The following is a 72,089-nucleotide window of genomic DNA, read 5'->3' on the forward strand; positions in this document are numbered from 1 at the left end:
GAAAATCAAACACTGCATGTTCTCACTCATAGGCGGGTGATGAATAATGAGAATATATGGACACAGGGAGGGGAGCATCACACACTGGGGTCTTTTTGGGGGTGGCCAACAGGGGGACACCAAGGGGTGGGGAGGTCAGGGAAGGATTACATGAAGAGAAATGCCAGATGTAGGTGACGGGATGGAGGCAGGATACCACATTGCCGTGAGTGTACCTATGCAACAATTCTGCATGATCTGCATATACCTATAACCTGAAGTACAATTTTTTAAAAAAGAATAAACTGATGTGATAGAGCTGAAAAGCACACTACATGAATTTTTATAATGCAGCCATATGGTAATTGTGTGTGATTGCATTATAAAAATTCTTGTAATGTGTGTGGGCACCCAAGGGTGCCCTGTAAGCAGGTGTAGCCAGGCTGGGGTCCTGGGAGAGGCAAGCAGACTAAGGAGTGCTGAGGTCAGACCAGCACCATCTCATGTGCAAGACCACCTAGTAGAATAGACCAAGCAAAGGTAAGAGTCTCAAAGCTTGAAAACTGGCTTTCTGAAAGAAAAGACGCAAGAATGTGGGAAAAGAATGAAAAGAAATGAACAAAATATTTGAGAAATAAAGGATTATGTAAAAAGGCAAAATGTATGCCTTATTAATGTACCTGAAAGAGATGACAAAAATGTAACCAAATTGGAAAACATATTTCAGAATATCATTCATGAGAATTTCCCAAACCTAGCACGACAGAACAACATTCAAATTCAGGAAATCCAGAGAACCTCAGATATGCCACGGGAAGAACACCCCTAAGACACATAATCATCAGGTTCTCCGAGGTCAAAATGAAATAAAAGTTGTCAAAGGCAGCTAGGGAGAAAGACAAGGTCACCTACAAAAGGAATCCCTTCAGACTAACAGTGGACTGCTCAGCTGAAACCCTACAAGCCGGAAGAGATATTCAACTTTTAAAGAAAAAAATTCAACCCAGAATTTCAAGGCCAGCAAAACTGTCATAAGTGAAGGAGAAATAAGATCATTTTCAGGCAAGCAAATGCTGAGGGAATTCATTATCCAATGATCTACCTTACAAGAGCTCCTAAAAGTAGAAATTAATATGGAAAGAAAAGATCATCACCAGCCACTACAAAAATGCACTGAATTACACAGATCAGTGATGCTAAAAAACCAACCACATACACAAGTCTGTGAAATTATCAATTAGGAGCGTGATGTCAGGATCTAATCCATATATATCAGTGCTAACCAATTGGGCTAAATGCTCCAACTGAAAGACATAGGGCAGCAAGATGAATAAAGAGCCAAGACTCATTTGAGTATGCTGTCTTTAAGAGACCAATCTCACATGAACTCCTACACATAGGCTCAAAATGAATGGAGAAAAATCCTTCAAGCAAATGGGAAACAGAAAAAAGCAGGTGTTGCAATCCTAGTTTCTGACAAAACAGGCTAAACGAATAAAGATAAAAAGAGAAGGACATGGGCCTGGCACGGAGGCTCAAGCCTGTAATCCCAGCACTTCAGGAGGCCAAGGCGGATGGATCTTGAGGTCAAGAAGTCAAGACAATCCTGGCCAACATAGTGAAACTCCGTCCCTACTAAAAATAACAAAACAAACAAACAAAAAAATTAGCTGGGCGTGGAGGCATGCGCCTGTAGTCCCAGCTACCTGGGATGCTCAGGCCAGAGAATTGCTTAAACCCAGGAGGCAGAGGTTGTAGTGAGCTGAGATCTCGCAACTGCACTCCAGTCTGAGGCCTAGCAACATAGAGAGACTCGGCCTCAAAAGAGAGAGAGAGAGAGAGAGAGAGAGAGAGAGAGAGAGAGACAGAGAGAGAGACAGAGAGAGAGACAGAGAGAGAGAGAACATTACAAATGTGGCCCTGACCTTTGATAAATGTTATTATTGCTTGATACCAACCTGGGATATCCTTATTGTTCAAACCAATATGATAGATAATTTGCTGAGGTTTGGGAGCTTCTGCCCCCTGGAGAGTCCCAGATCTCCCAAAATTTGGTTCAGAGCTAAGGTTGATTTTGCTTTACAGCTCCTTTTGTGAAGTTTTTCTCATTTCCGGTGAGGAAGACAGGTTTTTCTGCTTCCATGATGGTGGAGAGCAGGCACTTCCTTTCTTGAGTCTCAGCTTGCTTCTGACAGGAAAGGTGAGTGTGATTTTTTTCCTACTTCTAAGATGGTAGAGAACAGTCATCAGCCTGAGCCTTATTTCCAAGTAAGTGGCTAAATTAGAGATTTGTCTTAAAATTTTTCCTTAATGACTAAAAGTGAAGATTACCAACCACTTGGTTTTAATTTCTCCTTAATATTACAACACTCAGTAATCATATTTATTGTGCATTTTTAATTTTGCTTAACTTTTTTTATTTATGTTTTAGATTTTGTTGTTATTTCACTTTTCTTCCATCAAGTATGACCATATCTTTATGACTTGGTCAAATCCAAGGGAATATTCCAAATTTTGGGAAGCAAGTCATCTGAATTGGCTAAAACTTTGTAGCTGCCACGTATGTATTTTCTAGTGAGCAGAAATTCCTTTTTTTTTTTTTTTTTTTTTTTTAGCCTAAGAGTTTCTGTCCACATTAGGCCATCTTTTGTCAGCCAAGGTTGCCAGCCAAGGCCAGACTGAAGGAGCAGTGGTGACCTTTCAATCCTAACATTCTGCCCTGTTCCCTACAGCAACCTGAGTTTGGTTCCTAAATCTAGTTCTTTCTGGTTTGATGTTTGTTACTTTGAAAATATCAGCAGTTTGTCCCAGCTATGATGTGGTAGTAAGAGATTCAAAAGGATTTTCTTTAAGAGCTTTATAATTAAAAGTAGATTTCTTATTCTTCTTATTATTATGCTTTAAATTCTGTGGTACATGTGCAGAACATGCATGTTTGTTACATAGGTATACACATACCGTGGGGGCTTGTTGCACCCATCAACCCATGATCTACCTTAGGTATTTCTCCTAATGCTATTTCTCCCTTAGGCCCAACCCCGACAGGCTCCGGAGTGTGATGTTCCCCTCCTGTGTCCATGTACTCTCATTGTTCAACTCCCACTTATGAGTGAGAATATGTGATGTTTGGTTTTCTGTTCTTGTGTCAGTTTGCCGAGAATGATGGTTTCTAGCTTCATCCATGTCCCTGAGAAGGACATGAACTCATTCTTTTTCATGGCTGTTGGTGTATATGTGTGACACTTTCTTTATCCAGTTTATTATTGATGGGCATTTGGGTTGGTTCCAAGTTTTTGCTCTTGTGAACAATGCTGCAGTGAAAATATGTGTGCATATGTCTTTGTTGTAGAATGATTTATAATCCTTTGAGCATATACCCAGTAGTGGGATTGCTGGGTCCAATGGCATTTCTATTTCTAGATCGTTGAGGAATCACCACACTGTCTTCCACAATGGTTGAACTAATTTACACTCCCACCAACAGTGGAAAAGATTTCCCATATCTCTACATCCTCTCCAGCATCTGTTGTTTTCTTACTTTTCCAATAATTGTTTTTCTGAAATGACAAGTGATGATGAGCTTTTCATTATGTGTTTGTTGGCTTCATAAATGTCTTCTTTAGAGGAGTGTCTGTTTATATTCTTTACCTACCTTTTGATGGAGTTGGTTTTATTCTGGTAAACTTAAGTTCTTTATAGATTCTGCATATTAGCCCTTTGTCAGATGGATTGATTGCAAACATTTTCTCCCATTCCGTGGGTTACCCATTCACTCTGATGATAGATGTGTTTTGTTTCATTTTAGTTTTCTGTGCAGAAGCTTTTTAGTTTAATTAGATCTCATTTGTCAATTTTGACATTTGTTGCCATTGCTTTTAGTGTTTTAGTCATAAAGTCTTTGCACATGCCTATGTTCTGTATGGTATTGCCTAGGGTTTTTTTCTAGGGTTTTTATAATTTTAGGTCTTCTGTTTTAGGCTTTAATCCATCTTGTGTTAATTTTTGTGTAAGGTGTAATTAAGGGGTCCAGTTTCAGTTTTCTGCAAATGGCTAGTCAGTTTTCCCAACACCATTTATTAAATAGGGAATCTATTCCCCATTGGTTTATTTTCGATTTATTTATTTATTTATTTATTTATTTATTTATTTATTTGGTCTTGTATGTCAAAGATCAGATGGTTGTAGATGTGTGGCATTATTTTTGAGGCCTCTATTCTGTTCCATTGGTCCATATATCTGTTTTGGTTCCAGTACCATGCTGTTTTGGTTACTGTAAGCTGATAATGTAGTTTGAAGTCTGGTAGTGTGATGTTTCCTGCGTTATTCTTTTTGCTTGGCTATGCTGGCTCTTTTTTCATCCCATATGAAATTAAAGGTAGTTTTAGCCAATTCTCTTAAGAAAGACAATGGTAGCTTGATGGGAATAACATTGAATCTGTAAATTAATTTGACTATGTGGCCATTTTTATAATATTGATTCTTTGTATCCATGAGTATGGATTTTAAAAATTTGTTTGTGACCTCTCTTATTTCTTTGAGCAATGGTTTCTAGTTCTCCTTTAAGAGGAACTTTAAGTATGGACCCAGGAAGGACAAGGCAGCTGTCTTGGTTCTCCATGAGTCCATGCTTAACTTTGAACTTATATCCATTTAAATATCAGTTGTTTCTCCAATTTAGGTTCATAGTAGTTGTTACTGATGGGTTGTCATAGGTAACTTGACTTAGATCATGGAGTTCATTCAAACTGTATATATAAACAATTTAGAATGACAGCTGATTAAGAATGACAGTCTGACAAAGTGTTTTCTTGGTATTGAATTAATTTTTCTTCTATTTGGGTAGGAGTTTTAAAAACAAATAAGTCTTTTCATTAAAATTCCAGGAAATCTTACACAGTCCTTAAGTATTTGGGATTATTTGAGAAATGATGTGATTCTAAAGTTTCCAGAAATCTGTATTCAAGAGCTCTTTTTCATTGACTTTCCATTATTTCAGGAACCTCCTAAAAGACACCATATTCTAGGACATTTTGTGCTTGTGAAGTTTTCAGAAACTGCATTAGTATTAAGCAGTTAAGTGTGAAAACGTTGTTAAATACTTATAGTTACATGACTGAAAAGAAAATTTGTACATTTCTGTGGTCTACAGTTTATCATGGAAACAATATAATTGATAGCATATCTTTTGACCTATTGGAATTTTAGGAATTTCATACAATTTTCAAACATATATCAATATTGATTACAATATAATCTGAAAAAGGTAAAATATTTCTTATTTTGACAGTGCTCCTTATGTAAAAATATGTCAAGTAATTCCATATATTTCTCTTTTCGATTTTTCAGTGCCCTCTTTTGCATTCCAAATTAAGAAGTCAAAAAGACTTAATTTTGAAGATAAAATTGGATTTGGGGAAGTGTATCAAATATATTAATATTGATATAAATATACTAAAGGCCTAAAACATTTGATATAAAATGGAATGCCAGGTCACAGTAAGTCATTTATTTAACCAAAATGGTAACTCAAAAAATGTTTAAAGGCAAAAGCCTTTACTCATTGATAGAAGACTCAGTTTTTCAAGCAATGTGCGTCTTTCCCTTCTTTTTCCTGTAATTTGTTTGAGGAGAGACGGAAATATTTTTTATTCTTTAATATTATGTTAAAATCATATTCAAGAAAGAAAGCCATATTTCTCTCTTGCATTAGTGTACTGTTAATGTCAACTCAAATTTTTAATAAAACCTTAAAGATGAATTCATCCAGTCTTCATCAGTTTGACTATAAGTTGAAATTCTTATAAGCTTTTGATAACCTTTTACAAATTTATATTAAACAAAATTATTGCTCTAAGAAAACCCTGTTGTGTTTTTATTCCAATGTTCAATTTATGGAAAAACTGAACAATACTCCTTTAAATTTAGCCAGTGTGTTCACACGGTGTTTCTTTTACAAGATGACTAGTTCACAAACCTTCCACAACTTGCTCAAACCTTTAGCTTCATTCTATTTAAGTCAAAACAATTTTTAACCTTCTGAATGAAGCAAAAATTTACATTCTAATGCCTTATAATGTTTTACTGAAAGCACATTTCACTTTTTCCACAAAGCTTCCATGTAAAAGTTTTTCATTAGTTTCAATTACATGTTACTCTGTTAGCTCTTAGCAATTTTTTTTTTTTTTGGTGAAACACCTGGCAGGTAAGTGATTTTAATTTTGTACTAAGTATGAAGCCTAGGACACCAGACACAAGTGCATGTAATGTCTGACTTTTTAAAGCATAGCCAGGGAGCATGGCTAACTCCACATGTTCCCAGACCTTACCGAGAATCTAGTGACTCCAAAGCAGGTAAGTTGAACAAATTTTAAAAGTCAAAAAAAGCAGTTTATTACTTTAAAGCATTTTACAAACCTAATATCTGACCTGCCTAATTTAGAGCTAATGTCTTTATTTTACCAATAAACTTTAAAACTGTCTTTATTTCTCAAATATTACTAAAGTCATGTGAAGTAAAAGGTATTAGAGTTTTAATTTTTCTGAAAAAAATAATTTATTTAAACATTCATTATTTTAAAGCCAATTAGAGAGCTTTTTTATTTATAAACATCACCCACGACACATAAAAATACACAGAATAGATCCAGTAGTTGTAAGATTTTTCATTTGCCAGTTTTTGGTTTTCTTTTCTCTCTTATTTTTTTTTTTTTTCACAATGAACTGATGATGTTCATATACATGGATTGTCATCAAATGTTTCAATTTAACAGGAGATTATAGAACACACTTTAACAGTATTCTAATTTGAAGAAAATATATATTTAGGCAAGGATTCATAGTATTTATCTTCTATGTCACTTTTAATTTTGCATTTGTGTACTGTAACATTTCTCTATATAATATTTTTAGTATGTTACTCATATTTGTAAAGATTACACATATCTCAGAGGTGAAGACTATAAATATTAAATGTATTCATTCTCCTATATTCTGAAGCACTTAAGTCAGAGGAACTAAATTATTCATTCTAATTTGACGACTCACTATCTTGTAACATATTATAATGCTTAGAAGAGCTCAGTAAAACAAAGCTCTAGTTACCTTGAAATTGTTTGTTTTTAAAACTTCATTAGGAAATAAATTCCAGTTCAAATTTTATTAATTATGCCCCTTGTTCTTCCATGTCTTTCCAACATAGGATTAGGAAGACTTTCTTTATAAGATTAGACTCAGGGAATTAGTACCCAATGTTGAAATTGGCTCTCAGGAAAGCTTAAAGAGAGGAAGGCTCCTAGTTGGGGACAGATAATCCTCATTTTTATTATTGTACACCGTTGCTTCCCTGAAAGTAAAGGAGAATCCTTGGGGATCATGATCTATTTCTCTTCACTTTTTCTGATTTCCCTTGCCATGGTCAGGATTTTTTTTTTTTTTTTTTTTTTTTGTAATTAAGTTCTGAAGTGCATGTGCAGATCTTGCAGGATTGATGCATAGGTAAACACATGTCATGGTGGTTTGCTGCCTGCATCCCCCCATCACCTACATGAGGCACTTCTCCCAATGTTCTTGTGCTGTGTTTTTCAGCTCCGTGAAGTCATTTATGTTCTTCTCTAAGCTGATTATTCTAGTTAGCATTTCATCTAACCTTTTTTCAAGGTTTTTAGCTTCTTTGCATTAGGTTAGAACATGTTCCTTTATCTCAGAGAAGTTTGTTATTACACATCTTCTGAAGCCTGCTTCTGTCAATTCATCAAATTCATTCTCCATCCGGTTTTGTTCCCTTGCTGGTTAGGAGTTGTGATCCCTTGGAGGAAGAGAGTCGTTCTGGTCTGCGGCGATTTCATTTTTTGTGTATTTTTTTCTTCCAATCTTTGTGGACTTTTCTAAGTTTGGTATTTGAAGTTGGTGACTTTTGGATGGGATCTCTGAGTGGATATTCTTTCTGTTGATGTTGAAGCTACGTCTTTCTCTCTCTCTCTGTTTTTTTTTTTTTTTTTTTTTTTTTTTTTAGTTTTTCTTCTAACAGGCCTCTCTGTTATAGGACTACTTGAGGTCCACTGGAGACTATGTTTGCCTGGGAATCATCTGTGGGGCTGCAGAATAGCGAGGATTGCTGCCTGTTCCTTTCTCTGGTAGCTTCATCCCAGAAGGGTACCCACCAGATATCAGCCAGAGCTCTCCTCTATGAGGTATCCTTTTGGATATATTGGGGTCAGTGAGCCACTTGAGGAGTCAGTCTCTCCCTTATCTGAGCTCAAGTGTGCTGGGAGCTTCATTGCTCCGTTGAAAGCTGCTGGGCAGGGACGTTTAAGTCTGCTGTAGCATAAGTCACAGCTACCCCTTTCCCAGGTGCTCTGTCCCTGGAAGATAGGGTTTATTTATAAGTCTCTGATGTGCTGCTGCCTTTTTGTCAGAGGTGTCCTGCTCAGCAAGGAGGGAGTCTAGTCGCAATCTGCCTGTAGAGGCACTGCTGAGCTGCTGTGGGCTCAGTCCAGATGCTGTGTAAACTTTGCTTTTGTTTACACAGGTAAGGTTAGAACTGCCTTGGCATTGACGGATGCCCTTCCACTCACCGAGCTCCATCATCGCGGGTTGAGCTCAAACTGTTCTGCTGACTGTAAAACTGTCATGCCAGTGTGCTTCAGTTGGCTGGTCTTTGTTGTGGGACACCTGCCACTCAAGGTCAGTTGGCTCCCTGCCTTCAGCTCCCCTTTTTTTCTGGGGAGTGGGAGGCTCTGTCTTGCAGGCATTCCAGGTGCCAGCCAAAATGGCCACTGAGATTTGTGCTGAAAACTCATGGCACTGGCTGAAGTGGCCTCTTAGATTCATACTGGTCAGCCACAGCGCTTGTTGGCCCAGCTAAAGTCTCCTGGTGCGGGATATAAAGACCATGGGACAAGTGCAGTATCTGAACTGAAGTGCAGGAGTGGCTTTAGAAGTTCCCCAATGGCCTCTGTTGGGTAGGAGGGACATCCTCCAGCCAGTTACACTTCCCAGGTGAGTCAGTGCTCCACCCTGCCTCACTTTGCCCCCCTTAGGCTATGCTCACTGTTCAAGCAGTTCTATTGAGGTGAACCTGGTACTTCGATTGGAAATGCCGAGGTCACTTGCCTTCTGCATTGCGTTCACTGGGAACTGTGCTCCAGAGCAGTTCCTATTCTGCCATCTTGGCAGAAGTATGGAAGCTTCTAAAGAAGCTTTAAGTGCTAGTAAATATAGATTAAATGAATGAATGATAGATAAGCAAAAGAATTCGAGAAAGAAGATAGAAGGGAAAAGGAAGCAGAGCCAGAAGAAAATGGAGGAGACCAGTGTGGGGTGGAGGAGAAGAGAGAGAACTAATGGCTGTCATAATTTTATTTTAAAAACATTATCTACAATAATTAGTATCACCCAATAGAAATGTGTTATTTAAGGGGAACACTCAACCCATCAACAATGAAAAGCAGCTAGTTCACTGAAATTGATATTCCGTATCATCAACTAAGTCAAATATATTTTATTAATAATATTTGATTGATTGATAAGAGAAGTAGCTTTTCTGTTTAGATTTTGAGAGATAATAAAAACAAATGCCAGTGTTTGCTATCCTTTCAAGCCATGTCCTCATATGTTTTAATTTTAGTGGGATAAGGGAAAAATGACTGTGGATAGTGACATTCCTCATTACTGTGACAACAGTCTCTCAAAGTTCTCACAGCACAATAATATAGTTTTAAAGACTCATTTATCAAATACTTTCACCCGATATTGAGAAAATATTTAAGGAGAATGAAACCAACTGGTGATTCTATTCTCATCATTTTCTAAGAATTTTTTTAAATTTTACTTTAAGTGCATAGTGTATCTGGCATTTCTCCTCATGTTATCCTTCCGCACCCTCCACTCCCTCCCCACCACCCACTGTCCCTCTCCTAACCCCCACAACTGCCCCCAGTGTGTGATGCTTTTCTCCCTGAGTTCACGTGTTCTCATTGTTCCACACCCACCTATGAGTGAGAACATGTGGTGTTTGGCTTTCTGTTCTTGTGTCAGTTTCCTGAGAATGATGGTTTCCAGATTCATCTAAGTTCCTATGAAGGACATGAACTCATCGTTTTTTATGGCTGCTTACTATTCCATGGTGTATATGTACCATATTTTCTTTGTCCAGTGCATCATTGATGGGGATTTGTGTTGGTTCCAGGTCTTTGCTATTGTAAACAGAACTGCAATGAACATATGTGTGCATGTGTCTTTATAGTAGAAAAATTTATAGTTCTTTAGGTATATACCCAATAATGGGATTGCTGGGTAAAATGGAATTTCTATTTCTAGATCCTTGAGAAATCGCCAGACTGCCTTCAACATTGGTTGAACTAATTTACACTCCCCCAACTGTGTAAGAGTGTTCCTATTTGTCCACATTCTCTCCAGCGTCTGTTGTCTCTAGATTTTTTTGATGATCGCCATTCTAACTGGCATGAGATGATATCTCAATGTGGTTTTAGTTTGCATTTCTGAAATGACCACTGATGATGAGCATTTTTTCATATGTTTGTTGGCCTCATATATGTCTTCTTTTGAGAAGTGTCTATTCATATTCTTTTCCCACTTTTACATGCGGTTGTTTGTTTTTTTCTTGTATATCTATTTTAGGTCCTTGTAGATTCTGGATATTAGCCCTTTGTCAGATGGGTAGATCGCAAACATTTTTTCCCATTCTCTTGGTTGCTGATTTGCTCTAATGGTGATTTCTTTTGCTGTACAGAAGCTGTGGAGGTTAATTAGATCACATTTGTCTATCTTGGCTTTTATTGCTATTTGCTATTGCTTTTGGTGTTTTAGTTAGGAAGTCCATGCCTATGCCTATGTCCTGTATGGTTTTGCCTACATTTTCTTCTAGAGTTTTTATGGTGTTAAGTTTTATGTTTAAATCTTTGATCCATGTAGAGTTAACTTTAGTGTAAGGTGACAGGTAGGGGTCCAGTTTCTGCTTTCAGCATATTGCTAGCCAGTTTTCCCGACACCATTTATTAAACGTGGAGTCCTTTCCTCATTGGTTGTTTTGCCAGATTTGTCAAAGATCAGATGGTTGTAGATGTGTGGTGTTTCTTCTGGGGTCTCTGTTCTGTTCCATTGGTCTATGTCTCTGTTTTGGTACCAGTACCGTGCTGTTTTGATTACTATAGCCTTGTGTTATGGTTTGAAGTCTGGCAATGTGATGTCCCTGGCTTTGTTCTTTCTGCTTAGAATTGTCTTGGCTATGTGCGATCTCTTGTGATTCTATATGAAGTATAAAGTGCTTTTTTTTTCAGTTCTGTGAAGAAGTTCATTGGTAGCTTGATGGGGATAGCATGGAATCTATAATTACTTTGGGCAGTATGGCCATTTTCATGATACTGATTCTTCCTAACCCTGAGCATGGAATATTTCTCCATCTGGTTGTGTCCTCTGTTATTTTGTTGAGCAGTGGTTTGTAGGTCTCCTTGAAGAGGTCCTTTACATCCTTTTTTAGTTGTATTCCTTGGTATTTTATTCTCTTTGTAGCAGTTGTGAATGGGAGTTTACTCTTAATTTGGCTCTCTGTTTGTCTGTTGGTATATAGGAATGCCTGTGACTTCTACACAATTATTTTGTATCCTGAGACTTTGCTGAAGTTGCTTATCAGTTTCAGTAGATTTTGGACTGAGACCATGGTCTTCTAAATATACAATCATGTCATCTGCAAATAGAGACACTATGACTTCCTTATTTCATAATCGATTACCCTGTATTTCTATTTCTTGGCTGATTGCTCTGGCTAGAATATCCAATAATATGTTGAATAGGAGTGGTGAGAGAGGGCATCCTTGTCCAGTGCCTGATTTCAAAGGAATTCTTCCAGCTTTTGCCCGTTCAGTATGATATTGAACTGAACAAGCTGTACGCTTGTCATACATAGCTTTTATCATTTTATGCTAAATTCCGCCAGTACCTAGTTTATTGAGAGTTTTTACCATGAAGCGCTGTTGAATTTTATCAAAGACCTTCTCTGCATCTATTGAGATAATCATGTGGTTTTGGACTTTGGTTCCTTTACGTGATGGACTACATTTATGGATTTGCCTATGTTCAACCAGGCTTGCATTCCTGGGGTGAAGTCTACTTGTTCGTGACAGATAAGCTTCTAGATGTGCTGTTGTAGTCAGTTTGCCAGTATTTTATTGAAGATTTTTTCATCGATATTCATCATGGAGATTGGGCTGAAGTTTTCTTTTTTAGTTGAGTCTCTGCCCGGTTTTGGTATCAGGATGATGTTGGTCTCACAAAATGAGTTAGGGAGGATTCTCTCTCTTCGTATGGATTGATAGTTTCAGAAGGAATGAAACCAGCTTCTTTTTGTATTTCTGGTAGAATTCATCTGTGAACCCTCTGGACCTGGACTTTGTTTGGTTGGTAGGCTATTGATTCCTGCCTCTACTTCAGCCCTTGTTATTGATCTACTCAGGGTTTCAACTTCCTCCTGGTTTCGTCTTGGTAGAGTACAAATGTCGAGGAATTTATTCATTTCATCCAGGTTTACTGGTTTATATGCATAAAGTTATTTGTAGTAATCTCTGATTGTAGTTTGTATTTCTGTGGAGTCAGTGGTGATATCCCCTTTATCGTTTTCTATTGCATCTATTTCATTCTTCTCCCTTTTCTTTTTTATTAATCTGGCTAGGGCTCTGTCTATTTTGTTGATCTCCTCAAAAAATCTGCTCCTGGATTTATTGATTTTATGAAGGGCTTTTTGTGTCTCTGTCTCCTTCAGTTCTGTTCTGATCTTAGTTAATTCTTGTCTTCTGCTAGCTTTTGAGATTTTTTTGACCTTTCTCTTCTAGCTCTTTTAATTTTTACAATAGAGTGTCAATTTTAGATCTTTCCTTGCATCTCTAGTTGGCATTTGTTACTATAAATTGCCTTCTTGACACTGCTTTAAAAGTGTCCCGGAGATTCTGGCACGTTGTGTCTTTGTTCTCATTTGTTTCAAAGAACATCTTTATTTCTGCCTTCATTTCATTGTTTATCCAGTCGACATTCAGGAGCCAGTTGTTCTATTTTCATGAAGTTCTACAGTTCTGAGTTAGTTTCTTAATTCTGAGTTCTAATTTGATTGCATACGGTCTGAGAGACGGTTATGATTTCATTTGTTTTGCATTTACTTAGGAGTGATTTATTTCAAATTATGTGGTCAGTTTTAGAGTAGGTGCTGTGTGGTGCTGAGCAGAATGTATATTCTATGGATTTGGGTTGGATATTTCTGTAGATGTCTATTAGGTCTGCTTGGTCCAGATCTGAGTTCATGTCCTGGACCTCCTTCTTAATTTTCTGTCTCAATGATATGTCTAACAGTGACAATGGAGTGTTAAAGTATCCCATTATTATTATGTGGGAGTCTAAGTCTCTTTGTAAGTCATTAAGGACTTGCATTATGTTCCTTGGTGCTACCCTGGTGCTCCTGTATTGAGTGCATAAATATTTAGGATCGTTAGCTCTTCTTGTTGCATTGATCCTTTTACCTTTATGTAATGCCCTTCTTTGTGTCTTTTGATCTTTGTTGTTTTAAAGTCCATTTTATCAGAGACTAGGATTGCAGCTCCTGCTTTTTATTTGCTCTCAATTTGCTTGATACGTCTTTCTGCATCCCTTTATTTTTAGCCTACATGTGTCCTTGCACAAGTGATGGATTTCCTGAATACAGCACACTGATGGGTTTTGACATTTTATGCAATCAGATGGTCTATGTCTTTTAATTGGGTCATTTAGTCCACTTACATTTAAGGATAATTTTGTTATGTGTGAATTGGATACAGCCATTTTGATGCTAGCAGGCTGTTTTGTCCTTTAGTTGACACATTGTCTTCATTGTGTCGATGGTCTTTATACCATTTGGTCCATTTTTGGAGTGGCTGTTACTGATTGTTCCTTTCCTTGATTAGTGCTCCTTTCAGGAGCTCTCGTAAGGCAGGCCTGGTGGTGAGAAAATCTCTCAGTAATTGCTTGTCCATAAAGGATTTTCTTTCTCCTTCGAATGTGAAACTTAGTTTGGCTGGATATCAAATTCTAGGTTAACAGTTCTTTTCTCTAAAGATGTTGAATATTGGCCCCCACTCTCTTCTGGCTTTTAGGGTTTGTGTGGAGAGTTCGACTGTGAGTCTGGTGGGATTCCCTTTGTGGATAACCTGACTTTCTCTTTTGCTGCCCTTAGCATTTTTTCCTTCATTTCAACCCTGGTGAATCTGACGATTATGTGTCTTGGGGTTGCTCTTCTTGAGGTATATCTTTGTGGTGTTCTCCATACTTCCTGGACTTGAATAGTGGCCTGCCTTGCTGGGTTGGGGAAGTTCTCCTGGATAATATCCTGAAGAGTGTTTTCCAGCTTGCATTCATTCTTTCTGTACATTGAGGTACGCCTATCAAATGTAGATTAGGTCTTTTCATATAATCCCATATTTCTTGGAGGCTTTGTTCATTTCTTTTCACTCTTTTCTCTCTATTCTTGCCTTCTTATTTTACTTCATTGCATTGATTTTCAATCTCTGATATTTTTTTATTCTGCTTGGTCAGTTTTGCTTTTGAAACTTTTGTATGCTTCATGAAGTTGTCGTGCTGTGTTTTTCAGCTCCATCAAGTCGTTTCTATTCTTCTCTAATCTATTTATTCTAATCAGTATATCATCTAACCTTTTTTCTAGGTTCTTAGTTTCTTTGCATTGGGTTAGCACGCGTTCTTTTAGCTCTGAGAAGTTTGTTATTACCCACCTTCTGAAGCCGATTTCTGTCAATTCATCAGATTCATTCCCCATCTATCTTTGATCCTTAGCTGGTGAGGAGTTATGATCCCTTGGATGAGAAGAAGTCTTCTGGTTTTTGGTGTTTTCTTCCTTTTTGCGCTGGTTTCTTCCCATCTTAGTGGCTTTATCTACCTGTGGTCTTTGTACTTGGTGACTTTCAGGTGGGGTCTCTAAATGGATGCCGTTTTTATAGATGTTGAAGCTATTTATTTCCACTTAGTTTTTCTACTAACAGTCAGGCCCCTCTGCTGCAGGATCACTGGAGGTGCTGTCAAGATCCCATACACCTGGAGGTCACCCGTGGGGCTGCAGAACAGCAAGGGTTGCTGCCAGTTTCTGCCTCCGCTATCCTCATACCAGAATGGTACCCACCAGATGTTGGCCTGAGCTTTCCTTTATGAGGTGTCTTTTTGTGTATATGGGGCTCAGAGAATTGCTTGAGGAGACATTCTGTCCCTTATAAGAGCTCAAGTGCTGTGCTGGGAGTTCTGCTGTTTCGTGCAGAGCTGCTGGGCTGGTACCATTAACTCTGCTGCAGCTGAACTCATAACCTGCTGTTTTCCCAGGTGCTCTGTCCTAGGAAGGTCAGCCTTATTTATAAGTTCCTGCCATGCTGCTGCCTTTTTTCATGGATGCCCTGCCTGGCACAAAGTAGTCTACATCGATAGTGGCAGACTTCCTTGGTATTGGGGGATGCCCTTCCCCCCACGGAGTTAGGCCATCCCAGTTCCAGCTTCGCTTGTTGTGAAACTCTTAATCCAGAGTGTTTCAGATTTCTTGTCTCGTGAGTGTGGTACCCGTCAAGCCAGATCACATCACCTGGTTTCCTGTCTCAGCCCCCTCCCTTTCAGTTGAATGGACAGCTCTGTCTCCCAGGCATTCCAGGCAGCAGTTGAAATGGACACCCAAACTTTTGTGAGTTTCTTTGTCCTGATGCATCCCTGGCTGAAACTGCTGAAATGAAAACTCATGACGCTTTTATGCTCAGGAATCTCCTGGTCTGTTGGCAGTGAAAACTTCTTTGGAAATGTAGTGAGCACTCACTCTCTGTGCTGTTCTTGCCTGGAACTACATTCTGAAGATGTTCCTATTCAGCCATCTTGGATCTTCCTTAATCTTATGATTTCTAAGAAAAACTCTATAAGTCTTATCTTATTTATTATTAATATTTTGAATTAAAATCTTCTTTTGTATGATGTGTTTACACCACAGACGTAATGGTGATTTTCTGGAGGATCACTAGAACTAGCATCAGACAACATAGGGAAAATTCTTTACAATATACTATATACATCTGTGTGTATTACACACATGTACATATAAATACACACACACACACACACACACACATATATATACACCTATATACTATATACTATATATACACACACACACACACACACACACACACACTCACACGTTTATTTTGAAACAGAGTCTCACACAGTCTGTCGCCCAGGTTGGAGTGCAATGGCATGATCTCAGCTCACAGCAACCTCCACCTACTGGTTCACATGATTCTCCTACCTAAACCTTTTGAGTAGCTGGGATTACAGGTGCACACCACCATTCCTGGCTAAGTTTTTTTATTTTTAGTAGAGACGACGTTTCCCTATGCTGGCCACACTGGTCTCGAACTTCTGACCTTGTGATCCATGCACCTCAGCAGCTAGGATTATAGGTGTGAGCCACTGCACCCAGCCACATGTAGAAGTGCAGTACTACATAGAACACTGAACATTACATGCTGCTGGGATTACAGGTGTGAGCCACAGTATCCAGCTGCATATATTTTTTTATTTCTCTTTTTAAGAATCCTGATCTTAAATGAGTTCACAGTTGGATGTAGAAGTGCAACGCTTAGATGCAGATGTGTACATATAGAAGGATACAATACTTAGATGTAACAGTTATGAATAAATGTAATTCTTATAACTGACTATAACAGTATTAGAAAAGTCATATATTGATAAAGCCTTCTTCAGAAAAAGGAACTTAAATCTTAGAGGAACTGCTTCTCTTTAAATATATGCATAGCTAAGGCTCTTACAATGTTGTGGATTATAGGATAGATATCAGAGTGTAAATCCAATTTTTAAAACGTAGTCAAATGTATTAATCTTATATTTTATGCCTATGATTATTTTGTAATTCAGAGAATGGCTTTTCCAATTCAAAAATTCTTTAAAATCCTCTAGTGATTTATTTTTCGTGGTGTTTAAATCAATATTGAAACTTTCTGGAATTTACACTCTATTAGGTTTGAAGTTTTGTCCAACTTTTTTTCAGTAACATATTCACCATGGGAATTCTTTCATTATACAAATATACATCTTATGCTTTAAATTCAGAGGAAATTATGATATGTTATTCTATTTTGTGCTAACTAAAATGTTGCTTTGTTGACGTAGAGTTCTCTTAGCCATAAGAAAGAAAAAGATCTCTTGCATGAAATTAGCATGTTCTGGGAAAAAAATTGCCTTGCTTAGACTGGAACTAGACACAATTCAATAGCAGAACCTGCTAAGGGAAAAAAAAATTTAGAGGACATTGAAAGTGTGAAAGAAAAGAATGCTAATATTCTTAAGGCCATAAAATTGGATAAGGAAGAATGAAAAAAGACGGTATTTAAGGAGAGTGGACAGCTTAGCATTTTGACAACGAAAAATAAAATGGTCAGTTCTGAATTGGAGAATGTAAGACACAACTAGGAAACACTGGAAATGGAAATTCAATCATGTCCTTGTAGACTGGCTACTGCTCTACATGACTGTGACCAAAGCCAGATAGGAGAAAGCAACTTCTTTCCAGAGAACAAAACCTCAACAGGTTTATTTACAGGAGACAATGAATTCTCATACATCTAACCTGAAAGAGAACAGCAAGATTATTTCTGAACAACTGTAATGCTTATTGTAAAAATTAACAGCCTAAAAATTCAGCTCCATCACACAAGATAAACTGTGAAAGAAAAGACAGGACAGGCTGCCATCTTTCCTGTTGGAGGAACTTAATTATTCCAGCCTGTGGGCATTGGAGAGTACAAACCGACCAGGGGCAGAAGAGTTCCCGCAGCACAGCACAGCTGCTTTACCAAATCATGGCCAGACTGCTTCTGTTAGCAGGCTCCTGATCCTGTTCCTTCTTACTGAACAGGACCTCCCACCTGGTGCTTACAGCTACCCTCACAGGTTTTCCCTGGCCAATGGAGATTTGAAATATTCCTTAGACAGAGCTCCCACAGAGAAAGGCAGGCCACCATCTTTGTTATTTGGATGACTAGGTTCTGGTCTTAGGGCTTTTTAGAACCCAAGCTGACCAGAGGTGTAAGTGGTAGCTCAGCACAGCAGAGCCACCTTGCAAAAACATAGCCAGACCCTTGTTTAAGTCAATACCCAACAACATTCCTAATCACTGGGTACAGCCTTTCAACAGGGTCTCTGGCTGCCTTCACTGCTGTTCTCTGGCTGACAGATGTTTCAGGCCTCCCTGAATCAGAGCTTCCAGAGAGAGGACCAGACTGTAATCTTTGTTGCTTGGGCAACTCAGCCATTTCAACCTTGGGACTTCAGAGTGTCTGAGGCAACCAGGGGCTGAAGTGAACCCCCAGCACAGCACAGCTGCTCTACAGAAACATGGCCAGACTTTTTTAAAAGCAAGTCTCTGATCTTGTTCCTCCTGACTAGACAAGACTTCTGAAATTGTTTCCAGCCACCTCTCGTAGTTGTGTCCAGATTGGCAACAGGATTGTACCTCAGTGGTACAGAGGTCCCAGAGGAAGAGGCAGGCTATTATCTTTGTCTTTTTGCAGGCTTCGCTAGTGATACCTTGAGTCGCTGGAAGATATGAGGCAATTAGGTACTGGAGTGGACCCCCAGTATACCACAGCAGCCTTATGGGAAAGTGGCTGAACCGTTACGTGGGTGCTGGCTTCCATATCTCCTCAATGAGCAGGTCCTCCTGGCTTGGGTCTTTATCCAGGACACCACTGAAGCCAACAAGCCAGTAGCAACTTGGCAATTTCTTGGACAGAGCTTCACAGATCGACTGAAATCCTCTCTGCCACTGCCTCTGCAGTGGATCTGCCCTTGTTACCTTCAGAATATCAAGAAAGCAAAGACCCTAAGTGCCATATTGATAACTCTAACAAGCTGCAGTTGACCCAAGGAACAAGGCAGTCCATCTCTTGTGGATACCACATACCCCCCACTGCTTATCACTGGACAGGGAACTCTGGCTTGGGCCCATAGAACAGACCCTCCATCCTGGGGTGATTACACTAAGTGATGGCTAACTCACATCTTTCTGGGGTAGAGCCCGCAGGAGACAAGCAATGTGATGGAGCAGGAAGCCAGCTGATGTGAAGCCCAGAGGGCAGGCACAGCTATCTCTCTAGGCTCTACTGGCTCTTATGAGACACTTTATCCCAGCGCTTTAGGAGTGTGGAGGTCAGATCAGCCACATCTCATGTGAAGATTGCCCAGCAGAGATCAGGTATGAGATTTTCCCTATTAATAAAAGGAGACTTGCTTTAAAAAGTCTGGCCACGTTTTTGTAGAGCAGCTGTGCTGTACTGGGGCCTCACTTTTCAGAGAGTTATCTGAGGCGTGATATCTACTGGGCATTCTTGCACATGAGATGAAGCTGGTCTGACCTCAGCACTCCTTAGTCTGCTTGCCTCTCCCAGGGCCCCAGCCTGGCCACGCCTGCCTACAGGGCACTCTCAGCTGCCCACACCTTTGTTTCTGTGCCAGTGGACCATGCCTGAGCAGTGAAGAGATGCAGCAAAGCGGACCCTTCAGGCACGCAGCATCCTCTACATTGCCTCTCCATACTGAAGCTCTTTATACAAAAACGTCCTACATCACTTTGCTGGTGTGTGTTTACATGAGTGGATTTTGCTGCACTTGCCCTACTAGCACATGGGAATGTAGCACGCACTTCAACCCACACCAACTCCCATTGAAGAAAGAGCCATGGTAGGCAGAGGAACAAAATCACAACCTCTGCCAACACCTTCTCCTTGTGCTAATTCTGTGCACGAAAAGGGAATGCTAATATACATTGAGTGGTCGTTGCTGCTTAGGGGGTCACAGAGATGGCACTCAGACATGCACAGGCCAGCACCCTGGCCTGAACCAACACTACCTCCAGTGCAACAGCACACACAGCAGGGGTCTTCTGGCCGCCACCAAGCTGTCTTGCCTCCACCACTTCCACCACTGGGCAAATGCCAACAGGGAAGCAGGCAGGTTTGCATCTGCTAGCACTCTGCCAACACCTGCCACACTTTGCTTCCTTCAGTGCAGTAGACTCCAAAATTCGAGGAGCCACAGAAAAAAGTTGAGACCCAATATAAGTTCCCCAGAATTAAAGCACACAGTCCAGGAATTGAGAGATGAATATTGGCCCACTGAAATCCTCCAAAACCAAAGGCAGCTGCCTGCTTCTACCTTAAACCACAATCAAACCCTCCTGATCATCAAACATGATAAAAGAAAAATACCCTGTGCAAAGGTTAGCAACCTCAAAGGTTGAAGGTGAATAAGCTCATAAAGATGAGGAAGAATCAGTGCAAGAACACTGAAACTCAAGAAGTCAGCATGCCTTCTTTCCTCCAGATGATTACATCAACTGTTCAGCCTGTTCAAGTTTTCAGAACTGGCCAGAGGCTGACATGTCTGCAATGTTACAAGTAGAATTCAGAATGTGGGTAGAAACAAAGTTCACTGAGTGAAAGAAGTATGTCAACATCCAATGCAAGGAGGCCAAAAATCATTGTAAAACATCGCAGGAGCTAACAGGCAATATATCCAGTATAAACAACATTACTGGTGCTCACTTTGGCAGCACATATATTAAAATTGGAATGATTCAGAGAAGATTAGCATGGCCCCTGCTCAAGGAGGACTTAAAAATTCATGAAGCATTGCATATTTGTAGAAAAAATCAATATCGTGAAAATGGCCACACTACCCAAAGTAATTTATAGATTCAATGCTGTCCCCATCAAGCTACCAATGACCTTATTCACAGAACTGGAAAAACCCACCTTAAACTTCATATGGAAGCAAAAGAGAGTGTGGATATCCAAGACAATGCTAAGCACAAAGAACAAAGCCAGAGGCATCATGCTACCCGATTTCAAACTATAATACAAAGCTACAGTAATCAAAACAGCATGGTACTGGTACTAAAACAGAGAAATAGAGTAATGGAACAGAACAGAGGTCCTGGTGGCAATGGCACTCATCTACAACCATCTCATCTTTGACAAACCTGAGAAAGACAAGCAATGGGAAAAGGATTTCTTGTTTAATAATTGTTGTTGGGAAAACAGGCTACCAGTGTCCAGAAAGCAGAAACTGGACCTCTTCCTTTCACCTTACGGTAGAATTACCTCCAGATGGATTAAAGATCTAGACATAAGACCTAATGCCATAAAAAAATCTACACAAAAAATAGGAAAAGCCATACAGGACATAGGTGTAGGCAAGTACTTCATGACTAAAACACCAAAAGCATTGGCAACAAAAAGGAAAATAGACAAATGGGACCTTATTAAACTCCAGAGCTTATGTACAGCAAAAGAAACCATCATTAGAGTGAGCCAGCAACCAGCAGAATGAGAAACAATTATTGCAATCTACCCATCTGACAAATGGCTGATAGCCATAATCTACAAACAATAAAGCAGATTTACAGGGAAAAAAACAAGCAAACCCGTTCAAAAGTGGACAAAGGATATGAACAGACACTTTTGAAAAGAAGATATATCTGAGGCCAATAAACATGTGAAAAAATACTCATCATCACTGGTTATTAGAGAAATCAAAATCACATTGAGATATCACCTCATGCCAGTTAGAATGGTGACCATTAAAAAATCTGGAGACAACAGATACCAGAGAGCATGTGGAGAAATAGGAACACTTTTACAGTGTTGCTAGAAGTACAAATTAGTTGAACCATTGTGGAAGGCAGTGTGGCACTTGCTCAAGGGCCTGGAAATTGTAATTCCATTTGACCCACCAATCCCATTACTGGGTATATACCCTAAGGATTATAAATCATTCTATTATAAAGAAACATGCACACGTATGTTCACAGTGGCACTGTTTACAATGGGAAAGAACTGAAAACAGCCCAAATTTCCAGAGATGATAAACTGGACAAGGAAAATGTGACACACATACACCATGGAATATTATGCAGCCACAAAAAACGATGAGTTTGTGTCCTTTGTAGGGACATGAATCAATCTGGAAACCATCATTCTCAGCAAACTGACAGAAGAACAGAAAATCCAACACTGCATGTTCTCACTCATAGGCAGGTGATGAATAATGAGAACACATGGACACAGGGAGGGGAGCATCACACACTGGGGTCTTTTTGGGGGTGGCCAACAGGGGGACACCAGGGGTTGGGGAGGTCAGGGAGGGATTACCTGAAGAGAAATGCCAGATGTATGTGACTGGATGGAGGCAGGAAACCACATTGCCATGTGTGTATCTATGCAACAATTCTGCATGATCTGCATGTGTACCCTATAACCTGAAGTACAGCTTTTTAAAAAAGAATAAACTGATGTGATAGAGCTGAAAAGCACACTACATGAATTTTATAATGCAGCCACATGGTAATTGTGTGTGATTGCATTATAAAAATTTTTGTAATGTGTGTGGGCACCCAAGGGTGCCCTGTAAGCAGGTATGGCCAGGCTGGGGTCCTGGGAGAGGCAAGCAGACTAAGGAGTGCTGAGGTCAGACCAGCACCATCTCATGTGCAAGACCACCTAGTAGAATAGATCAAGCAAATGTAAGAGTCTCAGAGCTTGAAAACTGGCTTTCTGAAAGAAAAGAGGCAAGAATGGGGGAAAAGAATGAAAAGGAATGAACAAAACCTTTGAGAAATAAAGGATTATGTAAAAAGGTGAAATATATGCCATATTAATGTACCTGAAAGAGATGACAAAAATGTAACCAAATTGGAAAACATATTTCAGAATATCATTCATCAGAATTTCCCCAACTTAGCCAGACAGAACAACATTGAATTCAGGAAATCCAGAGAATCTCATATATGCCACAAGAAGAACACCTCTAAGACACATAATCATCAGGTTCTCCGAGGTCAAAATGAAATAAAAATTGTCAAAGGCAGCTAGGGAGAAAGACAAAGTCACCTACAAAAGGAATCCCTTCAGACAAACAGTGAACCACTCAGCTGAAATCCCACAAGCCAGAAGAGATATTCAACTACTTAAAGAAAAAAATTTCATCCTGGAACTTCAAGTCCAGCAAAACTAAGTGTCATAAGTGAAGGAGAAGTAAGATCATTTTCAGGCAAGCAAATGCTGAGGGAATTCATTACCAGCAGATCTATCTTACAAGAGCTCCTGAAAGTAGAATTTAATATGGAAAGAAAAGATCATCACCAGCCACTACAAAAATGCACTGAATTACACAGACCAGTGATGCTAAAAAACCAACCACGTATGCAAGTCTGTGAAGTTATCAATTAGGAGCGTGATGACAGGATCAAATCCTTACATATCATTGCTAACTTTAAATGTAAATGGGCTAAATGCTCCAATTGAAAGACAAAGGGCAGCAAGATAGATAAAGAGCCAAGACTCATTTGAGTATGCTGTCTTTAAGAGACCCATCTCACATGAACTCCCACACATAGGCTCAAAATGAATGGAGAAAAATCCTTCAAGTAAATGGGAAACAGAAAAAAGCAGGTGTTGCAATCCTGGTTTCTGACAAAACAGGCAATACGAATACAGATAAAAAGAGAAGGACATGGGCCCGGCGCGGTGGCTCAAGCCTGTAATTCCAGCACTTCGGGAGGCCGAGGCGGGTGGATCATGAGGTCAAGAGTACAAGCCAATCCTGGCCAACATGGTGAAACCCCATCTCTACTAAAAAAAATAAATAAATAAATAAAAAAAAATTAACTGAGCGTGGTGACATGAGACTGTAGTCCCAGCTACCTAGGAGGCTGAGGCAGGAGAATTGCTTGAACCCAGGACACAGAGGTTGCAGTGAGTTGAGATTCCACCACTGCACTCCAGTCTGGTGCCTGGCAACAGAGCGAGACTCTACCTCAGAAGAAAAAAAAAAAAAAAAAAGAGAAGGACATTACCAATGTGGCCCTGACCTTTAATAAATGTCATTATTGCTTGATACCAACCTGGGCTATCCTTATTGTTCAAACCAATAGGATAGATGATTTGCTGAGGTTTGGGAGCTTCTGCCCTCTGGAGCGTCCCAGATCTCCCAAAATTTGGTTCAGAGCTAAGGCTGATTTTGCTTTACAGCTCCTTTTATGAAGTTTTTCTCATTTCTGGTAAGGAAGACAAGTTGTTCTGCTTCCATGATGGTGGAGAGCAGGCACTTCGTTTCTTGAGTTTCAGCTTGCTTCTAGCAGGAAATGTGGGTGTGAATTTTTTCCTACTTCTAAGATGGTAGAGAATAGTCATCAGCCTGAGCCTTATTTCCAAGTAAGTGGCTAAATTAGAGATTTGTCTTAAAATTTTTCCTTAATGACTAAAAGTTAAGATTACCAACCACTTAGTTTTAATTTCTCCTTAACATTATAATACTCAGTAATCATATTTATTGTACATTTTTTTATTTTCTTCACTTTTTTATTTATGTTTGGGATTTTGTTGTTATTTCACTTTTCTTTAATCAATTATGACTATATCTTTCTGACTTGGTCAAATCCAAGGGAATATTCAAATTTTAGGAAGCAAGTCATCTGAATTGGCTAAAACTCTAGAAGCTGCCAAGTACGTATTTTCTCATTCGCAGAAATTTCTTCTTTTTTTTTAACCTAGTTAAAAAAATTTTCTGTCACATTAGGCCATCTTTTACCAGCCAAGGCCAGACGGAAGGAGCACTGGTGACCTTCCAATCCTAAGATTCTGCCCTGTTCCCTACAGCAACCTGAGTTTGGTTCCTAAGTCTAGTTCTTTCTGGTTTGGTATTTGTTACTTTTAAAATATCAGCAGTTTTTCCCAGCTATGATGTCGTAGTAAGAGATTCAAAAGGATTTCCTTTAAGAGCTTCATAATTAAAAGCAGATTGGGGACAAGAGATCCAAGATGGCTGATCACTAGCAGCTCGGGATTGTAGCTCCCAGTGAAAGTGCAAAGAACGAGAGGACACCACACCGTCACATGAATTCTTGTTGCTCACGCACCAGGAGATTCCCAGTGGAGGAGCCCCACGGGTCGCTATCGCGACTCTTGTGACCGGCGAGGCGGTTTTGCCGGTGCCTCAGAGCGTCAGTTCTTGGTGCAGAGTCAGAAAAGCACCATCAATCTTAACACTGCTGATTTAGTCAGCGCAGTGGGTTGCTCAGATTTTGGCATTGAGAATCAGTAAGTTGGCCATTCACTCAGAAACCCAATTACAAAGACGGTAAATACAAAGACCACAGATGGATAAATTTATATCGAAGGGAAGAAAACAGCCAAAAAAGGCTGAGAATACCCAAGATCAGAACACCTCTCCCTCAGCAGGGGATCCCAGTTCCTCATCAGCAACGGAACAAGGCTTGATGGAGAACGAGTGTGTTCCAATTACAGAAGCAGGCTTCAAAATGTGGATAATGAGAAACTTCTGTGAATTAAAAGAACTTGTTCTAACTCAATCTAAAGAAACAAAGAACTTTAAAAAAAGGTTTGACGAAATCTTAACAAGAATACACAATTTAGAGAGGAATATAAGTGAGTTGATGGAGCCGAAAAACACAATATGAGAACTACGTGAAGTATGCACAAGTTTTAACAGCCGAATTGATCAAGCAGAAGAAAGGATATCAGAGGTCGAAGACCAACTCAATGAAATAAAACAAGAAGACAAGATTAGAGTAAAAAGGATAAAGTCGAATGAACAAAGTCTTCAAGAATTATGAGACTATGTGAAAAGACCTAATCTACGCTTGATAGGTGTACCTGAATGTGACGAAGAGAATGAATCCAAGCTGGAAAATATGCTTCAGGATATTATTCAGGAAAATTTTTCCAACCTAGTAAGGCAGGATAATATTCAACTCCAGGTAATACGAGAACACCACAAAGATATTCCTCAAGAAGGGCAACTCCAAGGCACATAGTCATCAGATTCACCAGGGTTGAAATGAAGGAGAAAATACTAAGGGCAGCCAGAGAGAAAGGTCAGGTTACCCACAAAGGGAAGCCTATCAGACTTACAGCAGATCTCTCAGCAGAAACCCTATAAGCCGGAAGAGAGTGGGGACCAATATTCAACATCCTTAAAGAAAAGAACTTTCAACCAAGAATTTCACATCCAGCCAACCTAAGCTTCATAAGTGAAGGAAAAATAAAGTTTTTTCTGAATAAACAAGGCACTCAGAGATTTCATCACCACTAGACCTGCTTTACAAGAGCTTCTGAAAGAACCACTACACATAGAAAGGAACAAACAGTATCAGCCTTTCTAAAAAATACTAAAAAGAGCATCAATAAAATGAAGAATTTACATCAACTAATGGGCAAAATAGCCAGCTAATATTAAATGACAGTATTAAACTCACATATGTCATTATTAATTCTAAATTTAAATCGACTAAATCCCCCAATCCAAAGACAGCCAGCCAATTTGAATAGAAAACTAAAACCCATCAGTATGCTGCATCCAGACCCATCTCACATTCAAGGATACACAAAGACTCAAAACAAGGGATGGAGAAAGATTTACCAACCAAACAGAGAGCAAAAATAAATAAATAAAAAGCAGAAGTTAAAATTTTTGCCTCTGACAAAATAGTCGTTAAAGCAACAAAGATCAAAAGAAGCAAAGAAGGACATTATACAATGATAAAAGGATCAATGCAACAACAAGAAGAGCTAAAGATCCTAAATATATACGCACCCAATACAGGAATACCCAGACATACAAGACTAATAAAGAGACTTAGACTCACACACAATAATAGTGGGAGACTTCAACACTATTATTAGACACATCAATGAGACAGAAAATTAACAACGATATCCAGGACTTGAACTCAGATCTGGAACACGTAAGCATAATTAACATTTATAGAACTCTTCACTTTAAATACACAAAATATACACTCTTATCAGTACCACATCATATCAACTTACAAGTTTAAACGAAATGTTGGTTGGCTCCTTGTTTGTTATTCTGTTCCCTCATTTTCTTTTATGTCTCCATTATAGGACAATTGTAGGCATACCCATATTTAGATTGCATTCTAGCCTGGGCAATAAAGCAATACCCCCATCCTCTCTCCCTCTTCCTGTTTCTCTTTCTTCCTCTTCTTTATGCTTTTTCTTAAAAAAAAAAAAAAAAAAAAAAAGTAGCTGGGCACGGTGGCTCAAGCCTGTAACCCCAGCACTTTGGGAGGCCGAGGCGGGTGGATCACGAGAAAAAAAAAAAAAAAAGCAGATTTCTTATTCTTATTATTATTATGCTTTAAATTCTGTGGTACATGTGCATGTTTGTTACATGGGTATACACATACCATGGGGGCTTCTTGCACCCATCAACCCATGATCTACCTTAGGTATTTCTCCTAATGCTATTCCTCTCCTAGGCCCAACCGCAACAGGCCCCGGTGTGTGATATTTTCCTCCCTGTGTCTATGTACTCTCACTGTTCAACTCCCACTTATGAGTGAGAACATGTGGTGTTTGGTTTTCTGTTCTTGTGTCAGTTTGCTGAGAATGATGGTTTCTAGCTTCATCCATGTCCCTCAGAAGGGCACAAACTCACCCTTTTTCATGGCTCTATAATATTTCATGGTGTATATGTGCCACATTTTCTTCATCCAGTTTATTATTGATGGACATTTGGGTTGGTTCCAAGTTTTTGCTGTTGTGAACAGTGCCACAGTAAACATACATGTGCATATGTCTTTGTGGTAGAATGATTTATAATCCTGTGGTTATATACCCAGTAATGGGATTGCTGGGTCCAATGGCATTTCTATTTCTAGATTGTTGAGGAATCACCACACTGTCTTCCACAATGGTTGAACTAATTTACACTCCCACCAACAGTGTAAAAGAGTTCCTATATCTCTACATCCTCTCCAGCATCTGTTGTTTTCTGATGTTTTAAATGATTGTTTTTCTGAAATGACAAGTGATGATGAACTTTTCATTATATGTTTGTTGGCTTCATAAATGTCTTCTTTAGAGGAGTGTCTGTTTATATTCTTTGCCTACTTTTTGATGGAGTTGGTTTTTTTCTGGTAAACTTAAGTTCTGTATAGATTCTGCATATTAGTCCTTTGTCAGATGGATAGATTGCAAAAATTTTCTCCCACTCTGTGGGTTGCCCATTCACTTCGATGATAGTTGTGTTTTGTTTCATTTTAGTTTTCTGTGAAGAAGCTTTTTAGTTTATTTAGATCTCATTTGTCAATTTTGACATTTGTTGCCATTGCTTTTGGTGTTTTAGTCATGAAGTCTTTGCCTATGCCTATGTTCTGAATGGTATTGCCTAGGTTTTTTCTAGGGTTTTTATCATTTTAGGTCTTCTCTTTTAGTCTTTTATCCATCTTGTGTTAATTTTTGTATAAGGTGTAATTAAGGGGTCCAGTTTCAGTTTTCTGCATATGGCTACCCAGTTTTCCCAACACCTTTTATTAAATAGGTAATCCATTCCCGATTGTTTTTTTGGTCTAGTTTGTCAAAGTTCAGATGGTTGTAGATGTGTGGCATTATTTTTGAGGGCTCTGTCCCATTCCATTGCTCTATATATCTGTGTTGGTTCCAGTACCATGCTGTTTTGGTTACTGTAGTTTGGTAGTATAGTTTGAAGTCAGGTAGCATGATGTCTCCAGTGATGTCCTGTTTGCTTTGCTATGCGGGCTCTTTTTTCATCCCATATGAAATTAAAGGCAGTTTTTGGCAATTCTGTAAAGAAAGTCACTGGTAGCTTGATGGGAATAGCATTGAATCTATGAATTAGTTTGAACCATGGGGCTATTTTTATAATGCTGATTTTTTTGTATCCATGAGCATGGATTTTTAAAATGTGTTTGTGACCTCTCTTATTTCTTTGAGCAATGGTTTGTAGTTCTCCTTTAAGAAGAACTTTGAGTATGGACCCAGGAAGGACAAGGCAGCGGTCTTGGTTCTCCGTGAGTCCATGCTTAACGTTGAACTTATATCCCTTTAAATACCAGCTGTTTCTCCAATTTAAGTTCATAGTAGTTGTAACTGATGGGTTGCCATAGGTTGTAGCTTGACTTATACCATGGAATTCATTCAAATTGCATATATAAACAGTTTCAGTATTGGCTGATTTAGAATGACAGTCTGACAAAATGTTTTCTTGGTATTCAATTAAGTTTTCTTCTACTTGGGTAGGAGTTTTAAAAACAAGTAAGTCTTTTCATTAAAATTCCAGGAAATCTTACACAGTCCTTAAACTATTTGGGATTATTTGACAAATGATGTGATTCTAAAGTTTCCAGAAATCAGTATTCAAGAGCTCTTTTTCATGGTCTTTCCATTATTTCAGGAACCTTCTAAAAGACACCATATTCTAGGACATTTTATGCTTGTGAAGTTTTCAGAAACTGCATCAGTATTAAGCAGTTAAATGTGGAAATGATGTTAAATAGTTATAGTTACATGATTGACAAGAAAATTTGTTCATTTCTGTGGTCTACAGTTTATCATGGAAACAATATAATTGATAGCATATATTTTGACGTATTACAATTTTAGGAATTTCATACAATTTTCAAACGTATATGAACATTGATTACAATATAATCTGAAAAAGGTAAAATATTTCTTATTTTGACAGTGCTCCTTATGTAAAAATATGTCAAGTAATTCCATATATTTCTCTTTTCGATTTTTCAGTGCCCTCTTTTGCATTCCAAATTAAGAAGTCAAAAAGACTTAATTTTGAAGATAAAATTGGATTTGGGGAAGTGTATCAAATATATTAATATTGATATAAATATACTAAAGGCCTAAAACACTTGATATAAAATGGAATGCCAGGTCACAGTAAGTCATTCATTTAACCAAAATGGTAACTCAAAAAATGTTTAAGGGCAAAAGCCTTTACTCATTGATAGAAGACTCAGCTTTTCAAGCAATGTGCGTCTTTCCCTTCTTTTTCCTGTAATTTGTTTGAGGAGAGACAGAAATATTTTTTATTCTTTAATATTATGTTAAAATCATATTCAAGAAAGAAAGCCAAATTTCTCTCTTGCATTAGTGTACTGTTAATGTCAACTCAAATTTTTAATAAAACCTTAAAGATGAATTCATCCAGTCTTCATCAGTTTGACTATAAGTTGAAATTCTTATAAGCTTTTGATAACCTTTTACAAATTTGTATTAAACAAAATTATTGCTCTAAGAAAACCCTGTTGTGTTTTTATTCCAATGTTCAATTTATGGAAAAACTGAACAATACTCCTTTAAATTTAGCCAGTGTGTTCACACGGTGTTTCTTTTACAAGATGACTAGTTCACAAACCTTCCACAACTTGCTCAAACCTTTAGCTTCATTCTATTTAAGTCAAAACACTTTTTAACCTTCTGTACTAAGCAAAATTTACATTCCAATGTCTTATAATGTTTTACTGAAAGCACATTTCATTTTTTCCACAAAGCTTCCATGTAAAACTTTTTCATTAGTTTCAATTACATGTTACTATGTTAGCTCTTAGCAATTTTTTTTTTTTTTTTTTTTTTTTTTTTTTTTTTTTTTTTTTTTTTTTTGTGAAACACCTGGCAGGTAAGTGATTTTAATTTTGTACTAAGTATGAAGCCTAGGACACCAGACACAAGTGCATGTAAAGTCTGACTTTTTCAAGCATAGCCAGGGAGCACGGCTAACTCCACATGTTCCCAGACCTTACCTAGAATCTAGTGACTCCAAAGCAGGTAAGTTGAGCAAATTTTAAAAGTCGAAAAAAGCAGTGTATTACTTTAAAGCATTTTACAAACCTAATATCTGACCTGCCTAATTTAGAGCTAATGTCTTTATTTTACCAATAAACTTTAAACCTGTCTTTATTTCTCAAATATTACTAAAGTCATGTGAAGTAAAAGGTACTAGAGTTCTTATTCTTCTGAAAGAATTAATTTGATTTAAACATTTATTATTTTAAAGCCAATTAAAGTCCTTTTTTATTTATATACATCACCCACAACACAGAAAAATACACAGAATAGATCCAGTAGTCGTAAGATTTTTCATTTGCCAGTTTTTGGTTTTCTTTTTTCCTTTTTTTTTCTTACATTGAACTGATGATATTCATATACATAGATTGCCATCAAATGTTTCAATTTAACAGGAGATTATAGAACACACTTTAACAGTATTCTAATTTGAAGAAAATATATATTTAGGTAAGGATTCATAGCATTTATCTTTTATATCACTTTTAATTTAGCATTTGTGTACTGTAACATTTCTATATATAATATTTTATGTATGTTACTCATATTTGTAAAGATTACACATATCTCAGAGGTGAAGACTGTAAATATTAAATGTATTCATTCTCCTATCTTCTGAAGCACTTAAGTCAGAGGAACTAAATTATTCATTCTAATTTGACAACTCACTATCTTGTAACATATTATAATGCTTAGAAGAGCTCAGTAAAACAAATCTCTAGTTACCTTGAAATTGTTTGTTTTTAATACTTCATTAGGAAATAAATTCCAGTTCAAATTTTTTAAATTATGCCCCTTGTTCTTCCATATCTTTCCAACATAGGATTAGAAAGACTTTCTTTATAAGACGAGACTCAGGAAATTAGTACCCAATGTTGAAATTGGCTCTCAGGAAAGCTTCCAGAGAGGAAGTCTTCTAGTTGGGGACTGATAATCCTCATTTTTATTACTGTACACTGTTACTTCCCTGAAAGTAAGGGAGAATCCTTGGGGATTGTGATCTATCTCTCTTCACTTTTCCTGATTTCCCTTCCCATGGTCAGGAATTTTTATTTATTTATTTATTTATTTATTTATTTATTTATTTATTTTGTAATTAAGTTCTGAAGTGCATGTGCAGATCTTGCAGGATTGATGCATAGGTAAACACATGTCATGGTGGTTTGCTGCCTGCATCCCCTCATCACCTACATGAGGCACTTCTCCCAATGTTCTTGTGCTGTGTTTTTCAGCTCCGTGAAGTCATTTATGTTCTTCTCTAAGCTGATTATTCTAGTTAGCATTTCATCTAACCTTTTTTCAAGGTTTTTAGCTTCTTTGCATTAGGTTAGAACATGTTCCTTTATCTCAGAGAAGTTTGTTATTACACATCTTCTGAAGCCTGCTTCTGTCAATTAATCAAATTCATTCTCCATCCAGTTTTGTTCCCTTGCTGGTTAGGAGTTGTGATCCCTTGGAGGAGGAGAGTCATTCTGGTCTGTGGCGATTTCATTTTTTGTGTGTTTTTTTCTTCCATACTTTGTGGATTTTTCTACATTTGGTCTTTGAAGTTTGTGACTTTTGGATGGGATCTCTGAGTGGACATGCCTTCTGTTGATGTTGAAGCTACTTCTTTCTCTTTTTTTTTTTTTTCAGTTTTTCTTCCAACAGGCCTCTCTGCTATAGAACTACTGGTGGTCCACTGGAGAGTGTGTTTGCCTGGGAATCCCCTGTGGTGCTGCAGAACAGCAAAGATTGCTGCCTGTTCTTTCCTCTTGTAGCTTCATCCCAGAAGGGTACCCACCAGATATCAGCCAGAGCTCTCCTGTATGAGGTATCTTTTTGGATATATGGGGGTCAGTGAGTCACTTGAGGAGTCAGTCTCTCCCTTATCTGAGCTCAAGTGTTGGGCTGGGAGCTTCATTGCTCCGTTGAAAGCTGCTGGGCAGGGACGTTTAAGTCTGCTGCAGCAGAACTCACAGTTACCCCTTTCCCAGGTGCTCTGTTCCTGGAAGGTGATGTTTTATTTGTAAGTCTCTGATGTGCTGCTGCCTTTTTGTGTCAGAGGTGTCCTGCTCAGCAAGGAGGGAGCCTAGTCGCAATCTGCCTGTAGAGGCACTGCTGAGCTGCTGTGGGCTCAGTCCAGATGCTGTGTAAACTTTGCTTTTGTTTACACAGGTAAGGTTAGAACTGCCTCGGCATCGGCGGATGCCCTTTCCCCCACTGAGCTCCATCATCCCGGGTTGAGCTCAAACTGTTCTGCTGACTGCAAAACTGTCATGCCAGTGGGCTTCAGTTGGCTGGTCTTTGTTGTGGGACACCTGCCACTCAAGGTCACTTGGCTCCCTGCCTTCAGCTCCCCTTTTTTCTGGGGAGTGGGAGGCTCTGTCTTGCAGGCGTTCCAGGTGCCAGCCAAAACGGCCACTGAGATTTGTGCTGAAAACTCATGTCACTGGCTGAAGTGGCCTCTCAGATTTGTGCTGGTCAGCCACAGCGCTTGTTGGCCCAGCTAAAATCTCCTGGTGTGGGATATAAAGACCATGGGAGAAGTGCAGTATCTGAACTGAAGTGCAGGAGTGGCTTTAGAAGTTCCCCAATGGCCTCTGTTGGGTAGGAGGGACATCCTCCAGCCAGTTGCACTTCCCAGGTGAGTCAGTGCTCCACCCTGCCTCAGTTTGCCCCCCTTAGGCTATGCCCACTGTGCAAGCAGTTCCATTGAGGTGAACCTGGTACCTCGGTTGGAAATGTCGAGGTCACTTGCCTTCTGCATTGTTCTCACTGGGAACTGTGCTCCAGAGCAGTTCCTATTCTGCCATCTTGGCAGAAGTATGGAAGCTTCTAAAGAAGCTTTAAGTGCTAGTAAATATAGATTAAATGAATGAATGATAGATAAGCAAAAGAATTCAAGAAAGAAGGCAGAAGGAAAAAGGAAGAAGAGACAGAAGAAAATGGAGGAGACCAGTGTGGGGGGGGGAGGAGAAGAGAGAGAACTAATGGCTGTCATAATTTTATTTTAAAAACATTATCTACAATAATCAATATCACCCAATAGAAAAGTGTTATTTAAGGGGAACACTCAACCCATCAGCAATGAAAAGCAGCTAGTTCACTGAAATTGATATTCCATATCATCATCTAAGTCAAATATATTTTATTAATAATATTTGATTGATGAGAGAAGTAGCTTTTCTGTTTCTATTTTGGAGAGATAATCAAAACAAATGCCAGTGTTTACTATCCTTTCAAGCCATGTCCTCATATGTTTTAATTTTAGTGGGATAAGGGAAAAATGACTGTGGATAGTGACATTCCTCATTACTGTGACAACAGTCTCTCAAAGTTCTCACAGCACAATAATATAGTTTTACAGACCCATTTATCAAATACTTTCACCCGAAATTGAGAAAATATTTAAGGAGAATGAAACCAACTGGTGATTCTATTTTCATCATTTTTTAAGAATTTTTTTTAAATTTTACTTTAAGTGCATAGTATATCTGGCATTTCTCCCCAAGTTATCCTTCCGCACCCTCCACTCCCTGGCCACCATCCACTGTCCCTCTCCTAACCCCCACAACTGCCCCCAGTGTGTGATGCTTTTCTCCCTGAGTTCACGTGTTCTCATTGTTCCACACCCACCTATGAGTGAGAACATGTGGTGTTTGGCTTTCTGTTCTTGTGTCAGTTTCCTGAGAATGATGGTTTCCAGATTCATCCAAGTTCCTGTGAAGGACACGAACTCATCGTTTTTTATGGCTGCTTACTATTCCATGGTGTATATGTACCACATTTTCTTTGTCCAGTCTATCATTGATGGGCATTTGGGTTGGTTCCAGGTCTTTGCTATTGTACACAGAACTGCAATGAACATATGTGTGCATGTGTCTTTATAGTAGAACAATTTATAGTTCTTTAGGTATATACCCAATAATGGGATTGCTGGGTAAAATGGAATTTCTATTTCTAGAAATAGAAATCGCCAGACTGCCTTCAACAATGGTTGAACTAATTTACACTCCCCCAACTGTGTAAGAGTGTTCCTATTTGTCCACATTCTCTCCAGTATCTGTTGTCTCTAGATTTTTTCGATGATCGTCATTCTAAATGGCATGAGATGATATCTCAATGTAGTTTTAGTTTGCATTTCTGAAATGACCACTGATGATGAGCATTTTTTCATGTTTCTTGGCCTCATACATGTCTTCTTTTGAAAAGTGTCTGCTCATATCCTTTTCCCACTTTTACATGGGGTTGTTTGTTTTTTTTCTTGTACATCTATTTTAGTTCCTTGTAGATTCTGGATATTAGCCCTTTGTCAGATGGGTAGACCACAAACATTTTTTCCCATTCTCTTGGTTGCTGATTCACTCTAATGGTGATCCTTTTGCTGTACAGAAGCTGTGGAGGTTAATTAGATCACATTTGTCTATCTTGGCTTTTATTGCTATTGCTTTTGGTGTTTTAGTTAGGAAGTCCATGCCTATGCCTATGTCCTGTATGGTTTTGCCTACATTTTCTTCTAGAGTTTTTATGGTGTTAGGTTTTATGTTTAAATATTTGATCCATCTGGAGTTAATTTCAGTGTAAGGTGACAGGTAGGGGTCCAGTTTCTGCTTTCAGCATATTGCTAGCGAGTTTTCCGGACACACTTTATGAAACATGGAGTCCTTTCCTCATTGGTTGTTTTGCCAGGTTTGTCAAAGATCAGATGGTTGTAGATGTGTGGTGTTTTTTCTGGGGTCTCTATTTTGTTCCATTGGTCTATGTCTCTGTTTTGGTACCAGTACCATGCTGTTTTGATACCAGTACCATGCTGTTTTGATTACTATAGCCTTGTAGTATAGTTTGAAGTCTGGCAATGTGATGTCCCTGGCTTTGTTCTTTCTGCTTAGAATTGTCTTGGCTATGTGGGATCTCTTGTGATTCTATATGAAGTAGAAAGTGTTTTTTTTTTTCAGTTCTGTGAAGAAGTTCATTGGTAGCTTGATGGGGATAGCATGGAATCTATAATTACTTTGGGCAGTATGGCCATTTTCATGATACTGATTCTTCCTAACCCTGAGCATGGAATATTTCTCCATCTGTTTGTGTCCTCTGTTATTTTGTTGAGCAGTGATTTATAGGTCTCCTTGAAGAGGTCCTTTACATCCTTTTTTAGTTGTATTCCTTGGTATTTTATTCTCTTTGTAGCAGTTGTGAATGGGAGTTTACTCTTAATTTGGCTCTCTGTTTGTCTGTTGGTATATAGGAATGCCTGTGACTTCTACACAATTATTTTGTATCCTGAGACTTTGCTGAAGTTGCTTATCAGTTTCAGAAGATTTTGGACTGAGACCATGGTCTTCTAAATATACAATCATGTCATCTGCAAATAGAGACACTATGACTTCCTTATTTCATAATCGATTACCCTGTATTTCTATTTCTTGGCTGATTGCTCTGGCTAGAATATCCAATAATATGTTGAATAGGAGTGGTGAGAGAGGGCATCCTTGTCCAGTGCCTGATTTCAAAGGAATTCTTCCAGCTTTTGCCCGTTCAGTATGATATTGAACTGAACAAGCTGTACGCTTGTCATACATAGCTTTTATCATTTTATGCTAAATTCCGCCAGTACCTAGTTTATTGAGAGTTTTTACCATGAAGCCATGTTGAATTTCATCAAAGACCTTCTCTGCATCTATTGAGATAATCATGTGGTTTTGGACTTTGGTTCCTTTATGTGATGGACTACATTTATGGATTTGCATACGTTCAACCAGCCTTGCATTCCTGGGGTGAAGCCTACTTGTTCGTGACAGATAAGCTTCTAGATGTGCTGTTGCAGTCAGTTTGCCAGTATTTTATTGAAGATTTTTTCATCGATATTCATCATGGAGATTGGGCTGAAGTTTTCTTTTTTAGTTGAGTCTCTGCCCGGTTTTGGTATCAGGATGATGTTGGTCTCACAAAATGAGTTAGGGAGGATTCTCTCTCTTCGTATGGATTGATAGTTTCAGAAGGAATGAAACCAGCTTCTTTTTGTATTTCTGGTAGAATTCATCTGTGAACCCTCTGGACCTGGACTTTGTTTGGTTGGTAGGCTATTGATTCCTGCCTCTACTTCAGCCCTTGTTATTGATCTACTCAGGGTTTCAACTTCCTCCTGGTTTCGTCTTGGTAGAGTACAAATGTCGAGGAATTTATTCATTTCATCCAGGTTTACTGGTTTATATGCATAAAGTTATTTGTAGTAATCTCTGATTGTAGTTTGTATTTCTGTGGAGTCAGTGATGATATCCCCTTTATCGTTTTCTATTGCATCTATTTCATTCTTCTCCCTTTTCTTTTTTATTAATCTGGCTAGGGCTCTGTCTATTTTGTTGATCTCCTCAAAAAATCTGCTCCTGGACTTATTGATTTTATGAAGGGCTTTTTGTGTCTCTGTCTCCTTCAGTTCTGTTCTGATCTTAGTTAATTCTTGTCTTCTGCTAGCTTTTGAGATTTTTTTGACCTTTCTCTTCTAGCTCTTTTAATTTTTACAATAGAGTGTCAATTTTAGATCTTTCCTTGCTTCTCTAGTTGGCATTTATTACTATAAATTGCCTTCTCGACACTGCTTTAAAAGTGTCCCGGAGATTCTGGCACGTTGTGTCTTTGTTCTCATTTGTTTCAAAGAACATCTTTCTTTCTGCCTTCATTTCATTGTTTATCCAGTCGACATTCAGGAGCCAGTTGTTCTATTTTCATGAAGTTCTGCAGTTCTGAGTTAGTTTCTTAATTCTGAGTTCTAATTTGATTGCATATGGTCTGAGAGACGGTTATGATTTCATTTGTTTTGCATTTACTTAGGAGTGATTTATTTTAAATTATGTGGTCAGTTTTAGAGTAGGTGCTGTGTGGTGCTGATCAGAATGTATATTCTATGGATTTGGGTTGGATATTTCTGTAGATGTCTATTAGGTCTGCTTGGTCCAGATCTGAGTTCATGTCCTGGACCTCCTTCTTAATTTTCTGTCTCAATGATATGTCCAACAGTGACAATGGAGTGTTAAAGTCTCCCACTATTATTATGTGGGAGTCTAAGTCTCTTTGTAAGTCATTAAGAACTTGCATTATGTTCCTCGGTGCTACCCTGGTGCTCCTGTATTGAGTGCATAAATATTTAGGATCGTTAGCTCTTCTTGTTGCATTGATCCTTTTACCTTTATGTAATGCCCTTCTTTGTGTCTTTTGATCTTTGTTGTTTTAAAGTCCATTTTATCAGAGACTAGGATTGCAGCTCCTGCTTTTTATTTGCTCTCAATTTGCTTGACACGTCTTTCTGCATCCCTTTATTTTTAGCCTACATGTGTCCTTGCACAAGTGATGGGTTTCCTGAATACAGCACACTGATGGGTTTTGACATTTTATGCAATCAGATGGTCTATGTCTTTTAATTGGGTCATTTAGTCCACTTACATTTAAGGATAATTTTGTTATGTGTGAAATGGATACTGCCATTTTGACGCTATCAGGCTGTTTTGTCCTTTAGTTGACACATTGTCTTCATTGTGTCGATGGTCTTTACCATTTGGTCCATTTTTGGAGTGGCTGTTACTGATTGTTCCTTTCCTTGATTAGTGCTCCTTTCAGGAGCTCTCGTAAGGCAGGCCTGGTGGTGAGAAAATCTCTCAGTAATTGCTTGTCCATAAAGGATTTTCTTTCTCCTTCGAATGTGAAGCTTAATTTGGTTGGATATTAAATTCTAGGTTGACAGTTCTTTTCTCTAAGGATGTTGAATATTGGCCCCCACTCTCTTCTGGCTTGTAGGTTTTGTGTGGAGAGATCCACTGTGAGTCTGGTGGGCTTTCCTTTGAGGGTAACCCGACTTTCTCTTTTGCTGCCCTCAGCATTTTTTCCTTCATTTCGACCCTGGTGAATCTGACGATTATGTGTCTTGGGGTTGCTCTTCTTGAGGTATATCTTTGTGGTGTTCTCCATACTTCCTGGACTTGAATAGTGGCCTGCCTTGCTGGGTTGGGAAATTCTCCTGGATAATATCCTGAAGAGTGTTTTCCAGCTTGCATTCATTCTTTCTGTACACTGAGGTGTGCCTATCAAATGTAGATTGGGTCTTTTCACATAATCTCGTATTTCTTGGAGGCTTTGTTCATTTCTTTTCACTCTTTCCTCTCTATTCTTGCCTTCTTATTTTACTTCATTGCATTGATTTTCAATCTCTGATACTTTTTCTTCTGCTTGGTCAGTTCTGCCTTTGAAACTTGTGTATGCTTCATGAAGTAGTTGTGGTGTGTTTTTCAGCTCCATCAAGTCGTTTCTATTCTTCTCTAATCTATTTATTCTAATCAGTATATCATCTAACCTTTTTTCTAGGTTCTTAGTTTCTTTACATTGGGTTAGCACGTGTTCTTTTAGCTCTGAGAAGTTTGTTATTACCCACCTTCTGAAGCCGATTTCTGTCAGTTCATCAGATTCATTCTCCATCTATCTTTGATCCTTAGCTGGTGAGGAGTTATGATCCCTTGGATGAGAAGAAGTCTTCTGGTTTTTGGTGTTTTCTTCCTTTTTGCGCTGGTTTCTTCCCATCTTAGTGGCTTTATCTACCTGTGGTCTTTGTACTTGGTGACTTTCAGGTGGGGTCTCTAAATGGATGCCCTTTTTATTGATGTTGAAGCTATTTCTTTCCACTTAGTTTTCCTACTAACAGTCAGGCCCCTCTGCTGCAGGATCACTGGAGGTGCTGTCAAGATCCCACTCACCTGGAGATCACCCATGGGGCTGCAGAACAGCAAGGGTTGCTGCCAGTTTCTGCCTCCGCTATCCTCATACCAGAATGGTATCCACCAGATGTTGGCCTGAGCTTTCCTTTATGAGGTGTCTTTTTGTGTATATGGGGCTCAGAGAATTGCTTGAGGAGACATTCTGTCCCTTATAAGAGCTCAAGTGCTGTGCTGGGAGTTCTGTTGTTTTGTACAGAGCTGCTGAGCTGGTACCTTTAACTCTGCTGCAGCTGAACTCATAACCTGCTGTTTTCCCAGGTACTCTGTCCTAGGAAGGTCAGCCTTATTTATAAGTTCCTGCCATGCTGCTGCCTTTTTTCTTAGATGCCCTGCCTGGCACAAAGTAGTCTGCATTGGTAGTGGCAGACTGCCTTGGTATTGGGGGATGCCCTTCCCCCCACGAAGTTGGGCCATCCCAGTTCCAGCTGCGCTTTTTGTGAAACTCTTAATCCAGAGTGTTTCAGATTTCTTGTCTCGTGGGTGTGGTACCCATCAAGCCAGATCACATCACCTGGTTTCCTGTCTCAGCCCCCTCCCTTTCAGTTTAATGGACAGCTCTGTCTCCCAGGCATTCCAGGCACCAGTTGAAATGGCCACCCAAACTTTTGTGAGTTTCTTTGTCCTGATGCATCCCTGACTGAAACTGCTGAAATGAAAACTCATGGCACTTTTATGCTCAGGAATCTCCTTGTCTGTTGGCAGTGAAAACTTCTTTGGAAATGTAGTGAGCACTCACTCTCTGCACTGTTCTTGCTGGTAACTACATTCCGAAGATGTTCCTATTCAGGCATCTTGGATCTTCCTTAATCTTATGATTTCTAAGAAAAACTCTATAAGTCCTATCTTATTTATTATTAATATTTTGAATTAAAGGTTTCTTTTGTATTATGTGTTTACACCACAGACGTAACGGTGATTTTCTGGAGGATCACTAGAACTAGCATCAGACAACATAGGGAAAATTCTTCACAATATACTATATACATCTGTGTGTATTACACACATGTACAGGTAAATACACACACACACATATATACACACCTATATACATACACACACACACAAACACACACACACACACACACACACGTTTATTTTGAAACAGAGTCTGACACAGTCTGTCACCCAGGTTGGAGTGCAATGGCATGATCTCAGCTCACAGCAACCTCCACCTACTGGTTCACATAATTCTCCTACCTAAACCTTTTGAGTAGCTGGGATTACAGTTGCACACCACCATTCCTGGTTAATTTTTTTATTTTTAGTAGAGACGAAGTTTCCCTATGCTGGCCACACTGGTCTCGAACTTCTGACCTCGTGATCCATGCACCTCAGCAGCTAGGATTATAGGTGTGAGCCACTGCGCCCAGCCACATGTAGAAGTGCAGTACTACATAGAACACTGAACATTACATGCTGCTGGGATTACAGGTGTGAGCCACAGTATCCAGCTGCATATATTTTTTTTATTTCTCTTTTTAAGAATCCTGATCTTAAATGAGTTCACAGTTGGATGTAGAAGTGCAATGCTTAGATGCAGATGTGTACATATAGGATACAAAACTTAGATTTAAGTTATGAATAAATGTAATTCTTATAACTGACTATAACAGTATTAGAAAAGTCATATATTGATAAAACCTTCTTCAGAAAAAGGAACTTGAAAACTTAGAGGAACTGCTTCTCTTTAAATATATGCATAGCTAAGGCTCTTACAATGGTGTGGTTTATAGGATAGATATCAGAGTGTAAATCCAATTTTTAAAACGTAGTCAAATGTATTAATCTTATATTTTATGCCTATGATTATTTTGTTATTCAGAGAAAGGCTTTTCCAATTCCAAAATTCTTTAAAATCCTCTAGTGATTTATTTTTCGTGGTGTTTAAATCAATATTGAAACTTTCTGGAATTTACACTCTATTAGGTTTGAAGTTTTGTTCAACTTTTTTTCAGTTACATATTCACCATGGGAATTCTTTCATTATACAAATATACATCTTATGCTTTAAATTCAGAGGAAATTATGATATGTTATTCTATTGTGTGCTAACTAAAATGTTGCTTTGTTGACTTAGAATTCTCTTAGCCATAAGAAAGAAAAAGATCTCTTGCATGAAAATAGCATGTTCTGGGAAAAAATTGCCATGCTTAGACTGAAACTAGACAAAATTCAACAGCACAACCTGCTAAGGGAAAAAAAATTTTTTTGGAGGACATTGAAAGTGTGAAAGAAAAGAATGCTAATATTCAAAAGGCTATAAAATTGGATAAGGAAGAATGAACAAAGACAGTATTTAAAGACAGTGGACAGCTTAGCATTTTGACAACGAAGAATAAAATGGTCAGTTCTGAATTGGAAAATGTGAGACACAACTAGGAAACGCTGGAAATGGAAATTCAGTCATGTCCTTGTAGACTGGCTACTGCTCTACATGAATGTGACCAAAGTCAGATAGCAGAAAGAGACTTCTTTCCAGAGAACAAAACCTCAACAGGTTTATTTACAGGAGACAATGAATTCTCATACATCTAACCTGAAAGAGAACAGCAAGATTCTTTCTGAACAACTGTAATGCTTATTGTAAAAATTAACAGCCTAAAAATTCAGCTCCATCACACAAGGTAAACTGTGAAAGAAAAGACAGAACAGGCTGCCGTCTTTCCTGTTGGAGGAACTTAATTATTCCAGCCTGTGGGCATTGGAGAGTACAAACCGACCAGGGGCAGAAGAGTTCCCACAGCACAGCACAGCTGCTTTACCAAATCATGGCCAGACTGCTTCTGTTAGCAGGCACCTGATCCTGTTCCTTCTTACTGAACAGGACCTCCCACCTGGGGCTTACAGCTACCCTCACAGGTTTTCCCTGGCCTATGGAGATATGAAACATTCCTTAGACAGAGCTCCCACAGAGAAAGGCAGGCCACCATCTTTGTTATTTGGATGACTAGGTTCTGGCCTTAGGGCTTTGTAGAACCCAAGCTGACAAGGGGTGTAAGTGGTAGCTCAGCACAGCAGAGCCACCTTGCAAAAACATGGCCAGACCCTTGTTTAAGTCAATCCCCAACCACATTTTTAGTCACTGGGTACAGCTTTTCAACCAGGGTCTCTGGCTGCCTTCACTGCTGTTCTCTGGCTGACAGATGTTTCAGGCCTCCTTGAATCAGAGCTTCCAGAGAGAGGACCAGACTGTAATCTTTGTTGTTTGGGCAACTCAGCCATTTCAACCTTGGGACTTCAGAGTGTCTGAGGCAACCAGGGGCTGAAGTGAACCCCCAGCACAGCACAGCTGCTCTACAGAAACATGGCCAGACTTTTTTAAAAGCAAGTCTCTGATCTTGTTCCTCCTGACTAGACAAGACTTCTGAAATTGTTTCCAGCCACCTCTCGTAGTTGTGTCCAGATTGGCAACAGGATTGTACCTCAGTGGTACAGAGGTCCCAGAGGAAGAGGCAGGCTATTATCTTTGTCTTTTTGCAGGCTTCGCTAGTGATACCTTGAGTCGCTGGAAGATATGAGGCAATTAGGTACTGGAGTGGACCCCCAGTATACCACAGCAGCCTTATGGGAAAGTGGCTGAACCGTTACGTGGGTGCTGGCTTCCATATCTCCTCAATGAGCAGGTCCTCCTGGCTTGGGTCTTTATCCAGGACACCACTGAAGCCAACAAGCCAGTAGCAACTTGGCAATTTCTTGGACAGAGCTTCACAGATCGACTGAAATCCTCTCTGCCACTGCCTCTGCAGTGGATCTGCCCTTGTTACCTTCAGAATATCAAGAAAGCAAAGACCCTAAATGCCATATTGATAACTCTAACAAGCTGCAGTTGACCCAAGGAACAAGGCAGTCCATCTCTTGTGGATACCACATACCCCCCACTGCTTATCACTGGACAGGGAACTCTGGCTTGGGCCCATAGAACAGACCCTCTATCCTGGGATGATTACACTAAGTGATGGCTAACTCACATCTCTCTGGGGTAGAGCCCCCAGGAGACAAGCAATGTGATGGAGCAGGAAGCCAGCTGATGTGAAGCCCAGAGGGCAGGCACAGCTATCTCTCTAGGCTCTACTGGGTCTTATGAGACACTTTATCCCAGCACTTTAGGACTGTGGAGTTCTGATCAGCCACATCTCATGTGAAGATTGCCCAGCAGAGATCACGTATGTGATTTTCCCTCTTAACAAAAGGAGACTTGCTTAAAAAAGAAGTCTGGCCACGTTTTTGTAGAGCAGCTGTGCTGTGCTGGGGCCTCACTTTTCAGAGAGTTATCTGAGGCGTGATATCTACTGGGCATTCTTGCACATGAGATGAAGCTGGTCTGACCTCAGCACTCCTTAGTCTGCTTGCCTCTCCCAGGGCCCCAGCCTGGCCACGCCTGCCTACAGGGCACTCTCAGCTGCCCACACCTTTGTTTCTGTGCCAGTGGACCAGGCCTGAGCAGTGAAGAGATGCAGCAAAGTGGACTCTTCAGGCACGCACCCGCCTCTACATTGCCTCTCCATACTGAAGCTCTTTATACAAAAACGTCCTACGTCACTTTGCTGGTGTGTGTTTACATGAGTGGATTTTGCTGCACTTGCCCTACCAGCACATGGGAATGTAGCACACACTTCAACCCACACCAACTCCCATTGAAGAAAGAGCCATGGTAGGCAGAGGAACAAAATCACAACCTCTGCCAATACCTTCTCCTTGTGCTAATTCTGTGCATGAAAAGGGAATGCTAATATACGTTGAGTGGTCGTTGCTGCTTAGGGGGTCACAGAGACGGAACCCAGACATGCACAGGCCAGCACCCCGGCCTGAACCAACACTACCTCCAATGCAACAGCACACACAGAAGGGGTATTCTGGCCGCCACCAAGCTGTCTTGCCTCCACCACTTCCACCACTGGGCAAATGCCAACAGGGAAGCAGGCAGTTTTGCATCTGCTAACACTCTGCCACAGCTGCCCCACTTTGCTGCCTTCAGTGCAGTATACTCCAAACTTTGAGGAGCCAGAGAACAAAGTTGAGACCCAATATAAGTTTCCCAGAGTTAAAGCACACAGCCCAGGAATTGAGAGGTGAATTTTGGCCCCCTAAAATCCTCCAAAACCAAAGGCAGCTGCCTGATTCTACTTTAAACCACAATCAAACCCTCAAGATCATCAAATATGATAAAAGAAAAATATCCTGTGCAAAGGTCAGCAACCTCAAAGGTTGAAGGTGAATAAGCTCATAAAGATGAGGAAGAATCAGTGCAAGAACACTGAAACTCAAGAAGTCAGCATGCCTTCTTTCCTCCAGATGATTACATCAACTGTTCAGCCTGTTCAAGTTTTCAGAACTGGCCAGAGGCTGACATGTATGCAATGATACAAGTAGAATTCAGAATGTGGGTAGAAACAAAGTTCACTAAGTGAAAGAAGTATGTCATCATCCAATGCAAGGAGGCCAAAAATCATTGTAAAACATCGCAGGAGCTAACAGGCAATATATCCAGTATAAACAACATTACTGGTGCTCACTTTGGCAGCACCTATATTAAAATTGGAATGATTCAGAGAAGATTAGCATGGCCCCTGCTCAAGGAGGACCTAAAAATTCATGAAGCATTCCATATTTGTAGAAAGAATCAATATCTTGAAAATGGCCATACTACCCAAAGTAATTTATAGATTCAATGCTGTCCCCGGCAAGCTACCAATGATCTTATTCACAGAACTGGAGGAACCCACCTTAAACTTCATATGGAAGCAAAAGAGAGTGTGGATATCCAAGACAATGCTAAGCACAAAGAACAAAGCCAGAGGCATCATGCTACCCGATTTCAAACTATAATACAAAGCTACAGGAATCAAAACAGCATGGTACTGGTACTAAAACAGAGAAATAGAGTAATGGAACAGAACAGAGGTCCTGGTGGCAATGCCACACATATACAACCATCTCACCTTTGATAAACCTGACAAAGACAAGCAATGGGAAAAGGATTTCTTGTTTAATAATTGTTGTTGGGAAAACAGGCTACCAGTGTCCAGAAAGCAGAAACTGGACCTCTTCCTGATACCTTACAGTAGAATTACCTCCAGATGGATTAAAGATCTAGACATAAGACCTAATGCCATAAAAAAATCTAGAAAAAAAATAGGCAAAGCCATTCAGGACATAGGTGTAGGCAAGTACTTCATGACTAAAACACCAAAAGCATTGGCAACAAAAAGGAAAATAGACAAATGGGACCTTATTAAACTCCAGAGCTTATGTACAGCAAAAGAAACCATCATTAGAGGGAACCAGCAACCAGCAGAATGAGAAACAATTTTTGCAATCTACCCATCTGACAAATGGCTGATATCCATAATCTACAAAGAAATAAAACAGATTTACAGGGAAAAAAACAAGCAAACCCGTTCAAAAGTGGACAAAGGATATGAACAGACACTTTTGAAAAGAAGATATATATGAGGCCAATAAACATGTGAAAAAATACTCATCATCACTGGTTATTAGAGAAATCAAAACCACATTGAGATATCACCTCATGCCAGTTAGAATGGTGACCATTAAAAAATCTGGAGACAACAGATACCAGAGAGCATGTGGAGAAATAGGAACACTTTTACACTGTTGCTAGGAGTACAAACTAGTTGAACCATTGTGGAAGGCAGTGTGGCACTTGCTCAAGGGCCTGGAAATTGTAATTCCATTTGACCCACCAATCCCATTACTGGGTATATACCCAAAGGATTATAAATCATTCTATTATAAAGAAACATGCACACGTATGTTCACAGTGGCACTGTTTACAATGGCAAAGACCTGAAAATAACCCAAATGTCCAGAGACGATAGATTGGACAAGGAAAATGTGACACACATACACCATGGACTATTATGCAGCCACAAAAAACGATGAGTTTATGTCCTTTGTAGGGACATGAATCAATCTGGAAACCATCATTCTCAGCAAAGCGACAGAAGAAAGAAAATCCAACACTGCATGTTCTCACTCATAGGCAGGTGATGAATAATGATAACAAATGGACACAGAGAGGGGTGCATCACACACTGGGGTCTTTTTGGGGGTGGCCAACAGGGGGACACCAGGGGTTGGGGAGGTCAGGGAGGGATTACCTGAAGAGAAATGCCAGATGTATGTGACTGGATGGAGGCAGGAAACCACATTGCCATATGTGTACCTATGCAACAATTCTGTATGATCTGCATGTGTACCCTATAACCTGAAGTACAGCTTTTTAAAAAAGAATAAACTGATGTGATAGAGCTGAAAAGCACACTACATGAATTTTTATAATGCAGCCACATGGTAATTGTGTGTGATTGCCTTATAAAAATTTTTGTAATGTGTGTGGGCACCCAAGGGTGCCCTGTAAGCAGGTGTTGCCAGGCTGGGGTCCTGGGAGAGGCAAGCAGACTAAGGAGTGCTGAGGTCAGACCAGCACCATCTCATGTGCAAGACCACCTAGTAGAATAGATCAAGCAAAGGTAAGAGTCTCAGAGCTTGAAAACTGGCTTTCTGAAAGAAAAGAGGCAAGAATGGGGGAAAAGAATAAAAAGGAATGAACAAAACCTTTGAGAAATAAAGTATTATGTAAAAAGGTGAAATATATGCCATATTAATGTACCTGAAAGAGATGACAAAAATGTAACCAAATTGGAAAACATATTTCAGAATATCATTCATCAGAATTTCCCCAACCTAGCCAGGCAGAACAACATTGAATTCAGGAAATCTAGAGAACCTCAGATATGCCACAAGAAGAACATCTCTAAGACACATAATCATCAGGTTCTCCAAGATCAAAATGAAATAAAACTTGTCAAAGGCAGCTAGCGAGAAAGACAAGGTCACCTACAAAAGGAATCCCATCAGACTAACAGTGAACTGCTCAGCTGAAACCCCACAAGCCAGAAGAGATATTCAACTACTTAAAGAAAAAAATTTCAACCTGGAATTTCAAGTCCAGCAAAACTAAGTGTCATAAGTGAAGGAGAAATAAGATCATTTTCAGTCAAGCAAATGCTGAGGGAATTCATTACCAGCAGATCTATCTTACAAGAGCTCCTGAAAGTAGAATTTAATATGGAATGAAAAGATCATCACCAGCCACTACAAAAATGCACTGAATTACACAGACCAGTGATGCTAAAAAAACAAACCACGTACACAAGTCTGTGAAGTTATCAATTAGGAGCATGATGACAGGATCAAATCCTTACATATCATTGCTAACTTTAAATGTAAATGGGCTAAATGCTCCAATTGAAAGACATAGGGCAGCAAGATAGATAAAGAGCCAAGACTCATTTGAGTATGCTGTCTTTAAGAGACCCATCTCACATGAACTCCCACACATAGGCTCAAAATGAATGGAGAAAAATCCTTCAAGTAAATGGGAAACAGAAAAAAGCAGGTGTTGCAATCCTGGTTTCTGACAAAACAGGCTATACGAATAAAGATAAAAAGAGAAGGGCATGGGCCCGGCGCGGTGGCTCAAGCCTGTAATTCCAGCACTTCGGGAGGCCGAGGCGGGCGGATCATGAGGTCAAGAGTACAAGCCAATCCTGGCCAACATGGTGAAACCCCATCTCTACTAAAAATACAAAAAAAAAAAAAAAAAAAAAAAAAAAAAAAATTAACTGAGCATGGTGGCATGGTCCTGTAGTCCCAGCTACCTGGGAGGATGAGGCAGGAGAATTGCTTGAACCCAGGACACAGAGGTTGCAGTGAGTTGAGATTGCACCACTGCACTCCAGTCTGGTGCCTGGCAACAGAGCGAGACTCTACCTCAGAAGAAAAAAAAAGAGAGAGAAGGACATTGCCAATGTGGCCCTGACCTTTGATAAATGTTATTATTGCTTGATACCAACCTGGGCTATCCTTATTGTTCAAACCAATGGGATAGATGATTTGCTGAGGTTTGGGAGCTTCTGCCCCCTGGAGAGTCCCGGATCTCCCAAAATTTGGTTCAGAGGTAAGGTTGATTTTGCTTTACAGCTCCTTTTGTGAAGTTTTTCTCATTTCCGGTAAGGAAGACAAGTTGTTCTGCTTCCATGATGGTGGAGAGCTGGCACTTCCTTTCTTGAGTCTCAGCTTGCTTCTGACAGGAAAGGTGAGTGTGAATTTTTTCCTGTTTCTAAGATGGTAGAGAACAGTCATCAGCCTGAGCCTTATTTCCAAGTAAGTGGCTAAATTAGAGATTTGTCTTAAAATTTTTCCTTAATGACTAAAAGTTAAGATTACCAACCACTTAGTTTTAATTTCTCCTTAACATTAAGACACTCAGTAATCACATTTATTGTGCATTTTTTAATTTTGCTTAACTTTTTTTATTTATTTATGTTTGAGATTTTATTTCACTTTTCTTTCATCAAGTATGACCATATCTTTCTGACTTGGTCAAATCCAAGGGAATGTTCCAAATTTTAGGAAGCAAGTCATCTGAATTGGCTAAAACTCTTGTAGCTGCCAAGTATGTATTTTCTAGTTTGTAGAAATTTCTTTTTTTTTTTTTTTTTAACCTAAGAGTTTCTGTCCACATTAGGCCATCTTTTATCAGCCAAGGCCAGACTGAAGGAGCAGTGGTGACCTTCCAATCCTAAGATTCTGCCCTGTTCCCTACAGCATCCTGAGTTTGGTTCCTAAATCTAATTCTTTCTGGTTTGATATTTGTTACTTTTTAAATATCAGCAGTTTGTCCCAGCTATGATGTGGTAGTAAGAGATTCAAAAGCATTTTCTTTAAGAGCTTTATAATTAAAAGCATATTTCTTTTATTATTATTATCATCAACCCGTGATCTACCTTAGGTATTTCTCCTAATGCTATCCCTCCCCTAGGCCCATCCGTAACAGGCCCAGGTGTGTGATATTTTCCTCCCTGTGTCCATGTACTCTCATTGTTCAACTCCCACTTATGAGTAAGAACACGTGGCATTTGGTTTTCCGTTCTTGTGTCAGTTTGCTGAGAATGATGGTTTCTAGTTTCATCCATGTCCCTGAGAAGAACATGAACTCATTCTTTTTCATGGCTGTGGGTGTATATGTGTGACATTTTCCTTATCCAGTTTATTATTGATGGGCATCTGGGTTGGTTCCAAGTTTTTGCTGTTGTGAAGAGTGCTGCAGTAAACATAAGTGTGCATATGTCTTTGTGGTAGAATGATTTATAATCCTGTGGGTATATACCCAGTAGTGGGATTGCTGGGTCCAATGGCATTTCTATTTCTAGATCGTTGAGGAATCACCACACTGTCTTCCACAATGTTTGAACTAATTTACACTCCCACCAACAGTGTAAAAGATTTCCTACATCTCTACATCCTCTCCAGCATCTGTTGTTTTCTGACTTTTTTAATTATTGTTTTTCTGAAATGACAAGTGATGATGAGCTTTTCATCATATATTTGTTAGCTTCATAAATGTCTTCTTTCCAGGAGTGTCTGTTTATAGTCTTTGCCTACTTTTTGATGGAGTTGTTTTTTTCTTGTAAATTTAAGTTCTTTGTAGATTCTGTATATTAGTCCTTTGTCAGATGGATAGATTGCAAAAATGTTCTCCCATTCTGTGGGTTGCCCATTCACTCCGATGATAGTTGTGTTTTGTTTCATTTTAGTTTTCTGTGCAGAAGCTTTTTAGTTTAGTTTAATTCTGTGCAGAAGCATTTGTCAATTTTGACATTTATTGCCATTGCTTTTGGTGTTTTAGTCATAAAGTCTTTGCCCATGCCTATGTTCTGAATGGTATTGCCTAGGTTTTTTTCTAGGGTTTTTATAATTTTAGGTCTTCACTTTTAGTCTTTTACCCATCTTGTGTTAATTTTTGTATAAGGTGTAAGTAAGGGGTCCAGTTTCAGTTTTCTGTACATGGCTACCCAGTTTTCCCAACACCTTTTATTAAATAGGTAATCCATTCCCGATGGTATTTTTGGTCTAGTTTGTCAAAGTTCAGATGGTTGTAGATGTGTGGCATTATTTTTGAGGGCTCTGTCCCATTCCATTGCTCTATATATCTGTGTTGGTTCCAGTACCATGCTGTTTTGGTTACTTTAGGCTGGTAGTATAGTTTGAAGTCAGGTAGCATGATGTCTCCAGTGTTGTTCTTTTTGATTTGCTATGCGGGCTCTTTTTTCATCCCATATGAAATTAAAGGTAGTTTTTGGCAATTCTGTGAAGAAATTGTAAATGGTAGCTTGATAGGAATAGCATTGAATCTATAAATTAGTTTGAACCATGGGGCCATTTTTATAATATAGATTTTTTGCATCCATGAGCATGGATTTTTAAAATGTGTTTGTGATGTCTCATATTTCTTTGAGCAAAGGTCTCCTTTAAGAAGAACTTTGAGTACGGACCCAGGAAGGACAAGGCAGCTGTCTTGGTTCTCCGTGAGTCCATGCTTAACATTGAACTTATATTCCTTTAAATATCAGTTGTTTCTCCAATTTAAGTTCATAGTAGTTGTAACTGATGGGTTGTCATAGGTAACTTGACTTACACCATGGAGTTCATTCAAACTGCATATATAAACAGTTTCAGTATTGGCTGATTTAGAATGACAGTCTGACAAAATGTTTTCTTGGTATTCAATTAAGTTTTCTTCTACTTGGGTAGGAGTTTAAAAAACAAGTAAGACTTTTCATTAAAATTCCAGGAAATCTTACACAATCCTTAAAGTATTTGGGATAATTTGACAAAGGATGTGATTCTAAACTTTCCAGAAATCTGTATTCAAGAGCTCTTTTTCGTGGTCTTTCCATTATTTAAGGAACCTCCTAAAAGACAGCATATTCTAGGACATTTTGTGCTTGTGAAGTTTTCAGAAACTGCATCAGTATTAAGCAGTTAAGTGTGGAAATGATGTTAAATAGTTATAGTTACATGATTGACAAGAAAGTTTGTTCATTTCTGTGGTCTACAATTTATCATGGAAACAATATAATTGACAGCACATATTTTGGCATATTAGAATTTTAGGAATTTCATACAATTTTCAAACATATATTAACATTGCCTAGAATACAATCCGAAGAAAGTCAAATATTTCTTATTTTGACAGTGCTCCTCATGTAACAACATGTCAAATAATTCCATATACTTCTCTTTTGGATTTCTCAGTGCCCTCTTGTGCATTCCAAATTAAGAAGTCAAAAAGACTTAATTTTGAAGATAAAATTGGATTTGGGGAAGTGTATCAAATATATTAATATTGATATAAATATACTAAAGGCCTAAAATATTTGATATAAAATGGAATGCCAGGTCACAGTAAGTCATTCATTTAGCCAAAATGGTAACTCAAAAAATGTTTAAAGGCAAAAGCCTTTACTCATTGATAGAAGACTCAGCTTTTCAAGCAATGTGTGTCTTTCCCTTCTTTTTCCTGTAATTTGAGGAGAGACAGAAGTATTTTTTATTCTTTAATATTATGTTAAAATCATATTCAAGAAAGAAAGCCAAATTTCTCTCTTGCATTAGTGTACTGTTAATGTCAACTCAAATTTTTAATAAAACCTTAAAGATGAATTCATCCAGTCTTCATCAGTTTGACTATAAGTTGAAATTCTTATAAGCTTCTGATAACATTTTATAAATTTGTATTAAAGCAAAATTAGTACTCTAAGAAAACCCTGTTGTGTTTTTATTCCAATGTTCAATTTATGGAAAAACTGAACAATACTCCTTTAAATTTAGCCAGTGTGTTCACACGGTGTTTCTTTTACAAGATGACTAGTTCACAAACCTTCCACAACTTGCTCAAACCTTTAGCTTCATTCTATTTAAGTCAAAACAATTTTTAACCTTCTGAATGAAGCAAAAATTTACATTCTAATGCCTTATAATGTTTTACTGAAAGCACATTTCACTTTTTCCACAAAGCTTCCATGTAAAACTTTTTTCAGTAGTCTCAATTATATGTTACAATGTTAGCTCTTAGCAATTTTTTTTTTTTGGTGAAACACCTGTCAGGTAAGTTATTTTAATTTTGTACTAGGTATGGAGCCTAGGACACCAGACACAAGTGCATATAAAGTCTGACTTTTTCAAGCATAGCCAGGGAGCACGGCTAACTCCACATGTTCTCAGACCTTACCTAGAATCTAGTGACTCCAAAGCAGGTAAGTTGAACAAATTTTAAAAGTCAAAAAAAGCAGTTTATTACTTTAAATCATTTTACAAACCTAATATCTGACCTGCCTAATTTAGAGCTAATGTCTTTATTTTACCAGTAAACTTTAAAACTGTCTTTATTTCTCAAATATTACTAAAGTCATGTGAAGTAAAAGGTATTAGAGTTTTTATTTTTCTGAAAAAAATAATTTGATTTAAGCATTCATTATTTTAAAGGCAATTAGAGAGTTTTTTTATTTATAAACATCACCCACAACACCTAAAAATACACAAAATAGATCCAGTAGTTGTTGCTCTTACTGTCCCCACCTGATGTCCATTTATCACTGTTGCTGACAGTGATAAATGTGTGGAATAGTTGGGGCTGACAAACATTTCACTGTGATATTCTTTTTTAGGTCAAATGAAATTTAAAGAAAATTTTATTGAAACTAAAACAAGCAGTGTTTTCAAATTTTTGCAATAAATGTTACCAAGCTTCCTTCCTTCAACTAAGGAAATGGGCTGGGCATGGTGGCTCACACTTGTAATTCTAGCACTTTGGGAGGCCAAGGTGCGTGGATCACCTGAGGTCAGGAGTTCGAGACCAGTCTGGCCAACATGGTAAAACCCTCTATCTACTAAAAGTTTTAAAATTAGCCTGGTGTGGGGGCTCATGTCTATAATTCCAGCTACTTGGGAGGCTGAGGCAGGAGAATCACTTAAATCTAGGAGGCAGAATTTGCAGCAAGCTGAGATTACAGCACTGTGCTCCAGCCTTGGCAACAAGAGTAAAACTCCATTTCCAATAAATAAATAAATAAATAAATAAATAAATAAACTTGTTTTGGAAAATTTTCTACCTCAACTTTCTTATAATTGACACAATTTGAAAAAAAAAATCCAGCTTAAAAACAGAAAAGAAAAAAAAAAACAGGCAAAATGAAAGTACTATGGAAAAACAATTTCAAAAGCTTTGTCCCAGATATTTCATATACTTTCCCATTCCACTCACTGTGGTACTTAAGAGATTAAACTGCACATATATAAGACTATGGCTCCAGCTGGAGTGCAGTGGCATGACCATAGCTCATTGCAGTCTCAAAGTCCTGGGCTCAAGCGATCTTCCCACATCAGCCTCCCAAGCAGCTGGAACAACAGGTCCATGCCACCATGCCCGGCTAATTTATTTTTATTTTTATTACTTCTGTAGAGATGAGGTCTTGTTATGTTGCCCAGGTTAGTCTCAAACTCCTGGCCTCAAACGTTCCTCCCACCTTGGCCTCCCACAGTGCTGGGATTACAGGCATGAGGCACTGGGTCTGGCCAAGATGGGTTTTCATAAAGGCCAACAGCAGAGTTTCTATTCTGAGAGGTACAGCCAGAGGCTTATATGAACCCCCCAACTTCATTAACCTCATTAAATCATATAATTTCCATCATATGGAAACGTACATTTAACAGTGATACCTCAGGACAATAAATAACTGGGAACAATGTAGCCACAACTCTATAGGGAAACTTGTGAATGGCTGAAACCAGGAATGTTGAACCCACACGTGTCCAGGGAGAGCTATTTCCGGGGTGTGTGTGTCATCCATAAACACACCTGGTTCCTGGCAGATGAAGTGCACTGGAGACAGCACCGAAGTTAACCAGGAGAGTGAGTGTCAGCGTTTCCCCTACCTCGGAATAGCATCCCTGTATCTTACAGATAATCCCCCTAAGCAAAGCAATACCTGCTTTGTACGCTATGTGAGGAACAAATATTTTAACAGTTTCACTCATTCTTCAGCAAACATGTTAGTTTTCTTGTCTTCTGTTTTTCTTTCCAACTTTTATCTTAGGTTCGGCGGCACGTGTGCAGGTTTTTTACGTAGGTAAATTGTGTGTGTCTCAGGTTTTGGTGTACAGATTATTTTGTCACCCAGGTAATAAGCACAGTGCCCTATAGGCAGCTTTTTTACCCTCACCCTCCTCCCACTCACAACACTCAAGTAGGCCCAGGTGTCTATTGTTCACTTCTTTGTGTCCATGTGCACTTAATGTTTAGATCCCACTTATAAGTGATAAAGTGGGGCATTTCTTCCACCTCGTCTTCTCCTTCTCCTCCTTCTCCTCCTTCTCCTCCTTCTGCTCCTTCTCCTCCTCCTCCTCCTCCTCCTTCTTCTTCTTCTCCTTCTCCTTCCTCTTCCTCTTCCTCTTCCTCTTCCTCTTCCTCTTCTTCTTTTTCTTCTCTTTCTTCTTCTTCTTCTTTCTTCTTTTGCCCAGGCTGAAGTTCAGTGGTGCATGATCTTGGCTCACTGCAATATCTGCTTCCCAGGTTCAAGCAATTCTCCTGCTTCAGCCTCCCAAGTGGCTGGGATTACAGGCACCTGCCGCTATGCCTGGCTAATTTTGGTATTTTTAGTTGAGACAGGATTCACAATGTTGGCCAGGCTGGTCTCAAACTCCTGACCTTATAGAATCCACCTGCCTCAGCCTTCCAAAATTCTGGGATTACAGGTGTGAGCCAGCATGCCTGGCTGGCATTCAGTTTTCTATTGTCGCATTAGTTCGCCTAGAATAATGGTGTCCAGCTCCATCCTTGCTGTGAAAGATATGATCGTTTTTATGGCTGTGTAGTATTCCATGGTGCATACGTACCACATTTTCTCTACACAATCCACTACTGATGGGCATTGAAGTTCATTCCATGTCTCAGCAAACATATTTTGAGCCTTCCAATGTGTACTAAGAATTCAGAAGCTCGACTCCCTGTCCTCACTGCACATAACAAGTCCTCCTCCTTGACAGTTACTCTCTAGTTTTATAAGTGCTTTCAAAGAAATAGAGGGCAATTCCTCAAGGATAGAGAGCTCCAACCCTGATAAACAAGGATCTGGCACATACCAAGAGATGATAAATGATTGCCGATTGAACAATCTGTATTTCTGCTTATGATCTACAAACATTTCCTCTCAGTTGACATTAACATGAAAAAGGATTGATACGTAAAAATCAACACTGTGTGGTGATTATCAGGAAACAGAGACCCTTCATACCCACACCCAGAAACATTTGGAGGTACACGTACTGAAACATCACAATATGTATAATTAATATGTACAATTATAATTACGTACAATTATGTAAATTAAAAAAGCATAGAGATAGGGTCTCACTCTTTGCCCAGGCTGGGGTGCAGTGGTGAAATCATAGCTTCAGTAACCTCAAACTCTTGGGCTCAATGGATCCTCCTGCCTCAGCCTCTCAAAGTGTTGGAATTAGAGGCTTACACTACCACGCCTGGCCAAAAACAATAATTTTAAAAAAGAAACATTTGAAGGGGAGAAATTAAAATGAAACCACATTATCATGCCATGGCAAGGCTCAACAGTGTTCTGCCTATAAAATTTCTTTGTCCGGTGCAGCAGCTCACACCTGTAATTCTAACGCTCTGGAGGGCAAGGTGGGAGGATCCCTTGAGCCAAGGAATTTGAGACCAGCCTGGGCAACACAATCCATTTTATTATTTTATTATCTATTAAAAATAAATACAGGAGCGCACCGAGACGGCCCAGCCATGGGGCCACGCGGGAACAAAGGCGGGTGGAGAGGAGACCCAAGCTATGATGGCTGAGCAGGGCTAACTGCCTCCCTCCGAGCCTGGCCCCTCGCCCAGCAACGAGGGACTGCTCCGAGCCTTCCTGCAGAGCCAGCGCACCCTGTTCCACATCCTGGACGACCAGCGGCTGCTGCACTTGCGCAAGATCGAGTCCCACTGACAGAACGCTGACGCGCGCGAGCTGCTCCCCGGGGTGCTCCAGGGTCTGTGCCAGGTTGCCCTGGCCAGCGGCGACTTGATCTTCAAGCACTGCATGGCCGGCCTGCTCACCTCGCTACTGAGGCTGATGGAGCCCCGGGCCCCAAGCACGCCACGGCACCCCAGGGTACCAGCCACGGCTGCCGCCTCTGCCGCGGCTGCAGCTCCTGGTGTCAGTGCCCCGCTACTAGCCATGGCCTGTCCTGGAGAGGAAGGCCCTGCCCCTGGGCATGCGTGCTCTCCGGCCAGCCCCAGCAGTGCGGACCCGCAGCCCGGAGCAGCTGTGTCCCCTGACCAGGCGACGCCCTGCCCCGCAGAGCCCTAGTAGCCCCAGAGCGCGGCGCTGGAATGGAGCCAGAGCGCAGAAGCAGGTGCAGTGGCCTGCAGGCCCTGGAGACGGAATCAGGGGTTGCCCGGCAGCCCGGTGCCCGGGGGGAACGTCGGAGGCTCACCATCACCGGCGGCGTGGGCTTCGGCCTGCCGAAGCAGGTGAAGGAGCTGGAGCAGGAGGAGGTGCTGCTGCAGTGTTCAGAGATGATGGCTCAGGGCAGTGACTGGTACCAGCAGCAGCAGCAGGAGTGCTGGAGCGCCAGTGCAGCCTGGGCCAGAGCGGAGGCTGCACGGACTTTGGGGCCACAGGGAGTCCCCGGCCGCTGGGGGGCTACTGCCCGAGGGACACGAGATGTCCCGGGGCCTGGGGGAGCTGCTGGCTGCGGCCTGTGCCAGCCGGGCCCTGCCCACTCTGCCTCTGGGCCCCACTGCCCTGCCCTGACGTCCACCTCGCCCCGTGCTGGCAGCAGCAGACCATCCTCATGCCAAAGGAGCAGAACCGACTCCTCACCCAGGAGGTGGCCAAGAAGAGGGAGCGCATCACGCAGCTGGAGCAGGAGGAGTCACGCCCATTAAGCAGCTGTTGAGGCCCCGTCCTGAGCCAGCAGGACGAGGGGGGCTCTGGACTCCACCTTCATCTAGCCCCAGGGCCCCCAGGGCCGGCCTGGCACTCAGCCCTGCGACAGCAGGCACCCCGTCGCACTCATCCTCACTGTCTGGAGACCCCCGGCAGGCCCAGGCGCAGTCCCTGAGTTGGCGCCTTCCTGGCCCCCTTGCCATCGGGCTCCCCAGGCCTGCCCCAGGCTGACCTCGCGCTGAGCCCTGGACTCGGTTTTGGCCCCTGGTGTTGACATGGGCTGGGACTCTCTTGAGTCTGCATAGCCTGCAGCTACTGCTGCTGCTGTCAGTGGACACGGGGTTGGGTGAACCCTCGATGAGTTAGCAGATCTCTGGCCACCCCAGTGGCTTCCAGCGGTTTCCAGCGGTGCTGCCCTGGGCCCCCTCTCCAGGGAAAGGCGCCGCTCACGCCAGGCTGCACCTCCGAAAACGGCCAGCAGAGGGTGCGGGAGGCTGCGATGCGGGTCCAAGGCCAGCTTTCCCCTCCCCAGTGCACCAGGACAGGGTGGCTGTCGCTTGGATGGGAGCAGATGGGGGGTGGGGTGGCCTCTAAGCGGGGGTATGCTAGCCTGGCAGGGATGGCTGTCGGATTTCTGGTCCCGGCCAAGGCTGAGGGAGTCTGGCTGCAGCAGATCAGGGAGCTTGGCATGCGTGTGCCTCCCGCAGACCCCCCAGCCCTGTCCTGGCCTTCCTCATCCTGGCCAGGATGCTGCCCCACGCTGAGTCCCACACAACAACCTGGGAGCCTATCTCCCCAGGAGGGCCCGTCGCCAGGAAGGGGGTCACTCTGCGCCCCCAGACAGCTCCCAGATACGTCATAGGCAGAGCCTGTCTTTCTGCCCCCCACTCAGGATTCCTAAGGTCTGGGGTCCTGCTCACCCCCCTTTTTATGCCATGCCCAACCCAGGTTTCAGGAGAAGCCACTTCCCTGAGCCAAAGACAATGAGAACCCCCAGTGTACAGGAGGATGCTGGGGCAGGTCCCCTTGGGTATCACTCCCTGCCCCCCGCCCAGGCCTACTCCTGGTGTGCTGGGGTAGGTACTGGTTGGGGGCACCTGCCGAGCCCAGCCTGGAGGTACTGAGTGCCACCAGAGCCAGGGCATGGCAACATCACGGATGGGTTCTGCAGTCCAGGATCCCTGCACAGGGACCCTGTGCAGACCACAGGGTCAGTGTGGGGGGTGAAGCAACCCCAATGCGGGCTCAGTGTGTGGGGCGGTACAGGGATTCCAATGCAAGGTCAGTGTTTGTGGGGTGCAGGGACCACAATGAGGGGTCAGTATGAAGGGGACACAGGGACCCTAATGCAGAGTCAGAGTCAGTGTGTGGGGGGTGCAGGGACCCCAGTGCAACGTCAGTGTGTGGGGGGTGCAGGGACCCCTCTTGCCCAGGGCACTTTGGAGCACTGTCCCACAAGGCACCCCTGTCTCAGAAGAGGGGTCCTAAGAGGCAGTGGTCAATTCCTTTCCGGAATCCAGCTCCACACTCATCTGCCCACTGCAACCCCACAGAGCCATGTCCCCACCTGCACCCGCTCTGCAGGGGTGTCCCAGAACAGGCCCAAGCCAGCCCAGCATGCAGCTGCCCTCCTCCCCTGAGGATGGTAGTGGGCTTTCCTGGGGACATAAAGACACCAGGACTGGACCTCCTGGCAGGAAAGGAAGCGGGTCCTGAAGGCCTGTGCCCCACAGCCCCAGCACCAGGTGGACGGCAGCACAGTGGGTAGGCCAGCGGCAGACCAGGAGAATCCTCCCTCCCTGATAGGAGGCTGGGGTCTGCCCACCAGGGCCTGCCCACATCTGACTTTGAGGATGCCTCCCATGCCCTGGGGTTTCCCGGCAATTTTACAGGACTGGAAGCAGGAGACAGAACAGTGTCTGTCCCAGGGTGACTTCATCAGGAGACCACCCACACAGAGCTGGACCCTGCAGCTAAAGTAGAAACGTGAGATGGGCTGGCACCTCTGGAACAACTGCCTCTCAGCCTTGGGGTTCCATGCAAGGTGAAGAAAAATTGGTCCTCCAAGTTACAGCTTGAAATCAGGCTACAGTGTGGCCTTAGAGACCATGAGGGGAGAAGGTAGAGTGGCCCCGAGTGGCAGGGTCTAGGTGGCTGGCAGAGGCACAGGCAGATCCTGCCTGGAGCCCGCCCTGGTGACGCTGGTGGGTCAGTCTCCCTGCAGGATATGAGCAGCATCCCTGGTCTCTATCCCTGAAGTGCCCATATCATGTGCAGGGACATACATGTGTGTGCACACACAGCTGTGACACCCAGAAATGTCTCGGGATGTTGAAATGTGTCTTTGGGGGCAGAAGTGCGCCTGGTTGAGAATCTGCCCCAGGGGAACACAACCCACCAGGCCTCAGGATTTTGTGTTGCTCAAGTTCCAAGGAAAAGGAACATCTCGACTGGGCGTGGTAACTCATGCCTGGAATCCCGGCACTTGAGGCCAGGAGTTTGAGACCAGCCTGGGCAATGTAGAGAGAGACCCCCATCTCTAAAAAAAAGAGAAAGAAAAAAGAAAGAAAGAAAAGAAAAGAAAATGAGATCTCCAGTTTTCAAAACTCAAAAACACCGCAAGGAAACAATACACTCTGAGACCCAGCAGAAACAACAGGTAGACTCTGCAGACACAGACACTGGAATTATCAGAGAGAACATAAAGTAACAATGCTTTATATAGAGAGAGAAACAAAGAGATTTCTGAAAATACGGAAAAAAAAAATACATAGGCTGGTCGTAGTGGCTCATGCCTGTAATCCCAACACTTTGGGATGCTAAGGTGGGCGGATCACGAGGTCAGAAGATCAAGACCATCCTGGCTAACATGGTGAAACCTTATCTCTACTAAAAATACAAAACATTAGCCAGGTATGGTGGCATGCACCTGTAGTCCCAGCTACTCAGGAGGCTGAGGCAGGAGAATTGCTTGAACCCAAGATGTGGAGGTTGCAGTGAGCCGAAATTGCTCCACTGCACTCCAGCCTGGGAGACAGAGGGAGACTCCATATATATATATATATATATATATATATATATATATATATATATATATATATAAAGAGGCAGATTTGCAATACTATTAAAAACTGAGATCTCAGCTTTTAATAGTGTAATCTTAAATGTGTAAAGAACACACAGTACTTTTCACAAAATGTTATTTTCACTATAAAAGAAAGAGATGGGGCGGTGCGCAGTGGCTCACGCCTGTAATCCCAGCACTTTAAGAGGCTGAGGTGGGCAGATCACCTGAGGTCAGGAGTTCAAGAAACATACGGGCTGGGTGGAGTGCTTCATGCCTGTAATCTCAGCACTTTGGGAGGCTGAGGAGGAAGGATAGCTTGAGCTCAGGAATTGCAGACCAGTCTGTGCAATATAGTGAGGTCCTATCTCTATTTATGAGAAAAAAAAAAGCTGGACATCTTGGCACGTGCCTGTGGTCCCAGCTGCTCAGGAGGTTTTAGTGGGAGAATCGCTTGAGCCTGGGAGGTCAAGGCTGCAGTCAGCCATGGCTGTCACCACGTTCCAGCCTCAGCAACAGAAACAGGATCATTGCACATCATCTAAATCACCCTTGTTTTTCTTTTTCCTCATCTGGAAGCAGGGACGCTGTCTCCCAACACGCACACTTCCCAAGGTTGTCAAGAGACCACATGAGCGTTTGGTAAACTGGGAAGCCCCAGCAGAGATGCTGGAGCCAGATTATTGCCGCCCTGCTGGTTGCCATTATCTTCCAGGCCTGTGTTTCTCTGTCGAGCCAGCAATAAGGCAGGGGGAGGCTCCCAGCTAATCCCGACTTGAATCTCAGCTGTGGGCAGGAGCGCCCTATCTGGAGGCTCTGCAGACATCTGTGTAGGTGGAGAACAGAGAAGATGGGGAGGAGAAAGAGTGGGGAGATGGGGCCAGTGGAGACCTTCACCCAAATTTTCGATTCATGGAGCAGAAGCCTTCTCTCTTCTTTTTCTCATTCCTGAAAAGAAAGCTCTTTTCCTCCAAACACAGTCTTCCAACAGCCCCTCAGCCCCAGGCCCGTATCTGTCCAGTAGTTAGCCCTTAACGAGGACCAAATGTCCTGCTGACTTGAGAAGGAAAAACAAGGGACAAGTTGTGGAATCAATAGCTTCACCGCCACTGAGGCCAGCCTGGCACAGTCTCCATCCCAGGCCTCCCAGGGTACCCGGATGGAAGTACTAGGTTTGCCCAAATCCCCACAGAACAGCAGCAACTGGTTTCTTAGTCAACCACAGCAGGCATTTATTGCACCAACTGTATGCAGCAGCCTCTGGAGGGGAAGGTTCAAGCTTTGCCACAAGGGAGGTGATATGTGGAAAGCTGTATGTAAACCACAAATCATAGGGATGTGCAGAATGACAGAGTCAGAGGAGAATAAGCATTTATTGAGCACCTACTGTATGCCAGGCCCTGGGCTAGGCACTTGAGGTACATTAAAGCATTTAATCCTCATCAACTCAATTTCACAAATGAGGAAACTGCCACAGAGAGGTGAGGGGACTTCAAGATTTGACAGCCAAACAGGAGAGCTGGGATTCAAACCCAGGTCTCTATGGTTTCAAGAGAAACCATAACCCCGCATGGACCTGGAGCCCGCCCATCACATCTCAAAAGTCCTGTCGCTCAGCCCGCCGGGGTGCAGTCTGGGCTGTGCCCCACCTCCAGCCCCTGCCCTGGCCCTGGCTTGGACCCTGGCTATGATGGCCAGACTTGCATCCGCAGGTGCGTGAGGGGCCTGAGACCCTGATCCAGCCTGGTGGAACTAGAGGGGTTCCTCAGGGAGGGAAAAAGGACAGGAGGAGCCAGAAGTGGTCCCAGATCAGGAGTCAAGCAGGCTGCGCTTCTCCCACCACAGGCTGGGGTTGCCAGGGATCTCCCCTGGGGTGGACACGGACCCCGCTATCTCAGGTTATGGGGTTTCTAGCTAGCCAAGGCTCTCCAGTTGGAGCAAGGGCAGGCGACCCAGGCATGGATGGCCTAGGGCATTGCTTTGCCCGTTTGGAGTGTCTGAGACACCCAGTGGGGCCACCCCAATGCTGGCCAGACTTCATTTGCCAGACAAGTTTGAGGTGGCCATGTTGGAGCCCAAAGGGACCCAGTGAGAAGTGGGTCCTGCAGCCTCAGATGCCCTGGGCCAGGAATGGGCAGTGCTGCAAGGAAGGAAACAAGGCAAGTGTCACCCTACCCTTCCCGTGAGGAGCCCCACACACCCCTCCAGCTGCTCCCCAGCTCTGCCCCTTCTCCCTCCACTTGCTCCCCTGTGGACCGATCTGTCTATCTGCCACTCCGCTCTCTTTCTGCCCTTCTCTCCCTGCTCCTGTTGGTGACAGGCCGGACACCCACTCACCACCCTCTCAGCCTCCTAGAGGCAGAGCTGGTGCCCCTCAGAGACCTGTCCCCCCAGAGGGGGCTTCTCCTACAGATAGCCCTGGACCACCACTGCCACACCTCCTCGTCCCAGCACGGATGCCTGACCCAGCTGAGGCTGAATGGAAGTTTGCTTTTGGAGAGGTATGCCGTGAGAACTGCAGCCTCAGGGCACACCCATCATCACCTCCCATGCGTGATTCAGTGTCTCAGCTACCTCTTCGGGACCATTCCCAAGAGCAAGGTGGAGCAAGGAAGGGCCTGAGCCTCCTTCACCAGGGCCCAGGCCACACCCTTCTCCCCTTCAGATGGAGCAGCCAGCTCTCAGAGAGGGCGTCACGGGGTTTCTGGAAGGGAAGTGAGTCAATGGAGGACCCCCCGGGGTGAATCAGTGCTGGATCCTCAGGCTCCCTGTTCCTGTCTGCAGGGACCAGATCCCCTAAGATTTCAGGGCCTGAGGGAAGGGCTGGGCCTACAGGGAGATGGGAAGGGAGCATCCAGGGTGACCGGGGCGGTCAGCTCATCCAGGCCCAGCCTCCAGCCAAGGAGGGATTCCAACGCTCCCACGTCCTTGGGCTTCAACTGAGAGCCATTCTCAAATCCCTTCTCAGAACCGACAATGTGCAGCACGCCCAGTTCCCAGACGCAGCCTATACACTTCCTCCGTGAGCGCCACACACACCCTACTCCCCTCCCACCGTCATCGCCAGCCGCCAGGCCCACCTGCTGCGGCCCATCCCCGGGCCCCCAGGGGGCAGCACTAAAAGGCCCTTCTTGTCCTGCCTGGGCCGGCGGGCGTAGGGAGGGAGGCTCAGTTCCACTTGGCTCTGGAACAGTTTTCTTGAGTGAGTCTGGGTGGGCTGGGCCAAGGGTGCTGGCCCCGGGGCACTGCCCTGCTCCAGAGGCCTGGGGCGGCACAGAGGTGCACACAAGGCTCAGCGCCTGTCCTGATCATGGTCGGTCCCCCCAAGCCATCCTCAGAGGCAGCAGGATCTACCCTGCTTCAATTTCTGGTACCTGGTGCCCCTTTGGCCCTGCTCACTAAGACACGCCCATCAGTTCTGAGCCCCGCCCCCAGTAACACACAAGCCCTCCCTGCCAGGTACACCCATCTGGGTCCCACTTCAACCCCTCACATTCTGCCTTTCAAAGTCAGCAATGCCAGGCCAGGGAAGAGGTGTGGGAGTCACCATCCCTGTATGCCCTGCTCTCACTCTGACCCTCAGACTGGAAGGTCACCTCCTTCCTTCTCTGCCTGTCCTTCCAGCATCAGCTCAAATCCAGTCTCCTCCCATGATTGGCTCTCTGTGGGGGCCTCCCACACAGCTCCGAAGGAGCTGGATACCACATCTGTCATCGCGCTCACAGTAGCCCAAGCGTAGCCCCCCACGCAGGCTGGGAGCACCCTCAAAGCAGGGCTTGGGGCTCTTCCTGGGCTGCTGAGGGAGTTGGAAATAGCCATGACTTCCACACTTACTGGCACAGACAGATGAGGGCACACACACGTGCACACGGCCACTCCCACAGACCTGGCCGAGGTGGCGGAGACCAGGAGCCCAGCATGGCTACTGCCGCCGCCTCCAAGTCCCCTACCTTGAAGACCTGGGCCAGTGGCACTTGTGGGAAAGGAAGTGAGCACAGGATGGGGACGGGTGCCACACTGAGCTGTATTCTATTCAAGGCCAGGAGCAAATGAACAAGAGGCTGTGGGTCTGGCCTGCAGCCTGGTCCCTCCCTGGTCTCTCTGCTCCTTCACTGCCTCACCCTGACTCCCACCCCATTCAGCTCTCCTCTTGCCTCCAACAGGCCCTCTGCCCCAGCTGTCAGTTCTATAGAGGCTTCCAGAGCTAAGACTCTTCCTCCAGCTGCGGGCATAGGCCGGGATTCGAATTTACCGTATTACTCTTCCTACTGAGTTTGTAGGAAAAGTGTTTGAATGAACTGACTTTGTATGAACAGTTTTGTCCTTAGCTCTCCATGGGGCAAGGGTTCCCAGCTCTCTCTGCTTCTTAGGAGGGTCCATAATTCCAAACAGGAGAGGCCAGCTCTTTCCTCCAGGGACATCCCAGCGTGCCACTAACTATGTTGTCAGTCCTGCAGCCCACAGCAGCCCTGCAGGTCAGGAAACGGTCCCCGCTACCCACTCATTTTTTATTATTGAGATGAGGTCTTTCCATGTCCCCCAGGGCTGGAGCAATTTCGGCTCACTGCAGCCTCAACCTCTGAGGGTCAAGCGATCTTCCCACCTCAGCCTCCTGAGTAGCTGGGACTTCAGGTGCACACCACCACACCAGAGTATTACTTTTTTTAGAGACGAGGTCTCACTGTGTTGTCCAGGCTGGTCTCGAACCCCTGGGCTCAAGCAGTCCTCCTGCCTTGGCCTTCCGAAGTGCTGGGATAACAGGTGTGAGCCACCACACCTGTCCAACATTCCCATCTTACCGATGAGGAAATTGAGGCTCAGAGAAAAGCAGGGACTGTCTCACGTCACTCTTTGGGCACAGAGGTCGTGGTGTTCTCACTCACCGCAACAGCAGCGAGCTTCCCCACATCAGGCCAGGGGGCAGTCACCCACCAGTGGCTCTGACCCCAGGAGGGGAGAGAGAGAAGTCTGCAGGGACAGACAGCTCCCTGAGAACACCAGATATTTGTTCCTGTCTCCCGATCTCCCACCCACCACTGTTCTCTCCCTCTCCAACCCGCCCGACTTTCTCACAGCCTAAGCAAACCCCCTTCTATAAAGCGCCCCCCAAAAGCCAGCATTGCCGATGAAGCCGTGATTGTCTCTGATGTAGGGTCATGGCTGTAGGGCTGCCGTCAAGGTGTCAAGGTGGCCTCGTGGCAGGGGTGGGCTCCGCAGGGACAGATCCTGCCCTGTTGAGCATTCCTGCCCCTCACTCAGCTCCTCCCCAGGCCCAGGCCGGCTCCCAGCCTGTGGAAGAACCGGCCGCTGTGCCAGCCCTGGCATTAGCCAGGCCTCCAGCCATTACTCCTGCTTCGACAGGCCCACGTGCAGATCTCCCATGGCCTAACGGTTTGGGTTGTCAGCGAGGCTGCCTCCCTTCCTGGAACTTACTGCAGAAACCCCTGAGCTGCATCAGACCCCCATGGATCCAGCGGAAAGCCCTGGGCTCAGAGAGAGGAGCCTGCTTGTTCAGAGTCACAAAGTAAGTTCAGCAGGTTGGGGGTGGGGCTGTGTCCCTGGTTTGGGTGGAAGCTTCACCCTCGGGACCCACAGCTCCCCAGGAGCAGACATGCCACCTGTTGTTCTCAGGGGTCTCCCCATGTTGTAGGCTCACAGCCCAGCCTCCAGACGGTTTTAGAGATCTCTGAGCCAACCTGGGATTTTCAGGCAAATCCCTGAAAGGGTCCTGTACCTGCACCCCTGGCCTTAGCCTGCAGGGCCCTGCAGAAGGAGGACGGACCTCAAGCCAGGACCCTCAGCGCCTTCTCCTGGAGAGAGCTGTGGCTGTGAGAGGCCCAGGGCTGCAGCCAGCTCCGGGCGCCAGTGAAGGGAGCCCCGGGACTCCCATCTGGGATTTACACAGAGGAGTCGGGAGTCGCGTGTCAGAAGCACCTCTGCTTTCCACACTGCGTCTGCTTTCTTCCTCACAACTCCTCCGGGAGCTGGAGCTTGTTCTCCCCATTTCCACAGTGGAATCAGAGGCCCTGAAAGAGTCAGTCTCCTCCTGCACCCAAAGGCAGGACACGGAGGGTGCTGCTGGGGCCTGACCGCCAGCCCTGGGCCTGCCCCTAGGTGGAAGAGCAGCACATCCGCTACGTGCATGATGGGAGCGAGACACTGACAGACAGTTTTGTCCTGATGGTGGATGCCTCTGAGACGGACCACCAGAGCCATCCTGTGGCCTTCACTGTCACCGTCCTGCTTGTCAACAACCAACCCCCCATCCTCCTCACAAACACTGGCCTGCAGGTGAGAGCATCCCTGGGAACACCCCCCCCATGTCTGCTTCGAGAAAGAGGCCAGCATCCCCTCCCTCCTGGCACGGAGCTCCCCCTTTCTGAGCCTCAGTTTCTTCCTCTGCAAATGGGGAGCTGCCGCGTGCCTCACATGGTGGCTGGAAGGAGAGATGTGAGATTGTGCTGAAGCAGAGCAAGGCGGGAGGTTTTGCTGTTGGACACTCGCAGGCACGGCAGCCAGACTTCTGAGCGGCCACACGTGGCTCTGCTGTTTCTTCTCCTGTGGCTCAGGACCAGAACACCTGCCAGAATCACTTACAAGCCCTTAAGGGCAGGTGCCAGAGTGGGAGTCGTTAAGCTTCCCACCTTCACCCCAGCAAGTGAAGGCGCGGCCTGGCTCCCCAAACTCCTGCCCCTTGTGCCCCAGCAGAGCAGGGCCCCCATTCGGCAGGGGTGGAAGTAGAGGCCCGGGCATGGGCTGGAACCTGTCATGGCTGCACATGTAGTTCTGCTGGAACAGAAGTGGCGTGCGTTTACTAAGCCCACACGGCAGGGCTTTGACCGCCAGCTTCTTGGGGGCATCCTCAGTGGTCAGGAGCCACTGAAGGTTCCGCAGAGGGCTGACTTGGGCTGTCTCCGATGTGGGGCACTGGGGGGTTTTGGTGGTCTAGGATGTGCCCGTAGAGGGCGGCCTGGTGGCGGGGAGGCCGCTGAAGAGTGAGTGGGACACAGCGCTCAGGAACCACGGGCCGGGACGGCTGTGTGGCAGCGCGGCCACCAGGTGGGGCCATCCACCCGTGTTTGCTCCAGGAGCCCAGCGCTGGGGCCCTGCCCCCCACATTAAGGCCCCTACTGCCAGGGCTGGGCCTGAGGGCTCCCTGGGGCCAGGGGAGAGGGCCCAGGAATGCCAAAGGGCTCCATTTTCCGGGCATGTGAGCCCCATGCCGGCACTGCCGAGCAAGACCAGACCTCAGGACCTCAGGAACCGGCGCCTGCTCTCCTTGCACGTGGGAGGCCTGAAGAGGGGTCCCCTTTGCCCAGCATGAGCAGGGCCTGGAACTGCTCTGGAAGCACCCGGCCCATCCCAGCACTGCTTCTGTGCCGAGGACACTGCCAGCCATCAGCCCCCATGCGTCCCACCTCTCCAGACGTCCCACTCTCGGCGCGTCCCACCCCTCCCTCAGCTGGAAGGAGGGCCCATTTCCAAAATCACCATTCCCACCATGCCCAGCCCCTGCCAGACACACATGGAGGGCCTGAAAGGAGACCCCGGCACCATCAGCGAGGCAAATTAGAAAGCACTGTTGGTCAGAGTTGGTTTCTGGGGGGTGAGAACTTGGTGAGGGTGAGAGCTGGGGCCTTCCTGGGCAGGGGACACAAGCTGGCCTTGAGGGACATGCGGACTAGGCCGGATGGAGAGCAGGGAGGCTGGGCCTGGAGGGTGGCCTTCCCTGGGGCCTTCCCTGGGGTGACAGGGAAGATGAAGTCGGGGAGGTCCCCTTGTGCAGGGGAACTGGAGCTGTGCCAGCCTCGATGCCAGCTGAGGCCTGACCTGCAGTGGGGTTGGAGTCCTGGTGGCTGCCCAGGCTGGGGACGAAGGGGTGGGTGAGCACGGAAGGGCAGAACCGTCACAGGCCCGTGTCCCCAGATGTGGGAGGGGGCCACGGCGCCCATCCCTGCGGAGGCTCTGAGGAGCACGGATGGTGACTCCGGGCCTGAGGACCTGGTCTACACCATCAGGCAGCCCAGTAGCGGGCACGTAGTGCTGTGGGGGGTGCCGGGCACTGAGGTGTGCAGCTTCACGCAGGCCCAGCTGGACGGCGGGCTCGTGCTGTTCTCACACAGAGGTGGGTGCTGAGGGCAAGCCCCAGGTTCCTGCTGCCCACGGGGAATCCCCAGGGTGAGGAGCCAGCTCAGGCCAGTGGACCCAATGCCCCCATCCCCAGGAGCCCTGGACGGAGGCTTCTGCTTCGGCCTCCCTGACGGCGGGCACGCTTCCTCCGGACACTTCTTCCGAGTGACAGCCCAGAAGCAGGTGCTCCTTTCGCTGGAGGTCAGCCGGACCCTCACCGTCCGCCCAGGTGCCTGTGCTGACTGCGGGCGTTCCTGGCTGCTGGGAGCCCGGGAGGAGCTGAAGGTCGTACGCCAGGGTGACGCTGCCTCTCTGCAGCCACAGGCCCGGGCCTGGGTCCCAAAGGCTGACAGTCTCTTCTGCCTCTGGCAGGGTCTGTGCAGCCACTCAGCAGCCAGAGCCTCAGAGCCAGCTCCAGCGCCCAGATGACCCCCACCTCCTGCTCTACCATGTGGTGCGATGCCGGCCTGGGCGGCTGTTCTGTGAATCCCCAGCCCCAAAGGCAGCCCCCTTCATCTGTGACTTAGTCTGTTGTAGTGGTAAGCTGACACATCCAGGTGTGACCGTCCCTCTCTGTGGCATGCTCCTGCCCTGTTCAAGAAATAGCTATAAATACTCACATATATGCACACACCTCCACGTGGCCGACCGCCTCGCCTCTGGCACTGGGAATCAGTCACTGTGATGTCCTTGTGGTGGAGTCATGTGTCCCAACAAGAGAAAGCTGTCCCCTGACACTGCCTCTCCAAAGTGCGCCACCTCCAGTGAGCCTCCCTGTCACCCGGGCCCCGCCACCCCTCCTGTCCCCCGACAAGCACCGAGGTGCTGTGCAGGCAGCCCTGTGGCCTGACAGTCTCTACCTCTCCTGCTGTCCCTCGGCTGAGAGTCAAACCCATTTCTGGACGATGGGGAATGCGTTCCCTGTGGACTGTGTTCTCTCTGGAGCTCAGGGGAAGGGAAAGGACAAGCCATTTCTGGGGTGCTGTTGGGAGCAGTGAAAAGGCCCCACCCTTTCCAAGGAACACAGTTCCCGGAAAGCCCCTGGAGCTCAGCTGGTCTCGTCCCGTGCAGCCGGCTCTGGCCACGAGGGGGCAGGAGGGCCACGCACTCAGCCTGGAGGGAGCCCGCGGGGCAGCCGGCACTCTGGAGGGACAGACAGCGCAGGCCACCAGGCGCAGACAGGAGAGGGAGGCGGGGGGTGGGAGACAGACGCCTGGGGTGGGCGGGAGTCAGCGCCCTTGGGTGCCAGTACCTGCCTTCCCGGCCACCGCTGATCAGGCTTCTGAGCCTGCTGGCTGTCAGGGCCGGACGTGCCACTGCAGTCCCCGGGAAGTCCCCCCGGTGTCACCAGGCGGCACACAGGTAACAGGCCTGGAAGGTCCCCAACAGCCCGGCTGGACACGCTCAGACACTCTGGGGCTCCTCGTTCAGGGGCACAAACTCCAGGACCCAGTGAGGGAAACGGGACTACAGCAGGCCGAGCAGTGTGGCTAAATCCATTTATTCCAAAATAAAAGGCAAAATAAACAGGAGTTGCATCACCAGGGAGCCACGACCCTGTCCCCGCCTCCTTTCTCTGTCCTTTCCTATCAATAAGTAAGTTTCCCAGCTGCAAATAATTATTAAAACCTCCTCCCCCATGTACCAGCTCCAACCTCTGCCAGGTAAGATACACGGGGCACCCAAAACCGCTAAAATATACGTTACACACATACAATATGTACACCGGGGAAGGGGGTTCACCCCAGCAGCCCGTGCCCTCGCCTGGTCCACAGTTAGCGCCACAGTCCTGCCTCAGCTGCCTCTCTGAATAAGAAGATGGGAGCCCCCTGAGGGAAAAGTAGCTTTGGTGAGAGGAAGGAGGCCAGATCAACTCCAGCAGCCTCTGGCTCTTAAATAACAACCATCATCACCCAGAGATTTGAGGATTCAGCCCTGGTGAAGGTGGCAAAGGATCTGTTTGTCTCCCCCCATTAGACGGGGGGCTTGTCTTGCTACGCTAGTAATAAAGGCATGACTGGGAAGGGTTGGGAGGGACATGGTGGGGCGGAGACTCCAGCTCCCCTTCCGGCCTTGCTGACATGGGCCTGCTTTTATTTTTATATTTTTCCCCATGATGATTTTAAAAAGTCTCTTAACTTCCTTTTCATAAATTTTATACTTTTCATAAAATTTTTCCACATTTTATCCACGTTTTTTTACCACAACCTTTACACAATTTTTATCCCATAACTTTTAATCACGTTTTTATTAGTTTGTGTTCTTTTAATAAACACACTTGCATAGCTATATTACAATTTCATAAAAACACATTATCTCATGCCAAGCATGCCAAGCATTTGCAGAGTCTCCATACCTTTAATACTATAGTTGTCAAGAAACACAAAATTTTAAGGCAAAAACAGCGCTTTGCAGCAATTGAATAATTTATTACATTACTGGAGCATCACAACAGCAGTCAATAATGTCGCTTTAGACAAAAGGCTCAGGATTTACATCTTACATTCTGTTCATAAGAGTTCATACATTGGTAAAAGTAATTCTTAGAAAACCTGGCAACTAAAGCTTTGGACTGGAATTGGCATTTCTTTCTCTATTTTTCCTTCCCCTGGTTTCCTTTTAAACTGCGATATTCATATTTTAAATGTTTTAAGTACTTTCAAAACATTAAGATAGCAGTTACATGTTTTAATAGTTATTTTAAAATGACTCTTTAAGATAAAGTTTTGGAGCAGCTATATTATGGGTAGGATAGGACTGATTAACATTTTCAAATTTTCTTAAAATCAGCTTTGGTTTCAGAACTGATTTTTATTCATTTCTGGAAAACCTATCAGGTTTAATAAAATCCTTTAAAAATGATTATCAGATATTGCAATCTTTAAATAGGTATTTTGATTCTTTCTAAATAAATTCAAATTTATTCAGTCGAACCCACATTTGAAAATTCTATGCATTTTGTAATGACCGCTGAACAGAGAGACGCTGCCATTGAGCAGGCCTCTGGTATAGCAAACATGCTCCATTCAGGAGCTGTGAATATAGCTCTAGGTGAGTCCCTGAATCCGTTCATGGTAGATTATGCTAAATAGTGAGATGTTGCTGGAGGTGTGGATGAGGACGTTTGTTGTTGTAATCCTTCCTTGCACCTTATTTTAAAGAATAAATGAAACATTTTTCTGGTTACCTTTCTAAAACTTTAAAATAGAGGGGAAGAATAGGGCAGGGCATTGTTATGTTCCTTCTGACCCTTCGGTGTTATAAATTCAACATATAGACTGACAACCTAAATCAATGGTGGAACACAGTTCCTTTTTTTTTTTTTTTTTTTTGTATCTGTTCAATGAAAATAAGAAGGTACAACCCAAGTTTTATACTCTGACTAGAGGGATTCCACTTCAAGGTCTGAAAGTAGGACTTTTACCTTAAAAAACAACAACAACAAACAAAAACTATCACACAGGATGAATAAGAAGATGCTTTAACAGTTTTGTGTGGATCCTGTTGGTGCTGAACTATGGCATGAGCCTTATAGATTATAAAATAGAAATAGTTGAAGCTAAAGTACAGAACTGAATTTTTTAAACTTTGTTTGCTGTTGAAGTCT

At 43.0% G+C, this 72,089-nt stretch overlaps 2 non-coding genes across 2 annotated transcripts; both read left to right on the top strand.

The window, feature by feature from the left end:
* The first annotated feature begins 20,610 nt into the window (after positions 1 to 20,610).
* LOC141583127 (U6 spliceosomal RNA) lies at positions 20,611 to 20,717 on the top strand. Its single transcript, XR_012515868.1, has one exon. It is a non-coding gene; the product is annotated as a U6 spliceosomal RNA (small nuclear RNA).
* Positions 20,718 to 44,965: 24,248 nt separating this feature from the next.
* LOC141583126 (U6 spliceosomal RNA) lies at positions 44,966 to 45,072 on the top strand. The gene has a single exon (XR_012515867.1). It is a non-coding gene; the product is annotated as a U6 spliceosomal RNA (small nuclear RNA).
* Positions 45,073 to 72,089: the final 27,017 nt, after the last annotated feature.

This window comes from Saimiri boliviensis, assembly GCF_048565385.1.
Source record: "Saimiri boliviensis isolate mSaiBol1 chromosome 3 unlocalized genomic scaffold, mSaiBol1.pri SUPER_3_unloc_3, whole genome shotgun sequence".
Taxonomy (NCBI): domain Eukaryota; kingdom Metazoa; phylum Chordata; class Mammalia; order Primates; family Cebidae; genus Saimiri; species Saimiri boliviensis.